At 41.8% G+C, this 72,089-nt stretch overlaps 1 pseudogene; it reads left to right on the top strand.

Annotated features, from left to right (window-relative positions):
- The first annotated feature begins 15,675 nt into the window (after positions 1-15,675).
- LOC129514507 (60S acidic ribosomal protein P0-like) lies at positions 15,676-69,822 on the top strand (annotated as a pseudogene).
- The last annotated feature ends 2,267 nt before the right edge of the window (positions 69,823-72,089 follow it).

Below are 72,089 nucleotides of genomic sequence, written 5' to 3'. Positions count from 1 at the left end.
TAGTATTTTGGCATTTTTGTACATTTTTTTTCTCCTATGCATTTGTGTTAACCTTTCTACATCACCATAGTAACAGTTTAAATATGTTATATCCCAGCAAGAACTCTAAGGACAAGCGGACAAAATGCTAAGGTGTAAATCCCTTTAAAACTCTCCAGTAGGGTGGTATGAGGATTCAAACAGGCAGATGCAATCTGTAGCACCAAAGAGCTCATGATCTGGTTAAGGAGACCAAAACAATGCATAACATTAGTTTTCAACTCAATGATGAGGCCTGTTCTCTAACTGCTTGACTTAGAAACAAATCATGAAATTATTTTCAATTTTTTCATAAACAAATGTCGAAGGGGAACTTACTGAATAACTGGATCATTAGAATTAAAGGCAGGATTCCTTTTTTATTTTTTTTTTATTTAATTATCTTAAAATAAGCTCTGTGTAGGGTTTGAACACAAGACCCTGAGATCAAGAGTCACATGCTCTACCCACCGAGTCAGCCAGGCGCCCGCTGAATAACTGGATCAAATTAACACTATAAAACAAAGCAAAAGAAAAAAGAAAAAAGACCTTTTGGGACTTTTACTCAAGCTTCCTTTCTTTAAAATGCACACACACATCAAAATTGCTTTCCTCTACCTTTCATTTCTTATATACTCCCAATAGTAAATACCCTACATGTGTCTTCGAGTCAGCCAGCCAGCTTTTTGCTGACCTACATATATCTAGTTAATTTAAGATCAAGCCACCAAGGTACTAAGCTGACCACAGTCCCTACTTCTGATGAGTTGTTATCCTGTTAAGTCAGTGTGATAAGAGTAGAATTTCATGGGAGTGATTTTCCACATCTATGCTGTAGAAGAAATTTGTGGTGTAACAGACTTTTTGCTGGACCAACTGAGTCAGCACTTCATAGTGCCAATGCTTAACCTCCTTCTCTCTTAGGTTTTAGATTTACACTTCTCCTGGCATCAAACCAGACCAGTACGATGTTCTAGAAATCATTCTTCGGGCCAGAGAGAGCCAGAAAAGGCTCACGACATTTCTCATTCTGTTGCAGCCAGATCTGACACGCAGGTGTCTTTAGAGAAGACTCCCCTCCAGGGTAGTTAAAATGCTTAACCAGCAAATCTGCAAAGCTCATCATGTACATTATAACCCAGCTCATATGTATGAATCTAAGGATTTCTCAAAACCAAAGCGTAAGATTATGAAAAAGTATTATTCACTCTTCTGAATAAACTGACTCAGCCATTTCTATTTGCATACCCAAACTGAATATGAAGTTTATTTTTCAAAGAAAACATTAATAACATCTTGAGTTTTATAATATTTATTTTATCCAACATAAACAAAATGAACAAGCCTATTAAAATAATAAATAATTTAACATGAAGCTGGGAGATGTTTCAGGTAAGTCACACAGCACTAGGTTTGCAGAGAAGTAACACTTTTTATGCTTTTTTTTTTTTTACAATTCCTAGATTTCTTTAAGATGCATGTAAAGTTGGCGCAGCTGAGGCCACACAGGCTGCTGCCTGTGTTCTCCTCTAGGATTTTGAAGGATTCCTGTCTCACATTTACGTCCTTCATCCATTTTGAGTCTATTTTTGTGTGTGGTGCAAGGAAATGGTCCAGTTTCATTCTGGATGTGGCTGTCACATTTTTCCCCAACACCATTTGCTGAAGAGACGTGTCTCCAAAAGCAAAGGAAACAAAGACAAAATGAACCACTGGGACTTCATCAAGATAAAAAGCTTTTGCACAGCAAAGGAAACAGTCGACAAAACCAAAAGACAACTGGCAGACTGGGAAAAGGAATTAGCAAATGACCTATCAGATAAAGGGCTAGTCTCCAAGAGCTATAAAGAACTCCTCAGACTCAACACCCAAAGAACAAAAAATCCAGTCAAGAAAGGTGGAGAAGACATGAACAGACATTTCTCCACAAAGAAGACAAACGACCAACAGACACATGAAAAAATGCTCCGCCTCACTTGCCATCAGGGAAATACAAATCAAAATGAGATCCCACCTCACACCAGTGAGAATGATGAAAATTAGTAAGTCAGGAGACGATAGATGTTGCCGAGGATGCAGAGAACTGGAACCCCTGTATGATGGGAATGCAAAGTAGTGCAGCCACTCTGGAAAACAGTGTGGAGATTCCTCAGAAAGTTCCTCAGGCCCCTATTACCCAGCAATTAAACTACTGGGTATTTACCCCAAAAATACAAATGCTGCAATCTGAAGAGGCACCTGCACCCCAATGCTCACAGCAGCAATGTCCACGGTAGGCAAAGTATGGAAAGATCCCAGATGTCCGTTGACAGATGAATGGATAAAGAAGATGTGGTCTCTATATACACAGTGAAATACTACTTGGCCGTCAAAAGAATGAAATCTTGCCATGTGCAACCACGTGGCTGGAACTAGAGGATATTATGCTATGTGAAATAAGTCGATCAGAGAAAGATAACTCTGTGATCTCAGTCATATGTGGAATTCAAGAAACAAGATAGAAGATCATAGAGAAAGGGAGGAAAAAATAAAACAAGATGAAATCAGAGAGGGAGACAAACCATAAGAGAGTCTCAATCATAGAAAATAAACTGGGTTGCTGGAGGGGAGGCAGGAGGCGGGGACAGGGTAACTGCGTGATGGGCATTGAGGGGGGCATGTGATGTAATGAGCACAGGGTGCTATAGAAGGCTCATGAATCACTGACTTCTACCTCTGAAACCAATAATACATTATACATTACTTAAATAAATTTAAATTTCAAAATTTTTTAAGAAATAAAATGCATGTAAAATAACCCTTTGATACAAGTACACATTTCCAGACATTAATAAATTCCCAAATTTATTTTATTTTCTCAATATTTTTTATTTAGTTATTCCTGAGAGATACAGAGAGAGAAAGGCAGAAACAAAGGCAGAGGAAGAAGCAGGCTCCATGCAGGGAGCCCCATATGGGATTCGATCCCGGGGGGACTCCAGGATCACGCCCTGAGTCAAAGGCAGGCGCTAAACTGCTGAGCCACCCAGGCATCCCTAAATTCCCAAATTTTTAATCAGAATCATTTCTGATACCTCTGTTCTCTTCCAAATCATATTTTCATCAAGAGTCACATGTTTCCTGGGCACATCTTCATGTCACTCAGGTTTCACCCTCTCACTCAATAATCACTTTCAAACACACATACACGTACAGCCATTGTGTGTGAAAATGGAGAGCAAAGCATTCAAACTAGCCTAAAATACAGGTGCTAGGCCGCTATCTAAGCTCCCCGAGAAGCAAACACCGAGCTACCACCTACTATCCCTCACCCCACCTCAATCCACACCATTTCAAAATTGCAGCAGGTACATGTCGCGGACCTTGAGATCCAAGGGCAGTCACTGCAAACTGTAGATGTCAAGTCCTTGAAGGACAACGATCAATTCCCACTGACAAGCTGGTAACGATGCAAAGCTCACAGAGTGGTATATAAATATTCTTGGGAAGCTTTTAGACATCAAAAGACTCTGATGGCTTATAACGCGAAGATTTAACATTCAGAAAACAGCAGCGTGGAATCATCAAAAGGTCTGCTTTTTAGAAATGGCCGGTACAAGTACAGGATCGAGGAAACAAGCCTTAGGGAGCCAAATCTAACCAAGCCTTCCCTGCGTGGCTTGCACCTTTGCAAGGCTGCGGGGAGGCGGTCAATTCAACGTCATTATACTTCTGACACACAAGAGCGGGTGTCCCTTTTACTCTACCCAGATTTATACCAAACTTATTCCCAGAAGTAAATATTTTTATAAATAATGACATCTTATGTGCCTTTAAGATCAGTCTATTGCTACCACACCCAAGAAAATATCTTCCAATTTCTTTTATAAGGTCATAAAGGAAATCCCGATAGAAAAGCACAGAAACATGACAACAATTGTCATTTATTCCACTGATAAATAGGCTTTGGTTTCCACCACCGAAATCAGAGTTTAAGACCGGGGAAAGCTTGAGCACCAAGGAAGATGCTTTAAAAAAAAAAAAAATGATTTTCTAAACATAATAATGACGATGATGATAATGATCATTTTCTATTCGTTTAAGATTGTCAAAGGGTCACTAAAGTAAGTCAGGTAAACCACAGAAAGAAATGGGTGTTGAATGACAGTGAGAGGACTGTAGACAGTGACGCCAGGACCGCGTGGGGTGCAGGGGACCCCTGGGCGCGCGGGAGCTGCTAACGGCAGCCTGGGCTTGGCTTGCGGCCCAAGGACTTGGTCACCTGCCCGAGCCTGATGTTTCACACCCAGAATGTATTACACCTTTAAGACTCCAAAGACGCGCAGAGTAGGACCAAAGGCCTCGGCGTGGAATGAAAAAAGTCTGCACGGGTGATAGTGCCGGGATGCTGCTCTCTGCCGCGCCGGCCACCCGGAGCACCCCGATGGGTCAGCCGCCCTGAGCTCCGGCCTCCACAGCCATCGGAGCCAGGCCGCAGGCCAAGGACAAAGGTCAAGACACTTGGGCCTCGCCTCCTGGGCCATGTGGCCGGGCCCGGGTCACAGCCTCTTCCTGCTCGGCAGGCCCCGAGGACACGGTGGGCACGAGAGGGGTGGACCCTGTACTTACCAAGGAGACTTCTCAGGTTTTCCTAGGCCCGGGCCAGCTCTGTGACGGTCGTGCAGCAGCCACAGAGGAGGGGTGGGATGGTGGCACCTGGGTCGCAGCCCGTCGCAGGCAGGCCATCATGGACAGGCCGTCGCGGGCACCCATCCTGTCGTGGGCAGGCCGTCGTGGGCAGGCCGTCGTGGCCTCCCTAGGCTTCGGGCTCGGTCGGTGGCCCTGCGCTGACAGGTGGGGTCCCAGCGGGAGGCCACCCATCCGGGTGGGCAGATGGGCTTCACAGGGCATCTGCGGGAAGCCAGAGCCCCCCGGGTCCCCAGTCCTGGGCCACACCGCCCAGGGATTGATCCCGCCACCTGCCCTGCCGCGCCGGCCTCCACGACCACAGGCCACTGGCCCCGCTCCGCCCAAGCACGGCCAATCAGGCCCCAGGGCCTACACCCCCACGCCAGGAATCGCCCCAAACCCCCAAACGCTACGGCCACAGCTGCATAGCCCAGCAGCATCCATTCTCCGTCTACACGGATGGCAGGGTCCCAGGCCCTCCAGCTCCTTCCCCCGGTCGGCCCTCTGACAGGGTGTGACTGTGCGCCAGGGACGGAGTGCTGGATGCCAGGGCAATGGGCGGGCCTCGCTTGGCTCCGGCCCCGAGGCCAGGTCCCAGCACGGAGCCCCGGGCAAGGGCCTGCTCAGTGGGGTCCCTGCTCAGCGGGGTCCCTGCCCATCGGGGGTCCCTGTTTATCAGGGTCCCTGCTCATCAAGGTACCTGTTTATCAGAGTCCTTGTTCACCGGGGTCTCTGCTCATCGAGGTACCGATTTATCAGGGTCCCTGTTCACCGGGGTCCCTGCTCATTTAGGTACTGCTCAGTGGGATCCCTGCTCAACGGGGTCCCTGCTCATCAAGGTACCTGTTTATCGGGATCCTTATTCACCGGGGTCCCTGCTCATGGGGTCCCTGCTCATCGAGGTACCGGTTTATCGGGGTTCCCGTTCACCGGGGTGCTCATTTTGGTCCTGCTCAGTGGGGGTCCCTGCCCATCAGGGTCCCTGCTCATCGGGGTCCTGCTCACCAGGTTCCCTGCTTCTCCCTCCCCCTCTGCCCACCTGCCCCCAACTCCTGCTCTCGTTCTCGCTCTGCTTTCTCTAATAAATAAAATCTTTTAAGAAAAGGACTCAGGCCCTGCACTGAACAGACAGCCATGAGCATCGTCCGCACACGCACACCGGGGGCAACGAGGGGCCGTGCCAACGTCCAGCCCAACCTATTCCCAAGGGGCGCTGCCGCAGTGTAGACGCTTAACCGGCAAGGAGCCCCCTAAGCACCTGACATGCCCAGGGCTTGTTTCAGGTCTTGGAGGATAATAAATAGATAAATAAAATATGGTGCAGCCCTCAAGGGAGTTATAGTTCTGGAATAAGAGAAATATTTGGGGATTAAATTTAATACGGCTCAAGAATTGCTGTGCAAAGCAAAAACAGGTGGAATGTGTCAGAGAAAGAGGAGCGAGGATTTCATTCGGCCTGGAATCAGAAACCCTGGGGATGGCATGTAAGGACATTTGACCCCTGGCCTAAGAGTTTACTGAGGAGGAGAAAGGGCATCTCAGGCAGAGACACAGGTGAGACCTGAAGCTCCTCAGCACGTAGCAACCCGGCGGCCCCCCAGGATTTTACTGCAGGTAACTCATTTACCCCACACGCAAGCCTGGGACGGAGCTCCTACTAGTATCCCTGTGACACCCAGGGCTGAATGGAACCCTACCCTCAGGGCTCCCACTCACCACCCCAGCACCCTGCTAGGTTCTCGCCCACCACCCCAGCACCACCCTGGGCCCTCACCCACCCCACCCCCCCAGCACCACCCTGGGCTCTCGCCCACCACCCCAGCACCACCCTGGGCCCTCACCCACCCACCCCCAGCACCACGCTGGGCCCTCACCCACCATCCCAGCACCACCCTGGGCTCTCACCCACCACCCCCCAGCACCACCCTGGGCTCTCACCCACCACCCCAGCACCACCCTGGGCTCTCACCCACCACCCCAGCACCACCCTGGGCTCTCACCCACCACCCCAGCACCACCCTGGGCTCTCACTCACCATCCCAGCACCACCCTGGGCTCTCATCCACGAGCCCAGGGCCCTGCAACAGTCCGAGTACAAGTGCAGGGAGGCCCGGCTAAGCACAGTAAACTCAGCGAAGAAGTTTAAGTATCATCGCTCTACAGAATGGCTTGAGGTAAAGAAAAAGCTGAAAGATAAAATCATCTTTTAGTGCCTTAAACTTAAATAGCAATCTTCATCCGCAAGAGTTAAGACCGACATCTTATCTTTGCCAGGAAGACTGGTGAGGGGAAGGAGTAACTCTTATTATTTTCAAAATTGGCAACAGAAACAGTGGGAACTGCTTAAAGGCAGTGAGTTTAGCTCAGAGCTGCAGGGCTTCCCAGCTGAACCCTGGGGCCTGAGGGTGCCCTGTGGTGGGGGCCGCCCTCTGGCTCCCACAGTGTTTATGCCCAAGGTGGTAGGGGCAGCACCTCCGTCCCCCCTCATCTGCTATCCCCCCACACACACATCCTGGGACCATGATCACTTCAGAGGGAAGCACAGCAGGTATTCCATGGAAGGCAAGTTCAGAGACCTTGTCCCTTGAGGCACAGAGAGTTGAACCCAACTACTTTTTTGAAAACCTCCTAAACTGAATATTCCCCATCAGAAAAGAAGGATCAGTTGGTTTACTTCTGAGACTCGTCCTTCCCTGGTCTGCGATCCTGTGATAGGATTCCAGTGTGCCCCGGGGAGGGCCTTCTGCTGGGCTAATCACGCGTTCCTTTGTGCTGCCTCTTATGTTGATTTCATTACAATATTTACAAAAGGACTTGAGGAATAAGTCACTATGCAAATGGAAGGATGAATACACGATTCAGAGGAATATTAAAATTCATTAACCCTATTTACATTTAAACTATTATCATGTATATTGGAGCTCGGAGCACCTGCCAGGATGGATGGGAAGCCCCATCAGCAGAATCAGAATCTCACTGAATCATCTATTCACTGTCTTTATTTCCTTGTCAAGTAAAGTAAAAACTTCCTCATCTTGGACACATTCAAAATCACTACCAAGGTGATTTATTCATTAACAGTTCTTATTTCTAGAGAAGTCTAATAGAAATTTCAACTTGTCCTTTGGCATTGAGAGGATCTATTCCCTGAAAGAATTTTCCTATCTTTGTTAATTCTAAAGCACTGTGTTTCCCTTATCACCCACTTGGAAATGAAGTAGACCAGATTCATCACCTTGAAGACTGACGAACACAGGCTCTATCTGTATTGCACCACCCCTCACCCCCAAAAACTCAGTTCTAGAGGAAAAAAATATGCCAGATTGGTGGCTTGGTATTAGGCAAAGCAACCAACAGATTGGAATTTTTATGTTTTGGTCATGTATTTAGGCACCATCCTGATTCTTTTCGGTGTAGAGGATCAAGTGACAAGTCACAACAGGAAGGAGAGCCACCATGATGGTATTTGATATGCTCTATGGCAGTGGGAACCGACAGTGGACCCTGGCCCACTTAGCTTCGGGTTATACAGCAGAAAATAAACAGGAAAAAACATGTGTGCCCTATAACTGCTGTCCGACAGGGTAGAATCCAATTAAAGGGCAGAGGGGTTTTGTTCTCCCTCTGAAGAATTAGAACTAGGTGTATGCTCCTTATGGGCTTGTGAATGCACGTTAGCAAGTGGAAACTGAGAGAGAGCAACACAATAAGAAGATTATAGTTTGAAGACCCAAAGGAGCTAATGGGAAGGGAAGAAGCTAAGCTCTATATGGTGCAGGGGTCAAAAGAACAGCCCCAAGGACAGCACAGCTGGAAAGAAGCAACAGAAATTTCTCATAGGCCACTGTTACTCATTTCTTGTGGGGAATGTGAATATAAAGACCTCCTTGGTAACCTCCTACTTAACTTCAGTAAACTCTGCATGTGACCTCGGGGTTCTGGGATCAAGTCCCACGTCGGGCTCCCCGCAGGGAGCCTGCTTCTCCCCCGGCCTGTGTCTCTGCCTCTCTCTGTGTGTCTCTCATGGATAAATAAATAAAATCTTTAAAAAAATATATGCCTTGAAAATAATCAGGCCATGAAAATGGTGGGTTCAAGCACTGGTTCTCTAACTTGCATCAGAATCACCCAGAGGCCTTGTTAAAACACTTCCCTGGGCTCCACCCTCAAAGCCGTCATTCAGTAGGTCTGGGGTGGGCCCAGGGAATTTGTATTTCTAACAAGTTGCCAGGTAGTGCCGGTACTGCTGGGATGGGAACCACACCTGGAGTACTATCGTGTCTATCCTGTGGAGCTCTAGAGACCTAGGGAGGCCTCAGCTGGCGCTATTTGGATGATCATCACCTGAAAGTCCTACTAACCATAGGGCGGTGACTCACAGTTCTGGATGAACATTAGAATCACATGGTAAGCTTCTTAAAAAACACTAATGCCTGGGCCCACCTTCCTGTTTAAATCAGAATACCCAGGAGTGGAAAACTAGGCCTTGATATTTTTTTTAAAAAAACCCTCTAGACAGTTGCCCAGAATGTCAGGATCAAAAGTCACCACCGCAAAGTAACAATCAAAGACTAATTCCTAGACCACAGAAGTTGTACTTAAAAAAAAAAAAAAAAGATTTTATTTATTTAGAGACACAGAGAGGCAGAGACACAGGCGGAGGGAGAAGCAGGCTCCGTGCAGGGAGCCCGACATGGGACTCGATCCCGGGTCTATAGGATCACGCCCTGGGCCAAAGGCAGTGCTAAACCACTGAGCTACCTGGGCTGCCCAAAGTTGTACTCTTTGGCATACAGAACTCTGATGTGGAGAAGGGACAACAGGACACCCTGGCTTAAGTGGACAAACGGCCCAAACTGTAGAAAGAGGCAACATTTAAGAGCCACACGACAGCTGCCAACTACAGGGATGCTTAGGGCCAAAGGCCTCCACATGAACATGGGTGGAATAAGCCTACACAGCAATACAACGCTCTGGAAACGGCATCTACAATATCAACTATAAGCAGAGTGGTTTATAAGTCTTTGCATTACAGTGATGACAAAAAGAAGCTTACCAACCTCCTTAGCTAAATCTAGGCATGGAGAGACAATCAGCATCCTGACATCGTGCGCACAAATTGGAAAGTGGAGCTGGAGAGAAACACAATAGGGAGAAGATATTTTGAAGTTTCAAAGGAGCTGATAATTTGTGTGTGTGTGTGTGTGTGTGTGTGTGTGTGTGTGTGTGTGTGTGTGTGTTCCAGAAGAATTAGAACTAGGTCTACGGCCATCTGACTTGAAGAATTTCATGACATTCTCCACCTTCCATCTAGTCACATCCTTTGATGTGCACGGAGCTCACAGACCTAGAAGGAACATGAAGTGGGCGCACACTCAGAGGTCCAAACTCACAGACTTGTGCGCCCACCTCAAAGAGAGGATCCAAGTTGCTAAATGATGTGCATCTTTACACAGAAGAGCCCTTAAAGGAAAAAAAAAATAGTGGAGGGTGTTGAGAAGAGATGCGTGGCCACCAAAGAGACTCCACCAAAGAATCCAACGTCTGGGAAAAGAAGTGGTTCCAGCTCCTTGATGATACGTGAGCCTTTACTGGAATCACTCTACTTGCAGTAGAAATCCTTTAGTAAATCCAATACTCACTGCGTCAAGATTCTCACACTTGAATTTTAGCACAGGAACAGTCATCAAACGAAGTCAAGTGGGGAACCAAGTTGTAAGCCAGAAACCGATACAACAGCTCCAAAAGGAAGAGTAGTTAGCCCCCCGCCTCTCCAAACCGGGGTTCGCTTTACTCCCTATTGCAGTCCCCGGTAGGGTAATTCTTTAGCACTGCGAATCTCAATTTTCCACTCAGAAAGTTGATCTTTCTCTACACATGTCAAAAACAGACCCGACATGTTTCCACTGAGTGCTGGCAAAGAAGAAGCTCACCTGCCTTTTGGTTTCTAAGTTGTGGGAGCTGCTGGAGGAAGAGGGATCGGCAGAGCCCAACACAGCCCAGAGAGCAGGCCGGGGTTCATGTCTAGTAGAACTGCCTTGGTCAGCAAACCAATTAATGCCTTTCAGTTCTGTGCACAAGCCTACAGAGGCTGAGTGAATCCCCACCCAGACTTTTCTTCTCTGTGTATTTATTTTCTTAAGGTCAAAAGAAGGTAAACTCAGAAGTACCTTTATGACCAAGTGCCAAAGTCAACCTGTCTGGAACTGGGTCCTATGGCATGAATACTTTTAACAGCTGGGTGGTTTGATTATTAGATTTAAAACCTTCTATCACCAACCAACAGAAGGTCTCTATAAAACATGAGACAAAGCAATAAAGACAGACGACTGAGAATAGGGATAGTGCAGGTGGCACATCTGGCCCAGCAGATGGGTAACTAGGAACTGGAGATGCCCACTTGGGAGTAACCTATTTCCCTTGACTCTGCCCTAGTATTTTCATATTCAATCTTTAGTCTACCTCTACCCACTTTCTTCACTTAATGATCTTCTCTCCTCCCTACTCGAAATATCGTTCTCTATTACCAGGACTTCCGGCATGGACTCAGAATGTTGTATCCTTATCTGGACACATCGAAGACAGAAAATATTTCCAGATCCCTGGACAAGCTGGAGCAATGTTACTTAGCCATGCTGTCTCTACTCTGTGCTATTCAGGGTTGTGCTTTCTCAGAAGTGACACTCAACACATTTAATTATGGGGAGAGTACGGGCACCCGAGGCCTTACTGGTGCCTACCAACAGAACATCAGTCCATCCTTTATGACATACGCTACTACAGTCTTTGACATACACACTTTGAATCTTCAATAAAACAGGTAATAGCCTAAAGTGAAGGTGTATTAATACTGGTAGCTATGCTCCAACTGGGACCAGATGGACTTGCACTCTTTTAAATACATTGTTATAGCAGATGCATAATAAGGATCCAGTGTATTTTTAGTTAGTCCTTACTGCTATGTTTAGCTGAGTTATATTATCTCCACATACCTTACCACATATAAAAAATGCCCATAAACATACACCAGAAAATATCCACATGATAAAATCAGAAATTCATTTTGTTCTTAAAAGTCAAACATCTTGGGGCCCCTGGGGGGCTCAGCAGCTGAGTATCTGCCTTCAGCTCAGGTCGTGACCCTGGGGTCCCAGGATCCAGTCCCCCGTCGGGTTCCCTGCATGGAGTCTGCTTCTCCCTCTGCCTGTGTCTCTGCCTCTCTCTTTATTTATTATGAATAATAAATAAAATCTCCTAAAAAAAAAAAAAGATGACCAACTCCTACTGAACATGTGTCTCATTCATGCACTTGTTCTTTTCGAACATAAGCTGTACTAGTATCGAATTCCTCTCCTGCATGTACCTGCTTTCATCTTCTGGGACGATGAATTATAATATAGCCATGAAATAAGAGAAGATTTAAGATATCTTCCAGAATAAATCAAATCAAACTTAATTTAAAGGTAGGTACATTTCATTTTAAGGACTTTTATGAGGGAAGAAGTAAATCATTAACTCTGATAGCTTTTAGTATAAGCAAATATACAAACAAAGCTTCCCATACATTATTTACCTTCTTCGTGTCTGGTGAATTCAACTTACCTTTTATAAAATGTTTAAACCAGCAAATCCTCTTAGCTAGCCAGAAAGACCTATTTGCTGTTTTTCCTCTTGTCTACTTAGAGTCAATAGCCAACTAGCTAATGCTGGATTGTTGACATTCCAGATTATTGGTGGTAAATCCCATTTTTCAGCTTTCATGCCTTTTAAATTTAAAAAAATAAACTCTAGTATGATTCAAGTGCTCTTAGTACAGATGAATAAAAAGAGGTGATTTGCTTCAGACTGATCTCCCATCAGTGAGATAGATTAATTCAGGTTTAAAACTATGCTATTAGTGGTTCACCTAGGGTTCCGGGGATAAGAGGAGCACATTTTACATGACATTGATTTAGAAAGCAGAATGCCAACTTCTTAATTTACCATCACAGGATATTCCCTCTGGAGATGGTCACTAGGAGACCGAGTCACGTATCAGAAAGATGCAAATGACCCCAGAACCAGTGGGGGAAACAGTCCTGGTTAGCCTTATGCATGGAAATTAATCTAAGGTATGGAAAGTAATTTTAATTTCTCAGTCTGTAGCTTGCATCAGAATCACCTAGAGGGGGACGCCTGGGTGGCTCAGTAGTTGAGCATCTGCCTTCGGCTCAGTGTGTGACCCCGGAGTCCCGGAATCAAGTCCTGCATCGGGCTCCCTGCATGGAGCCTGCTTCTCCCTCTGCCTGAGTCTCTGCCTCTCTCTCTCTCTCTCTCTCTCTCTCTCTCTCTTTCTCTGTGTCTTTCATGAATAAATAAACAAGATCTTAATAAAAAAAAATACCTAGAGGGCTTGTTACACCAGATTGCTGGACTCCACCCCTAGCATTTCCAAATCAGTGGGTCTGTAATAGGACCCAAGAATTTGCATTTTTACAACTTCCCAGGCCAATGCTGCTGGCCCCAAGCCCACAGTCAAGGGAACTGAGTGAATCACTGTTGTCTACTGACGGATACAGAAGTCTGATAACTAGTATTGGTGTTTAGAACCCAATCCTCTCCTCGACAATGGTGAATTCACGAATGTTTTACCCTCCAGGTTAAGAATTCTTCGTCAGTGAACTACAGGACAGCTATAGCTCGTGTAATAATTCTCAAAAACTCAACGTATGCTACTTACACGTTAGAGTGAAGCCTTCCTGATGAGGTTATTTGGAAAAAATGTGTTATTCTCTCATCTAAAAAGCATGTTTACAATATGCTCCTTCAGCAGGTCGTTGATTCCATGCGCTGGTCAATGACTTCAGTCTTCAACATTGTACTGATTTCAAGGTCTGAAGATGCCACGTGGATCAAGCAGCATTACATTCCTCTAAAAGTAATGGGGGGGGGATTACCTGATTTCTCAAACACTTGACCACAGGTTCATTTTTTTTTTTTTTCACGTAACAAGGAATTTGCACCGGGGCAGCCTTTCAAGACGCCCCCCGACTGTGGCTTCCTGCTGTGTCATCCCTCACGGGCCGCACTGGGTCTTCTTGCCCTGCTTCCTTGTAAAAGGACGGATGCTGCAGCCTCGGCCTCCTGTGGTTACTCCAGGCGGAAAGAATAACAGAGTAAGGGAAAAGAGAGAGCACCTGTCCCCGAAACCTAACGCTTGCCATGAAACCCAATTTAAATTTCACTGGCTGGCACCGTGAACAATGACCAGCTCTAATTGTTCAGGAAAGTGCTAATTTTTGGCTGGATCCCTAACTGTCCCTCCCCCCATGAAGGCGGCATTGCATTAGGAAAGATCAAGAGCTCATCTAGCAGAGCCTGCCCAGCACTTTACTGGAATACAGCTCCACCTCCCAGAAGCCAGTGCTCCTACAAGGGATGGCAGGACAGTCCCGGGGGCTCCAGCTGGGCACAGGACCACCAGACCAGGCCCCAGAGCAATCAAGCAAGTACCTCCTTCCTTTGCAGGATCCGCAAATTCCACCAAACCGTTAACATGAAATACCAGTGTCACCAGTAACGCCCAAAATGCTGGAGAATTTGTGGACACATCTCTACAGATATGACTCCTCTCGTCACATATTCCGAGAGCAGCCCCAGCTAGGCCTGGCTCCAGGAAGGGAGTTCCAGGCACTTCCATGACATACGGCAGGCCAACGGACTGCTCTGGCTACTAAAGGGTTGCCAAGCTAAGGAAGACATCATCCCTGAGCTCGAGGAGCTCAGAGACTAACCTGAGCATGACCAGAGTAGGAAGCAAAGGTCAATGACACCCTGGATCATGTTCCTTTTCCATCCGTCTCTTCAGCCACCACCTGGGCAGCCGATCTCTGTAATGGAACCAGAGGTGGTACAACCAGGTCATGACGGAACAGAAGTCTGGCCCACGGCAGCAGAGATCCACTGCCCCATACTTGGGTCTCCTCTATTCCCACGGAAAATGCTCCCCTGAGCCCGGCCTGGCCCAGGAGCTAAGGGTGTGAATGCTGGCTTCCTGCCCCGCTCTCGGGCTGACCTGCGTGACCTCTGCACATGCGCTCAACGTCTCTGCACCTCAGTCCCTTCATCTGCACATGAGAGCGAGGGCAAGAGAACAGTGTCGTGGAACCTGGCACGGTTTCCAAGTGCAGGGCCCGGCTAGACTGTGGTGGACAGAGAAGCACTGGCGGAGCATCTGCTCGGGCGTGTAAACCCCGTGGCGTGTAGGAAGCCAGGACTTCCATCCCGCACAACACTCCCTACTCCTCCTTCTCCACCTCATGCAGTACCTGCACCTTTCCCATAAAAGCCCCCAAATACTTTGATGAAGAATTGTCACTGTTGAAGGATCCATTTCCATCCTGGACAGGATGTGTCTAGAATCACTGTCGATGGCATCACGTAGAAAGGCAGGGGGTGGACTTCCTCGTGTCACTACAAGAGTTGCCCGGGCCCAGGGCAAACGGCTCCTCTCTTTCTGGGAGAGTCTCGGACTGGACTTCACCAGAACTCCTGGACCACCCGCGCTCCTCTCGCCATGTGCCCAAACAAGGCAAAAGAAGCCACGCGGCACGCAGGCCGGTGCGGCTGACACCCGGCGGGTGTCATGTGAACCTTGAACTGGCGACCACAGGCCCCGGGGCAGAGGGGCATCACCCCCGGGGCCTCGCCCGCCCACCACCCGGCGCCGGCAGCGCTTCCACGGTCCGGGGGGCCCCAGCGCAAGGGCCATCTGTCCGATGCCTCACTACAAGAGTCCTCTCCAGCTGCTCTGCTTCCCGAGGCCAGTGCCTGGCTCCCGGCCTGTGCGAACCCCGCGGCCCCCCACAGGCCCTCTGGCTGCGGGAGCCCCCGCCTTGAAAGCCCCACACAGGGCCCGGGCCCAAGGGGGCTGAGCCGTGCTCCACGGAGTCCTGAGGGCATCGGGGAACCAAGCGCCGCTGGGCACAGCTGCTTGGCTCCCTTCGAACCATGCCCCCTCGGTTTGCCCGGTTGATCCTAGCTGCCCGAGTCCCACTAAAACTGGGAAACCACTGCCCCGCAGCACAGCTCCCTGACCCCGGTAGGGATGCATCCTCGTCCCGCTCCCTCTCCAGCAGGCACACAGGGGTCCTCAGTCATCGCGTGGGACGTGCCAGTGAAGGCCTAGACACCCACCTCAGTCCTTGTCAGCTCAAGAACGACGGCCAAGCCACAGGTGTGAGCCATAGCCATCACCATCACCACCACCACCATTACCACCACCACCACCACCACCACCACCACCACCATCACCACCATCACCACCACCACCACCATCACCACCACCACCACCACCACCACCATCACCACCACCACCACCATCACCACCACCATCACCACCACCACCACCATCACCACCACTATCACCACCACTCCCTCCAGCTTCCCGAGCTCAGCGGCTTGCCTCCTCAAAGGACAACAGAAGTCCCCTTGACCCTCCTTCCTGGACACTTGCCACTCACTCAGGCCTGCATCTTTCGGGCCTCTCGCTCTAGATGGTGTCTCCAGCACGGCTCCTCTGCGCCTGCCCAGGTGGATGTGTGACCTTCACTTCCGCAGCTCAGAACCCGAGCTTTCTCTCTGTTGGGTTCATTTGTATCTGAAGAGCTTACTATGGACACTAAAAACACCAGGTACGTGTTGCCTTTGTGTTATTTATGACTAGGCTCAAGCTAGTAACCAACCAAGAAGAAACCCATCCACACTGGACTGGACTCAAGATCTAGGGCTTAATAGGAAAAGACAGTCCTCGCTCGCTCTCCCCAGCAGCCCCACTCTCTCCCACACATGTGCACGCACGCACACTGACACGTGGCAGCAGGGAGCCGTGGCTGTGAGGGCGAGTCTTTGACGGCAGTGGTGTCAGCGCTGGTGTGGTTGATAGAAGCAATACCCTGGTGCAGAAGTCACAGACGTTTGCATCCATGTCTTGGTAGCAGCTGAAGACCTGTTCTGGTGCACGACTTCAGATGTTGATTTTGGTGGATTTGCCCATCTTGTCACTGCAGCCTTCCCAAGGATCCTGTATTTTGTCCCACATCCTTTTGTGATAAACTCTTTTTTGGGGCAGCCCAGGTGGCCCAGCGGTTTAGCACCGCCTTCAGCCCAGGGCATGACTCCGGGTCCCGGGATCGAGTCCCACATCAGGCTCCCCACATGAAGCCTGCTTCTCCCTCTGCCTGTGTCTCTCATGAATAAATAAATAATAATTTTTAAAAACCTGTTTTTCGATAAACTCTTTTTCTACTTTATCACTCAAGAGTCGATGTCTACTGTTAGTAAGGGAGAACTCTGACCAAAGCAGTAAATTTCCTACAAAATGGATGCTCTTCTCTGAAAGCTCCTCTCACAATGGTAATCATTGTGCCCCATTGGGCCCCAATGGGCTGAGTCTGCCTCTTTATTCATGGGACAACTTTCAGACGTCCAGCTGAGCACACAGAGATGACCCAACTGCAGCCCATGCCGATCCAGCTATGAGTGACAGGTGAGACGTGGATATGGGTTTTCCAATTCCAAATCAGGAATCTTTATACTATTCTGTTTCTCTTGGCACAAATAAATAAATCCCTCTTGAGCTGTCAAGCAAGCATAAGTGCCGTTTTTTATATTTTCTTGAAATTCCTTTAAAATTATGTTAAAAGTATGAGCTACACATCTTCACTCAATAAAGACCTTGCATGCTGTTTCTTATCACCCAGTGTGGATAACTGCTAGTAACACAGTTTTGCAGGCCACTCAAATCTTGTGCTAAACCTACTAAACCTTTTTTCCCACTAGCAGCTAACTGACTGCTTGGCAGGATGCATTTCTGCTACCACCCATGGAGTTGTAATTTTATCAGCAATCAGTTGAGTTTGTTCTGAAACTAGTTTGTGACAATTGTACTTGTTACTGCAATTCCATAATTTAATAAAATATTGAGAGACACCAGTGAAACACTAATATAAAATGAATTTGTTTTGAAAGGATTTAATAGAAGTATTTGGTGAGGAATTGGGAGCTTTATAAGCAAAACTGCAGAAAATCATAGAAGTATAGAAAGATTCTGTTCTCAGAATGCCTTCCAATTATATTTAAGTTCTCAATGTAAAGACACAGGAAATCATGGAAGATGCATTACAGACACGGTTTATTTAAGAAAGAAAAACGGTTATTTATCTCAGTCAGAACAGTACTTAGAGAATGCTCCAACTCCCCTATCAAAATATTGAAGAATGAATATGTGTATGCATGGTTTCTTGCGACTTTTTTTATTTATTTGAGAAAGAGAGAGCGTGCAGGGGGAGGTTGCAGAGGGAGAAGCAGACCCCCTGCTGAGCAGGGAACCTGCCGTGGGGCTCAATTCCAGGACCCCGAGATCATGACCTGAGCTGAAGGCAGACACTTAACAGGCTGAGCCACCCCGGTGCCCCTTTGTACACAGGTTTTAAAGTACGTTCAAATAAACTGTGTAAGTTATCATGCCTCTTTTTTTTTTTCATGCCTCTTTTTTTATGACTCTTTAGCTTATTTTCTTGATTAACCACCTCTTATTTGATTTTTAAGGTTTTGGGAGAAGCTTGGTTTTTGCAGCCTGTCAGGTTACTATTGATCCAGAGTTTCTAGACCATTTTTGCTATATACTAGCTTCCATAAGGTGGACTCGTCTTCCTTTTCCTGAGACAAAGAACTGGGAATTCAGTGTTTGCAAAAGAATTCCCAGACACTTACCTATCTTAAAGAAATCACTAATTTATGCTTTGTCCCATACAGGAAGATGGCCTGAGACAACACTAGGTGATGTGAAGTTTACATCAGAATCAACACAAATATGCCAGGTTGTAATCTAGAATTTGAAAAGTATAGCACTGTTTGTGACCTTCTATAGATGACGATGAGGATCGGAAAGAAGTGCACCCAATTCTCCTACTACTGACCATTTCTCATACAAGCACACAATAATCAGAATCTTCCTTCAACATAACCATGCATCCATTCTTTTTTATTCAAAAGTTATTAATCAAGCACCTACTGTTAGGGATTGACTGCGTCCCCTCAAAATTCATACACTGAAGTCCTAACTTGGTATTTGGAGGTGGGGCCTTTGGAAGGTGATTGGGTTGAAATGATGTCATGAGGGTGGAGCCCCAATAAGAGTTCGCTTTCTCTCTTCAAGAGCACGCACCAAGGAAAGACCATGTGAGTACACAGAGAGAAGGCAGCTGTCTTCAAACCAGGAAGCGAGCCCTCACCAGACACTGAATCTGCTGGCATCTTGATCTTGGACTTTCCAGCCTCCAGAACTGTGAGAATCAATTTCTGTTGTGGAAGTGACCCAGTTTGTGCTTTTTTTTTTTTTTTTTATAGCAGCCTGAGCAGACTGATACCAACTATGTGCCAAAAGCTATTCTAGACACTAGGGATGCACAGATGAGTAGAACAAAATTCTGCTCTCATAGAGGACAGATTCTAGTGGAAACACTTATCCTCCCACCTGTCTGTGAGCTACTGAAGGGTACAAATTGTACCTAAACCACTATCACTTAGCACAATGTCTGGTGCAAAGTTTAAAGCAATGTTTCATTAGTTGAATTAAATAAAATTGAATCAAACTGAATTTAATTTTCGGAGTGTCAGATCTCACCAAACTCAGGAGTTATTTTTCTATCACATTAGAGGTTTGGACTGGTCTCTATTTCTCTAAATTTAATTTGATTGATATAACAACCTTGTCTGAATTATGCCTCAACTGTACATAGACAATCCTATTCTTTCTTTTTTGCCAAAAGCAGACTTCAGTTCAGAAAATTGAATTCTGAAAGATAATATCAAGGCTTCTAAAATAATTTTTAAATGGCATGTTTACATATAGGAAACTTAGATCCTGAGAGCCAGTTCCAAAGTAAACAATGGAAATAGTCAAAGGTCAAAATATAGAACAAGGGAATTTTATCCAATCATAAAAGGATTAAATGTGAAATCTCCACAAACTATACAAAAACATTCCAAATGTAAGTGCATGCATTGACATTAATTATGTTGTCTTATTCCTACAACAATCATTATTGGGACTTAGTATCTTAAATGCTATTTTTCTTTTTCCAGTTCACAGATATTTTTAACACAGAAATTTTAGTTCAGCAAATATTTGAATGCCAACTTTTTGCCACGCATTGTGCTAGGGATACCAAATGGCTTTAGGGTAGAGCATCATCCAATTTTCACACTGATTTCTTCCCTGAAGAAGCAAACAGTTTTTCTCTTTCAAATCTGCTCCCATAGACTAGACTTCTCAGAGCTGGTGAGAAGAAAGCTGCCATATAGTCCTCAGCACCCATTGCCCTCTCACTGCTAAAAGGAAGTTATTTTCTTGAAACAGAAGAAAAGTACCTTGCCTCTATGAAATCTGATAGTCTGCTCTAGGGGTGTTGTTTTCTCCAGCTGGCCGCACTGTGTGATTCGCTTGTAGCACAGAGGCAGCAGAGTCCTGCAGGGCTTAGGAGGAGAAGGCCCGATCTACAGCCTCCCTGAGCTCGTGGGGAACTCCCCTGCAGGAATAAAGACGAACTCCTCCACATTCCTGAAGGCTTACATGGAAGCACTCATCGATGCTTTAGGAAGAAAAGCAGACTACAGTTTTAACAATATCATTAGTGCTATTATTCTTATTATTGGTCAAAAAAAAAAAAAAAAAGCAGAAGACCTGGGGCAAAGACAAAGATGGAAGATGCTGAAGCTTTCAAGAGGTGACACAACACCAACCAGCCAACTGAAAAACTATGATCTATAATAAGTCGTCCAAATCTTCCAAATATGTACATAAATACGCAGGTCTTCAGCAACGTCTTCTTCAGCCATGTAGCTGTAGAAGCATTAAGCCTAACGCTCTGAGGACACCCCACTCAGGTTTCCCTGAGCCATGAGGTGGCTCGGGCAGTTTGCGCTCTTTCAGGAACAACACCGCAGAGAGCGAGCATCACTAATGTCCTGGGACAGCTGCCGGCCACCTCTGAAGTCCCCCTCTACAGGAAGCGAAGCATAAGGACAAAGAGAAAGCAAACGGTATAAATGGGATTTCGTTAAGTGATCTTTTTCTTTTTTCTTTTTTTTCAAGGTGGCTTTTCCCATTGTGTGGTTGCTTTTTTGTTTTGGGTTGTTTTTTTGTTTTGTTTTGTTTTCTCCTCTCTATATTCACAGCTCCTCCTGGATGGAGCTAAGTTATATAACTGTACTAGCAGAGAGAAGATAATTTGCTGGCCCCCAATGATTTCCCCCGGGATACTGAGAGAATGCGTAACAAGACGGACCCTGAAAGAGGAGCATCTGGTTGCCCTAAAATATAATGCTTGCCGCAGAGAAATCACTGTAAATAGCTTTAACAGAGACCAAATGTGTCTGCTTTAATCTATTGTTTTATCACCCACCAAGGGAATTTATTGGGGTGAGGGGGGGGAGTGGGGTCACATTATCAGGGCATGATTCATAACTCTTTATTAGAACCAACAGGTCAAGGTCTTTAGCTATAAAATGGAAAGTTAGAGTCTTGTTATCCAACCACATGTAAAATATGAAAACAGAGAAAATTGACGGAGAAGAAAATTAGTCTTTCCATAGGTTGGGGGGAGAGAAGAGACTATATTCAAAACATGATTTAGAGAAAGGAAGTCTGCATGTTTTGTTTTGTTTTGCTTAATTGAAACATACTTTAGTTGGGGAAAAAAATCATAACTGAAATTTCTCAAGTTGTACAATATTCTGATCCTGATAAATTGTTTTTTTTTTTTTTTTCAGTTGTCTCCAGGGAAATGAGGGCTGTAGTCTTAGGAGAATTAGCATGTACTAAAAATGAAATAACAGGCCTATTCATAAGAGGAATATGACCATCAAACACACAATTTAAAAAAAAAAAAACAACAAACAGTTGGTAATTCAAGCATGTGTTTGAAAAGTACATACATACTTAAGAAGTATTTATATCTTATTTAAAAAGTAATAAGCTGCCATGTGTTAAGGATAAAGGGTATTTCAGAACACATAAAAGGAACAGCTCACTCCATTTCTGAGGACGATCAGAGGAACACCAAAAAAAACCAACGGACTGACTTCTAGTGAAATCCAATCTCAAAGGGAAATTCAGGCATCGGTAGAGAGCCCATAGCATCAACACACCGCCAGCACTTTTCTTGTCAGGATGGCAAAAACACCAATGCGCCACTACTGCTGGGGACTCTGCACGATGCTCTGGCTTCCCTAGAATCCTCTAACTTTGGACAATTATTCTGAACTTGGACGCAAAATTCGATCATAGCATCCACTGCACTCTCCTCCCCACTTTAACTGCTCTGAATCCACTCTCCAGGGAAGTCTTACTTGTTTGATGTCTTTGGACCAAGTTGCATGTCACTTCAATTTGAATAATGTTGCATAAATAGAAAAACAAATAAGGGCTGGCATTTGGGTAAAACTGAGACGTCTATCTTACTCCGTCTTCCAAGCTATTTTTTGTGACCCAATGGTATGCAGGCAGTTTAAATCCGAAATAGCTTTGGTGTTTCCCCCGCTGCAATCCCACCATTCTTACAGTGAAAGAACTCGCTGCCGTCTTCACCAGCACACTGCAGCATGCAAACAACCTGAACCTTACTACAGATGATTGATTGAGTCGCTAAAGGCATCAAAATCCTATAATTGAGCTGTCTGAACGGTATCAAACACCCACAGACATGTGGCGGGTGAAGAACTCAGACCTATCTCATCAAAGATAAGCCCTGTTTAATTGGGATCACCAGCCTCCTTGCCTTGGTCTCACCCCTCCCACCCACAATGTTAAACACTATGAAGTCCTTCCTTCACCGTGCCCAGGCATAATTTTTTTTGATTTAATAAAGAGCTAATCCTTTGGCCAGTGCACTCTATACATACCTTTAACATCTCTAGCCTCCCTGGCAGCTGCCTTTGGTCTCTGCACAAAACCTGCATTTGTTGAATAACAATTACCAATCTTGCACTTATTGAATAACAATTCAGCAAGGCTCTCTGACCTCTACTACATATGACACTTTTCCTTTTGGATCATCTTGTCCTTCACTGCATCTTGTCCGTCCTTCTGCTAAAGCAGAGAAAAGCAGGTCCCTCAAAAGCCGAGGCCTGAGCATCCTGAGCTAACTGCAGTAGATATGCTGCGCCCTAACATCCACTCACTTCCACCCTTTCCTCCCCTCCTCCTCTGAGCTGCCAGTCAAGAGAAGCAACTCCTTTAGTGCCTGCATGTTTCTACTTACAATAAAGTAATTATATTGAGTGTTGGTTTTGTTAAAGTCAGTCTTAGCCGCACAGTTACAACTGAGTTTTGATGATGTGTCTTCATTTAAGAATGACAGTCTGTGATGGGCTGTTCTTATCACCTTGAAAGGGGCATAAGGAAAAATCAGGCATAACAGAAATATTCCATAACTTTGTTAGGGTGGTGGTTAAACCTGAATATATACATATGTCAATGAACTCTATCTGCCATTGATGCACTTCATTGTATAAAAAGTTATCACCTTCAAAAAAGTGATGGTAAAAAGACAGGTATAGACAGACACATAGATGATACATGGATGGATGGATAGAGAGATCTAGATAGATAGATAGATAGATAGATAGATAGATAGATAGATGATAGATAAATAGATGGATGATAGATGATAGAGATAGATGATAGATAGGTGATAGATGATTGATAGATGATAGATGATAGAAATAGATAGATGATAGATGATTGATAGATGATAGATAGATAGATAGATAGATAGATAGATGATAGATGATAGATAAAATGAAGCATCAGCTGACTGCAAAACTAAACTTATCCAACTAACAAACCATTCCCAATTTTCTAATTTTATGCCCAGGGTCAAGTTCCCGGGACTGAATATAATTTGTAGCCTTTATTTCATTCAGAAATTGCCGATACAAAATTCTAAAAGATTGGCCTGACAGCCAAGCCCTGCCAGCTGTTTGATCAGACAACATGAATTATTACCTTGACACAACTGTATGAAAGGCAAGCAACCTAATGTCCCCCAAATATACCGCTGCTGGAGGCAAGACATCTGGCTTCAGCAGAGAATTTCCAAGAATCCACATTCTCCACAGCTCTCTCTCCATGGCGTGGGAGGGACCCCAAAGCAAGGGGTAGGAAGTTCAAGAACATGCGAAGCAAATTCTCTATAGGCTGTTCATAGAGCAGAAAACATTTGTCTTCTTCCCTGTGCAAGGATATCCTGAAGGTGAGAGCCAAGCTAGACTGCCACTTATAAATCAAAATACCCCTTTTGTTTTTACCTAACAAAGAAGAGAAAGGAGAGAGAGAGAGGTTATAAGGTGTCATTCTTACCTAGTGGGACTATGAAAAAGAATGCCGCTGCTGACAAGTGCACAAGGTACATAAAGCGCACGGCTTAGAAGCAACAGGGCACACAATTAAGTACAATACGGGGAGAGCATGATTCTCCTCTGACAAGGTTGAATTGTTCAAACGAAGTCCTGGGGAGCACTGATATGAACACAGGAAAAATAAAGGAGAGCTAGAAGGGGATTCGGTTTCTAAATATCAGGTGTTACAGAGCAGAGGAAAAATACCCTAAAATAACTGTGTCTGATCAGCCCTTGATCATCCAAAGTAGTGGGAGAGAGGAATGCGCATTAATTCCGAAATAGCAGGTAATTAAGAAACAATTTATCTTTAATTTTAGAAGGCAGTTACACACAGGGACTCCCACACCCACCCACCCACCCCTTCACGCTCCCCCGGCCTTAACATTCCTCACACTTCATCGTATGGTTCACAGTGTGGGTTCTCACTGAAGGCAGGGGTGGGAAGAGCCGGCAACAAAAGATGTGCATGCATGTTCTGTGAGAATGTTTGCTGTTTTCTGAGCATAGATGGTGACAAATGACTTTAAAGTAGCTTAAAGAGAGAAGCGTCATTCATTAAAAATTATGTTCCTTTGCTCCTGAGCTAATACATGAAAACATTTATTTTGCTTTCACAAGGCAGCAGCTTCCTGGCTGCGCATGAGAAGGCATTTCTGTATCAGCTGCACCAAGTCTTCATCAAGGCACTTCTTGACCATCTAAGGGACCGTCGTTGCCTAACCCATCGAGTCAAGAGCGTCAATCTCATCAGGGATGCTACATCCTTTCAAAGGTCTAAAAAAAAGGAGGGGGAGGGTGCCTGGGTGGCTCAGTCAGTTAGGCATCCGACTCTTGATTTTGGTTCAGGTCTTCATTTCAGGGTGGTGAGATCGAGCCCCGCATCGAGCCCCACATGAAGCCGGTTTAAGATCCCCTCTGCCTCCTCCCAATTGCATGCACACGCTCCCTCTGTATTAAACACACGCACACTTCTGAATGTTAGCATGTAAATACTTAAATACTCCAGACATTTGGAAACATACATGTGTCTTCCCAGGGACATGAAGTACCTGATATTACAGTGTGTACACACCCATGTGTGCCTGGCACAGCACAAAGCACTCTACGTACGCCAACTCACGACCACTTCTTGAGGTAGGTACTATTACGCCATCACATTAATAGGCCAAATAACTCTCGTTCATAGAGGATACATAGGGGCACAAAGTCCAGAGATGGAACCAGAATTCAAACTCCAGTCTGTCTGAAACCTAAATCAAGTCCATGCAACTGCAGAGAGCAAATCCAGATCTTCATGCCCAACAGGACACCCGTCTAACTGAGACGTAAGAACACTGAAACCCAGGGATGCCTGGGTGGCTCAGGGGTTCAGCATCTGCCCTCAGCTCAGGGCATGACCCTGGGGTCCTGGGATCGAGTCCCTCATCAGGCTTCCCGCAGGGAGCCTGCTTCTCCCCCTGACTGTGTTTCTACCTCTCTTTCTGTGTCTCTCATGAATAAATAAATAAATAAAATTTTTAAACAAAAAAAAAGGAAAACTTTGGCCAAAAGAGGTTAATTAACTAAGACCTGTCATGTAAGACTGTGGCTGGTGCCATATTTTTCTTCCCCAAATATAACTGGCTCAAAAGTGAGGAGTTCCAAAGTCTTTACCAGGCTGATGAATAAATGACACATGCATCACCACTGCACCAGCCAGCTAACGCAGAGGCCAACATAGCCAGGCCTGCAGTCTGATTCCAGAGACTCACATTCGACCCTCTCACTACAGACGACTGGGTTCAAGGCCTGACTCCACCTAAGCTTATAATCTTGTATGCATCACCTAAAACACAGTCCTTCCTGAGGTATTTCCCATTGCACTGCCCATCCTGGGTCTTTCTGCCTAAACATAGAGACGGGACCCTTCTGCAGATATCAGCAGCTCTAGGTCTCCGCAGTCACCATGGCAGGAAGACCTCCAGGAACACAAATCACCACATGGGGGATGTTAGATACCCCCACCGACTGCTCATCGACACAGGGCAGAAGCAGTAGCTGTCAACCCGGACTGCACATTAGATTCATCAAGGGAGCTGCTAAAAATCAGCAATTCCCAGGCCCACTTCCCGACCAATTAAATGAGAATCTCCAGAGATGGGGTCTTGGCATTGGGATTTTTTTTTTAAGTTCCCCAGATTATTTTATTGAATCCAGTGTTGAGAGGACCTGAGCTAAAACACTGGTCAAATCCATAGTTGAGCACTGGGATTTCACAGAAGCCAAATAATGAAGTAAACACTTTGAAATAATACTTCCCCGTGTACTATATTTCTGATTTTGAAAGTCCTAACTCCCAAATTAAATGCTAGCATGCTATTTATAGATTTACAAAGCATACACATATATACACACCTATGTAGGCTGTAATATTACTATGTGAGAGCATTATTTTCACATTGCTACAGTCCCATGCTCTATACATCAGATTTTCTCATAAAATCAACATCAACGTGTCGGCTGTACTTCCATCCAACCACCACACTGACGCACGCACATGCTCTTACTTCACGCTGCTGCGCTATGAGGCCAGAATCTCACCTTTGTATCTTTCTAAGATTGAAGAACATGAGAAGTTTTTTGAGCTGCTGACAAACGAAAATGTCTAGACTCTAGTTACAGTCACATATTTGAACCAAGAAAATAAATGCCTTAAACCCTGCTGGTTTCCTATTGTCATTTAAATTGGAACATTTTAATTTTTATAGCAACTTCTGCTGGATTTTTATATAAGCTTGTGTTTAATAATTTTTCGTGTGTCACATGAAAAATTTAACGTGCACAACTGAAAGAAAAAAGGCAATGGTATTAAGATATTTAAAATAAGTTGAACATTCCTTCCACGTTTTTCTGGATGACTTGCTACCATAAATTACACCTTTTTGCACTATGCCATTTGTTTCCCCCAACTGTTTCTATATGGTGCAATAATTACATGCTCTATTGAATTCAAAAGGGTTGTTGAAAGGTTAGGTGAACAGAGAAAATGAAAGGAAATGTAAAGGAAAGCTGCAGTTTGCTCTCTATTGGTACATAAATAAAGATAAGTGAACAGGGATTTCTTGGAAAGGAAGGAAGATACCATGATTCTGTTCAGATTATATTGTATGCAGACTCTATGTTAGAAGACATGCATCTAAGCCACCTGAAAAGCAGTGTAATTTTGTCATGTCCGTTTTTCCTTGCATAAGCAATAGAGTATCACAAAATGATATCAGAAAATGTGCTCGAATACCATCCTAGTCGCATGTAAGAACAAATGAGCAGTATTATATACTATAAAAACCAAAGATAAAAATAAAGACGATTGGATGGTCTGTCTTGGTAGAACTCTTAGCAATTTTAATACAAGCACATCCCTTATAATACTTAGTATCTTAGTGGTTTAAAGCTGAGAAGGCTGATAAAGCTTATCTAGTGCAAAAGCCAGTAGATGCCAACAAAACCTCAGGAACCGACACACACAGATTCAGCTTCTTTTTTATTTTTTTTTAATTTTTTAATTTTTTTTTAATTTTTTTACAGATTCAGCTTCTAAATCACTCTCTGACCTCCACTGGTAGGGCAAAGAATGGATGTGCTTCCTTGCACTCTGCACATACTGTGCTTTGGGAACCACCTTCCAAGGTTGCCCTTGGTGCTTTTTTCCCCTGTATCTAAACCTGGCATATGGAAGGAGGTGCCGATGAGAACGGAGGAACACACCCACACATTATGATTTGCTCTGGACCTCAGCTCCCCTATGAAGAAGCTAGTATACTCCAAATGCATTTATGCTGAATTTCTAAATAGATTCCTGATAGAAAAAGAACTAAAATTATCTCACTGCCAAACAAAAGGTTTCTGCATTGAAATGTGACAGCTCATTGCTCAAGCAGCTTGTTGCCAGAAGGATACACACCGTTTCCAGCAGAAAATTGGTTTCGGGAACTTGCCCAACAGCCCAGACACAAAATCGACTTCCCTGGCTCTTTCCAACAGACCAGCACCACTGGGACTCACTCCTGGTCCGTTCAACAGAGCCTTGAATCTCCCTCAAATTTAAGAGCCCAAACTAACTCAACCAGATTATTCCTCCAATGCCAAAGACTGGCATTGCTTTCTGGAGCGTTTCTATTTCTCCAGTGATTTTACTCCACAGAATCGCTCATGACTACAGACAGCACTCCTTAATTAAGCCCCAACAGAGCTGAATTTAAGCTATCACCTGAGAAAATATATTCCACCATTACTCAGGAATGCAGTTTGCCACTACTGGGCGTGAATCACTTAGCTCTATTAAACATATAAGTTTCCCTACAGTTCTATGCCATTATTCGCCTTCATAAATGCACATGTGTCCTTCATAGTTAGCATTTGAATATAAATAGAGAAATTTACGATTTGGTAATGTTTTCAAAGATGGACACTCACATTTATTTTTGTTTTTAAAACTGCACCACTAGATGCAAATTTAGCAACCATTAAGCAGACTCTTCTCGTTTTATTGATTTAAAAAAGGAGACTCAGAGAGGCCATCTGCTTTGTTCCAATCATGCAGCCATCTAGAGCAGAACCAGCGCCCAAATCCAGCTCTGCTACTTCCTTATACCTCCGTTCAAGGAACAGAGGAAGCACATGACCAAACAGAAATGCAGATTCCCCCACGGAAAACACGATGTCTTTGCAGGTGACTCCTGGGCACCTGTCAGAACCTGCCAAAGAAACAAGTCATCTTTCCATCTGAAGGGAAGGAGACAACCTAAAAAATGAATGACTCATGAGAGATCCCTGCTCCAGCCCCAGCCCCCCATAAAACTGTTACCGGTTTTTTTTTTTTTTTTAGTTTTATAGACATATATTACTTTAAAGAAAATGTGAAACGTAAACTCCATGTGTACAAGTTAAATAAATCAGGAGGCATGGTTTATTTGGAAAAAAATGTATTTTTTTTTAAATCTTTGCTTTACTAAACTTTTCACTACAGTTTTCTCCGATATAATGACCTCCCTTATGATTAATAAATATTCTATTCAGGTCCAACTTTCTGGGCCATTTCTACTGCATTAGGCAAGGTACGCCTTTATACTATTGACTCCCCTGAATTTTTACTCCCTTTCTAATTGGAATTGGAAACACCACACAAAGTGTGAGGTACCCATAAACAGTGGTGAGCTGGTGCCAGCTCACGCCTCCCACAAGCAGCTATCGTGGGCATCTCTGCCAACCCTGCACTCACTGGTTAGGGAATCTGGTGGTTGATCCTAATGGACAGGTGCAGGATGACACAGGGGAAGTGTGAAGACAAACTTGTTTAGTTGCTTAGAACAAAAAATAAAGGATCACACAGAAAGGGCCCAGGGCTTTTATGGGAGTCCACATAGCCCGGACCCTGGACCTGAGCAGCTTATCTCCCTACACAGAAAAAGAAAAGGAAAGGACACCCCACTCTGGAAGGGAAGTTTAGGGAAACCATTCTAATGCCTCAGGTTCTATGCCAGTCTCAGCGCCCATGCCCCTCAATGCACCCGAACCAATAGAGCGGTGATGGAGCCCAGGGGGAGCCCAGGCCGCAGTGGGCTGTGCATGCTGGCGCTTAGTGTCCACACACACACATCCAGAAAAGAGGAGTGACTTCGGCAGTCTCGCAACTACCATCTAGAAGCAAGAAAACCTGTGCAAATATATGCAAGAGGATAAATGGTCGTACCAACAAGGAAAAAAATGGTACTTTACACCTCTGGGCTGGCCTCATGAGGAGTTGTATCTGTTAAGTGGAACTAAGAGATGGAAAACATGAATAAAACCAGCTGCTTTGGCCTAATCATCCCAGACCTGTCCTCCTAACAAGTAAATCCCATTCAGCCTGAATAAGTTCATCCAAAGCCGTCATGACAAAGCGAATAACCGAGTCAGAAAACATGCAGGTCCGCCACCCACCTGGGGGTCGCGCTGAGGGTATCTGTGGATGGGAGCAATCACTGCGCTCGCAGCATGTTAATGACGGTATTAAACGAGGTTCTTTATTTTACTCTAGCAAAGAGTGGAAAGGATTTGTAATTAGCAGAGTCCTGATAAATTCCATATTACAACCTCAATCGGTGCTTATGTGGGGAAGAGCACATTTAGGGTCCATTTAGCATCGTCATATTCCTTAGGGGCTCCTTTGTGACCTTTATCCACCCAACCCGTGGGTAAGGGTGGCATGACTCTACCAAACATGACAATGGCCCATTTGCTATCCCCTGCTAAACACAACTGGCTTGCATTAATTAAAGACACAGCATGTGAGTCATCTAACATCCAAGGAATCTATGGCCAAGCCATCCAATTACTGTCCTAATGCTACTGTGCCTTTCCAAAATTCAGAGGACACACACGAACAAGAACAGGTTAAAATCATGACAGTTATTCAAACTGACTTTGCAACTGAACCAGAGAACTGTACTTAGTCACGTACGTGTGTGTGATACACTTGAATAGTCTATTTCATTCATGTAACCAAATATTTATTTTCTTATAACCCAATTCCTGAGGTATGAATAAAAGCTCTGAGAAAGATTTGTTTATCTTCTCATTATTAATATCTTTGACTCTAGTTTTTATCATTGGGGGTTAATGAAAGTATTTGGGACAGAAAACATTTTTAAATTTTACAAGATTTTTTTTAAAAATTTTTACAAGGTTTATTGGTCCAGTGTTTTTTAGAAATTATTATCTAATACATTTTATGTTGGGTTAATAGTGAAATATTTTGGCATTAAGAACAAAAGGAATTTTGCCTAAGGCTTTTCTCATTTGCAAAATGAACTAAAAAACAAAGCCCAACATTCTTCTTATTCCATTATCCCATTATGGGCTCAATCGGCCAATAAAAAGTATCCAGCTGAGTACAGGGACTGGGGTCCAATCTTAATTTATTCAGTTTGAATCCTTCCAATTAATCACCTCAGTTCAATAATTTCCAAATCTTATTTCATCTTGTCCCAGACAGACCCAACCTAAATGACGGTTTTGGAAGAAAGTGGCTGTTCTATCAGTCCGTTGAGAAATTTCCACTAGAAGATAAAAGGCCCGCAGATTGGATATGGAAATTTACAATTCCAAGAGAATTTATTGTGTCCTCCAATAATTTAGTTTTGCATCTGTGCCCCTTCTAGGCAGGATCCATCACAAGTCACCGAACAAAATACCAAATTCTCAAGCTCTCTGCAAGTATCCTGCAATTCATTTGCGTCGATTGTTTTTCTTTTTTTGTTTTGTTTTGTTTTTCATTTTTATATTAATATTTTTTAAAATAACATTCACTGAAGACCATTTAGAAAGCATACAGAAGCAAAAATAGAATGAAATTACTGATACTTTCCTTTTACTTCTATGAGATTTTGTGGGCATTCTGTTCTTCACTATATCAGTCCTCCCTGCGTCTGCGTGTGCATGTAAAATATTCCAGAGAGCCAAGTGTTGGAATAGCTTGACCACATTACTCACTTTAGTCACATTAACCTATTTCTATCCATCACACCAAGACCATATCTGGTCTCTGTTTTAGAATATTTTGAGCTTGGAATCCTACCTTAAGCTCATGTTATTGGTTGCTTCCTACACCCCATAAGTGTCAATGAACTTCTTGCCTGGATCCTGACCTCTTTACTTCTAACATCTCCAGAGGCTTCTAGCTAACACTTTGTTTCCATCTGTGAGACCTGTCAGGCGTGCCTTCCTCACTGGACACCTGGCCCCTTTTTGGTATTATCTTCTACTCTGTTCCACGCTCCCCTCTGGTCTTCAACTTCCAACCCCACCAGGGCTTCCTGCCTACATTTGCTTTCATTCCACTTGGATATCTTTGTCTCTTGCTAGGTTTCCTAACATTGCCATTTTCTTTACTGGATGTTCCCAAATGTGTCTTCCTAACATTCTGGTGTCAGCTCTGTTGGCCTGTCCTATGCTCCACTACGAGAAGCCCACTTCTGACTCCCGATACGTCTCCATAGTCTATGAAGAACTCTGTGCCTTCAGCCTCTGAAGCCTAAGGAGATTTCCTACCCCTTTCTTTCTGAGCTCAGAGTGGGATCCCTTTTATAGAACAGTATCTTCAAGCAGGTACCTGCATATTCAACTAGGTCAGGCTTTATGCAGTTATAAAACAAGCATAACTTTCATTCTTTTTTTGTAAGGATTTTATTTATTCATGAGAGACACACAGAGAGAGGCAGAGACTTAGCAGAGGGAGAAGCAGGCTCCCTGCAGGGAGCCTGATGTGGGACTCGATCCCAGGACCCCAGGGTCACACTCTGAGCCAAAGGCAGACGCTCAACCGAGTCACCCAGGCATCCCTCATAACTTTCATTCTTGGAAACCAAAGCACAGATGCACATGCTCATCCCAGACAGGAAAGACTGCTGTATGATTTACATGTTCAGGGAGTATGACATCCTTCAACGTTATGTTCTGAGGTTGACCCTCTAGTCCTCTATTCTTACCCTGAGGCCATGCCCCAACTGCTTTCCCAACTCCAACACTAACAATTACCATTATGGAAGAAGTTTGCGTGTTTGTTATCCGTAAGCTGTTATTGCTTCCTCCTGGTTGAATATCGCTACTTTAAACTCACAATCAAAGCTGTTGTGAAAAAATCGAAGTCCAAAACTTGGACCTCTCAAAAGTTCCTATTTCTTCTCTGATCCTTCATGAAGCACTCGGCTACATTATTCAGAACACCCAAAGCAACAATCAGGAAAGAGTAAACAAGGCAGTAAACTTTCAACTGAAAGGCAAGAGGCAAAAGGTCCAGGCAGGCAGACCAACAGAGCACCGGCTACCATCCCCCTTCCTGGTTAAAGAATCACTCCAGCAACGCTCTCCCCTCTCCTACATCTCTTCTCTCTAATGAGTCATTCCTAGCAACTTGAAACAAAGAGTGATGATTTCTGCTTCCCTCCTCCCCTTAACAACTCTCTGCTTTCAAAACAACACCCCCCCCATACACACACAGACTCAGAATACACACTATTCAGTGCACATCTAGCTACTTGTAAGAATAAAAACAAGACTGGACATGAAGATTTATTCTATGTTCCTTTCCTTCTCTTCTAGAGGACAAAATACACAGCAAGTTGGAAAATCATACTAAAGAAAAAAAACTAAAAACCATATTGGGGACACCCACTCCCCACTCCCTACTGTAACCCCAAGGGGAGAGTGGATGCCTAAGAGAATCTCCCCAGAAGTGTGAGGGTGATTCTAGATGGAGAGGATTGCCGACCACTTCTGTAGTGAGTAGCAGACCTAGAAGTAAGCCGATGCTGGACAAGCCCGGGAAAAGGGTCAGCAGAGAGGAGAAGGAACAAGTAAACATCACCTCTGGTTTCCTAAGCAGCAAGTCTGAGGGACGGGGGATTTCTAGGTTTTTTGTGAACTTAGAATAGGCACATGAAAGTATCTAGTAAGATGATTCAGCTTGCTTTCTCCAAAGGAGGCCAGCCCAAAGAATGAAGAGGTCTCTACAGGCATCCTCATGAGAGTGACATTGTCTTTAAACCCTATGTGGCCATCCCTGACATACCACCATGACGCTCGGGGGTCAGGACAAGCTGGGAGTCCCACTACTTCCTTAAGATCATCCAACTTTTGGATGATCATTCAAAATGTTTCACTGTAGAGGCACACACTGTAGGTTTCAAGCAGATGCAGCATATTCATGTCCGTCCACGGGAAGGCTGTCATGCTGATGAGCAAGACCACCATGATGCACAGGGCCATTCAAGGGCATCTGGAGAGACTGCAGCCTCACATTGGTGGAATGGGGGCTTTGTGCTCACCAAGGAAGACCTCGCTGAGTTCAGGGACATGCTGCTGGCCAATAACGTGCCAGCTGGTGCCATAGCCCTGTGTGAAGTCACTGTGCCAGCCCCGAACACTGGTCCGGGGCCCAAGAAGGCCTCCTTCTCCAGGCTTTACTCCGCCACTAAAATTTCTAGGGGCACCACTGAAATCCTTAGTGAATTGCAGCTGATAAAGACTAGAGACAAAATGAGAGCCAGCAAAGCCACACTGCTGAACAGGCTGAACACTTCCCCCCTCCTCCTTTGAGTCAATCATCCAGCATGTGGGTGACAGTGGCAGCACCTACAACCCTGAAGTGCTTGACATCACAGAGGAAACTGCATTCTCACTTCCTGGAGGGCGTCCACAACGTTGTCAGCGTATGTCTACAGGTAGGTTACCCAACCGTTGCGTCAGTGCCCCTTTCCATCATTAATAGATACGAGCAGGTCTGGCTTTGTCTGCAGAGGCTGGTGACACCTTCCCACTCACTAAAAAGGTCAAGGCCTTCCTGGCTGACCCATCTGCCTTTTTGGCTGCTGTCACCATGGCCACTACCCCCACTGCCGCACCTGCAGCTGCCGCAGTCGCAGCCAAGTCTGAAACAAAGGAAGAGTCGTAGGAGTTGGAGGATGATGCAGGATTGGTCTCTTTGGCTAATCACAGAAAAGCAATCAACTCAGCCAACTTTATTTGTGAAACAAGAAAACAAAGGCTTACTTCTCTTAAAAAAAAAAAAAAAGAATGAAGAGGACCACATTAGCAAAAACTTGAAAAGAGGAGAGGGAAAGCAATGCTGCCTCTACAGGACCCCCTGCATTATGCTACAAAGGTACCAGTTGGACACAGAATGTGTCATCCACCATGACACACAAAAGAGCCAATGTTGCATGTCCACGGGTCTAGAGAGTCAGCTATGGACAACAATAGGTGGGCGGCACTGGCATCTGGGCAAAACCGATACTGAATGAGTGGACCAGCCTTTCTGAGGCCACCCGTATGCTATATAAATACTGCAACTCCCTCCCTTCCCTCCACTGCCAGGAATGGAATCACGAGCCCAGTGAAACAAAAGCAAGACCATGAGTAGGGAAAAGAGAAGACTGGGAGATAGAGCTGGAACAGCTGAGATAATAATATGCAAATCTGACTATTTAGACACCAGAAACATTTAAAATGTAGTTGACTAGAATACATAAAGGTTGAGAAGCTGTTTGCTACTGCCACGTGAGAATACTGGTTTAAGAAGGTGGTTCTATTAAAGCCCACATCAGGGCAGCCCAGGTGGCTCAGCGGTTTAGCGCCGCCTTCAGCCCAGGGTGTGACCCTGGATCGAATCCCACATTGAGCTCCCTGAGTGGAGCCTGCTTCTCCCTCTGCCTATGTCTCTGCCTCTCTCTCTGTGTCTCTCATAAATAAATTAAATAAATAAATACATAAATAAATAAAAATAAAGCCCACATCAGGGTCCGCACTCAGCGTGGAGTCTACTCAGGACTCTCTCTCCCTCTCCCTGCTTACACAGGTGCTCTCCCCTTCCCCATCTAAAATAAATGAATGAATAAAATATTTCAAATAAACAAAAATGCAGGACTAAAAGTCTGTCATACAATCTGGCTTCAAAAATCAAAGAGAATTTTTTTAAATGGCTTGTACCAGCCAACTTTACATTTAAGGTATGAGTTTCTCTTACAATGTAGAGGATGGTCTGTAAGTTACAAAACGAAACAAAGCAAAACCAAAAAAGCAAAAACAAAAACACCTCAGTTCTCAACAGAGTTTGCTTAAAAGGGCATCAGGCCCACGGAGGCTCATCTGCTTAGACCAAGACTCCTCGCACTGTCCGCCCAATTACTAACACTTCCCTACTGTTTATTACAAAACCCTACCATAGTATCAAGGTTCTGTTGACAACATCAGGCTTTTTGTGCCCACAGATGTTTACATGCAGAAATGAAACATCTTAAAATTTCTTCTAATTTATTTATAAAGATATTTCTGCCACTAACAAAATCCAGTGTATATATCAAAATGCAAATGATAACATTTAGCCAAGTGTGTAATCTGAACAAAGAAAAAGAAGCTCTAGAGACACTGACAAGCCAAACTAACACCGGCATAAGGAATCTTGATATTTGTGCTTTTTGTATGACTCCCCAGTACAATTACAAAAGGGTTGAAAGATAACAAATTACTGAATCCCATTTTAAAATGAATTAGAATCTTAATCTCCATTGTAACTTGCCAAGATTTCCAAGAAGATATTTAACTACACTCCCACTTGGCCTCATTAAATTTCATATAAATGTGTTTACCATCACAATTGTACAACTTCGAGAATATTGCCTTATAAATATTTTATCAACAAGAAGTACTAGAACTCCCCCACCCACTGACTATGAGAAAACAAAACTGTCTTTCTCAAGTTGGAGAGAAGAAAAATTTCCTTATATATCCACAAGTTTTGACAAATGTGAGGAATTTATCTTGAGTCATTATGAAGGAAAGCTTCTAGATTCCAAATGGAGAAACCTGTGAAAGACATTAGTTCCTCTTGAGCTTTGAGGATTGAAACCCGGCCTGTTATTTTCTGACCCCAATCTTCATAACCTCTAGATGATTCAGCTATTGTAAATTGAGATGCTACAGTGATTATGGATGTACAGAGATGTTAGAAACTGGACATATTTTATTCCTGTAGTTAAGAGCTTTAAAAAATAATGGTACCATCCTACTTTCCAACACACATGTAAAACCGTCAGTAACTGTCTTTATCTCAGTTTGCATTTCAGGATTTGAAAGTACTTGAGGGTCCCCTGGGTGGCCCAGGTGGTGAAGCACCTGCCTTCAGCTCAGGTCATGATCTCAGGGTCCTGGGATCCAGCCCCCCATGGGCTCCCCCTGCTCAGCGGGGAGTCCACTTCTCCCTCTGCCCCTGCTGCTCCCCATTCTCACACTCATTCTCTCACTCTCAAATAAGTAAAATCTTAAAAAAAAAAAAAAAAAAGCTATTGAGCTCATCATGGTGTTAACTTAGAGGAAAATGAGAAAGGGGCATTATTAATTATTTTAAAAGATAATACTTGTCAGGACGCTTGAGCGGCTCAGTTGGTTAAGTGGCCAACTCTTGGTTTCAGCTCAGGTCATGATCTCAGGATTGTGAGATTGAGCCCAGCATCAGGCTCCAAGCCCCTCTCCCTCTGCCCCTCCTGCTCTCTCTCTCTCCTCTCTCTTCCTAAAATAAATCTCTTTTAAAAATAAAATAAAGGGATCCCTGGGTGGCGCAGCGGTTTGGCGCCTGCCTTTGGCCCAGGGCGCGATCCTGGAGACCCGGGATCGAATCCCACGTCGGGCTCCCGGTGCATGGAGCCTGCTTCTCTCTCTGCCTGTGTCTCTGCCTCTCTCTCTCTCTCTCTGTGACTATCATAAATAAATTAAAAAAAAAATTTTAAAAATAAAATAAAAATACTACCCATCTCTGCCCTACACTGAATTCTTTGAACCCTATTTCAAAGACTAAGTAAATGGTCCATAAGCAAATGGATAACCTGATGGCTACAAATCACTTTCTACCTCTAGAATCTTAAAAAAAAAAAAAAAAGATAATGTTAATGGTTCAGAAAAAAAAATAAAATAAAAATTGATGCCTGTTGAAGTGTGTTTTAAATCATTTTCAGAAATAACCGGCAGAATAATGGATCTAAATGTTTAAGCCAAATTAAATTGCCTACAAATGATCAGAAATCATGGTTGCCATGGTTTCAGGTGCCCAGAATATGGTGTATGGACTAAACAGTGCCTAGCAGCAAAAAATGCCTGTGTATTAAGTGCAAACCACACAAAATAATAATAATAATAATAATTATAGTGTTCTCAGGCATCTGAAATCTTTCAAAAATAACAATAATAATGATTAATAATAATTTTTTGAACTGTCAGCTGATCTTACCCACTAGTGTGACAACAATCACTTATCTCCATCCTGGGTTCTCAGGCTTATCGCTGCACCATAACCCCAACTCTCTGGCTGTTTAGCAGAGAAGGAAATGGCCTTGTGATCATGATGAAGAAAGTCACATGTAGCCTCTGGTGTGACAGGTATTTTTTTTTTAAGATTTTATTTTGAAGCGATCTCTGCCCCCGACATGGAGCTCGAACCCACAATCCTGAGGTCAAGACTCATATGCTCCACCAACCAGCCAGACACTGCCTTACAGGTATGCTTAATGCTCAAAAATAAGCTCTTGACTTGTTACAAGTTGCTTAAAGTTACTTTCCCCAAAAATCTAAAACTCCATGGTGCCTTTAATTTTTGTTTTAGTTTCTGTTTTTCACTAAAGCAGATCTGTGTTTTCCTTTATGTCCTCCATCCAACTCCAATATGGAGTTTTTATGGATTTCAAATCAGTCGGTGAATCAGTCAATGGTCAAGCAACACTATGTCAGACACTATTCAGACACTGAGGTTACAAAATAAATTAGACAGTCTCTTGCTTTATAAGAGGTTGGTTTGTCAGCCCCATGATTAAACTGAGTTATTTCTAATATTTCTAATATTATTTCTAATAAGTGTAGTAAAGCTATGGTAAAAATATGGACACCATATTCTGCACAGAATCAAAGAAAGCCAGGAATATTCCTTGAGTTATGTGTCAGTCAGTAGTGGGAATCAGCCAAGTGCCAGGGGAGCAGGAAAGAATTCTACTTATAAGGACAGCAGAAATGTTGGGTTTATGTGTCCAAGGAATTGTAACACTAAAAGCCACTAGAGAGCACAATACGTCAGGTGAGGAATGGCAAGGAAGCAATTTGCAGCAATATGGGCAGAGCAAGATCCTAGGTCTCTGTGTGTTAGCTGAGGTTAGCAGTATGGACTTTATTCTGGAGGTAATATGGAATCACTGAACAATTTTAAGTAGAAGAACCATGTGGTCTGATTTGTCTTTCGGATAGATGCCTTTGGAGGACAAATCTGAAAGGAACAAAAGCGAAAACAGACCATTTGGGAGGCTATTTGTGATGGTTGATTTTATGGGTCAACTTGACTGGGCCATAAGGTGCCCAGATAGTTGGTCAAACAGTATTCTAGGTTTTTCTATGATGGTGTTTTGGGGTAAAATCAACATTTAAATGGGTGGACTTGGGTAAAGCAGATGACTTCCATATTGTGTGTGGCCTACATCCAGTCAGTTGAAGGCCTGAATGGAATAAAAAGGCCAATCCTATAAGGGAAGGGAGAAGAAATGTGTGGGAAATATCAGAAAGGGAGACAGAACATAAAGACTCCTAACTCTGGGAAACGAACTAGGGGTGGTGGAAGGGGAGGAGGGCGGGGCGGGGTGAATGGGTGACGGGCACTGAGGGGGGCACTTGACGGGATGAGCACTGGGTGTTATTCTGTATGTTGGTAAATTGAACACCAATAAAAAATAAATTTATTAAAATAAATAAATAAATAAATAAATAAATAAATAAATAAATAATAAAATTAAAAGGCCAATCCTTCCTCAAGCAGGAGAGAATTCCCCAATCAACTGCCTGTGGTCTTCCATCTGCAACATTGCTTCGTCCTACTTGATGGCCTCAGAACTAAAATACTAGCTATTCCTAGGTCTCCTGCACCACCAAATGTTGGGCTTACCAGCCTCTGTAATGACATAATCCAACCCTTTCTAATAAGTCTAGCTAGCTAGCTAGGTATCCAAATATCTATCTTCTATTGGAGATCTATAGATACAGATGTACTTTCTGCACATACAATTCTATTTCTCTGGAAAACACTGACTAATACACTATTGTGGCCGAGAACCACAAAGGAGGGGCTCAACTGGGAGTAGTGATAATAAAGCTGGAAATGAAAATGATTTAAGAAGGAAAATCAGTGGCTCTAATGACTAAAATGTGGGGGTTTCAAAGGAGGATAGGAGTCAAGGGCCATCACTTAGCTTATGTGCCCAGGTACATGACTGTACCACCAACTGAGGTAAAGATCCTAAAGGAGGTGAGGGCCCAGGCAGGTACAAGTAGTTAGTACAAGACATGTTAAGTTTGAGGTGCCCTGAGCATCAGAGTTGGGTATTTGAGTCCAGAGCTCCAATGAGAGTTTGAGGCTAGAAATGCAGATGTGCAAGGCATCTTCTATCATTTAGAACCACATACAAGACTAAATAAGATCACCGAAGAAAAGGATGAGCAAGGAGAAAAGTAGTAAGCCAGCAGCAGAACTTTGAGAAACACCCATATTTAATGGATGGGCAAAGAAATTAGGCCACAGGGAGTCTTATACAAGAAATGTCAAGAACCATAAAGAGTCAAGAGTTTACCCAACTTGCAAAGTAACAATTTAGCCGGCCATAGTTTCAGGGGTGCTGGCAGGAGACATAAACTGGGTAGGTCAAGATGAAGGACTTTATCACTGACAATGGTAGAAGTAGGTCATGTTCTTGCACCGGTCTCCCCAGTACCAATTCCCGCAGGGTGGTGCTATGCTACATCTCTTCTTTCTCCCCTAAGAAAAGGGTTGAAGAAAAGAAAGAGCCATTAAGAGTTGTGAGAAAAAGTCATTATAGGCAGTAAAGCTAGAAAAGCTGACCAAAGGGAATAGGCCCACTCCAAGATGACCAGAGTCACTTCCCGCCACAGACCAGAGCCATGACATGCACCAAGCAAAGCGGTCACCTGTTGATTCTCTATACAAACTACTAGTGGGTCTAGATCATTGAGAACCAACCAAAATCTAACCATCACAGGAAGACAGCCTACATTTAGGTACAGCGGTATCGAGGGATGGTGATGAATCTTAACTAGGAAAATTAAAACTCTCACTTCCTTCCTTTACTAACTCACCGCATCCCCGAGCCACAGTTCAACAACATACTCCCATGGAGGGCAAACAAGCAAAAGATCAAATCTCTGTGTTGAGGAAAGCTCGTCATCAGATATTCTAAGTTCAGTGGTGCAGGTTATTGCAGTGCGGAGGACGGACGTAAGCTTTCTTGGGCAAGGGGTTCTCTGGAAAAGTACTTACAAACTTGTTTGGGAGTTTCAAGCATGCTTTAACCCCACAAGTACCTTTAATTACTTAAGCATATGTGTTTTACGGTTCGCTAAGGAAGTTATGATCTCTGGGTACAGCTTTATAAATTTGGGGTGCCTCAAAAACCGTACTGTGTTGCAAAATATGGCACCTCTATGGAGATCCAAACAGTTCAAAAAAAAAAAAGGAAAAAATTTAAAAATTTAAAAAAAATTTAAAAAAAAGGATGCCTCAAAAAGGAGAATCTAATTGTGGGTATATACCCCCCAAAATATATATTTTATATATCTGTACATACATATTTTTAATTACTTGAATTACATTTGTCTTTTTAAAACAATGTTAGTTATTAAGACAGCAAAGTCACTCACATACCCCTCAGACCAGTTTTCATACAAACATGTGGTATATAAAGAGATCACTCGTAGTTTCAAGGCTCCTGTGAAAGAACATAACCAGCCACACAAATCAATTTTAACAGTAGTTCCAACACCCGACACTTCAATTATGGGATTTTTACACTCACACAAGTCTTTCATGATCCCTTTATGCCTATGCTTCATAATGGATTTGCCCATCTCTCGAAACCCAGATCAGGATCTGCCTGCCCTGACATCACATCTCATTCACCACTCCCACCCTCACAGAGCTCGGCCCTCTCTACGGAAACGTTCCTAAGTCTGTCTATCATTGTTCTTACAGTGCTGTGTGGTCATTCATTTGCTCAAGCACTTGTCTCCCCAACATTCTTTTTAGCAGGCTGAGACTATTATACAGCTCTAAAGAGGATGGGAGAGCAAGTACAGGATCATTTTCAAACTTAATAAGCCAAATCAAGACATTCCAGTGAAAAGGAGCCCTGCCATGAAAAAAAAAAAAAGGTTTTAATTAGGGTTTTTTTCCCTCCAATAGTCAGCATTGTTCCCTCTTATCCTGCCCCATTTTAAATCTGTTTTTTTGGGGATGCCTGGGTGGCTCAGTGGTTGAGCATCTGCCTTCGGCCCAGGGTGTGACCCGGGGGTCCCAGGATCGAGTTCCCCATTGGGCTCCCTGCATGGAGACTACTTCCCCCTCTCCCTGGGTCTCTCTGCCTCTCTCTCTCTGTGTCTCTCATGAATAGATAAAATCTTTAAAATAAATAAATAAATCTGTTTGTTGTTGTTGTTGTTGTTAATTTGTTTGGGATGGAATGCAAAGCAAACAAGCATTAAACACTATAACTTTATCCCAAGAGAAACGGAATAGAAGCTCAGGAATAGGACCATCCACTTTGATAATATGGTGAGACCACTGATCAATTCAGTGGTACAGGCTGCTGGATATTCTGGACTCCAGAATTAGTTGCCAATCCAGACCTCCCAGAATCAGGTAAAGAGGCCTGCTGCGTCTCAATGCAATTTCAGAGGCTTTGAGCAAAAACCGACAAACCCAACAACCACAGAATCACAAGTAAGAGGCTGATAGTCTGGAGGCAGAGGCAGAAAAATCTTAGAAGTTATTAAGGTCTTTGTTAATCAATCAAGAAAGAAAAAAAAACACATTGAATTCTTACTAATAATTCAATTCCTATCAATACATATCAATTTTTACTAGTCATTCGGGTTGGACGCTTATTGGTCTACTTAAAATGTAAAATTAAAATTAGTTAAAATGTAGAACAAGACTGCACTTGTGGAGCAGGTAACAGTGTGAAGCAGCACATAATCGATGCTGAAACCAGAGAGACAATATACGTGGGATGGTCCCGTGCGCTGGCTCATCCAGGACTGTTCTGGCTTATGCCTTTTGTCCATTTGTATGATAAATGATATGGTCCAGTGTCGTTCATAAGCCAGGATCTCCCCCCTTTAGGGTAATAATACGCACCGTTAATTCTTTACTGGGATAGGAAGAGAAGTAAGCCACCATTTTTTGCCTTTGGAAATGACACCTCGTAATTCGACATTACAGGAATTTTCCTGGTTTTTATTTTGTTTTGTTTTGTTTTGTTTTGTTTTGCGTTTGTTCTCCCATTAGAATCTAGATGCCGAAGACTGATTACTTTGGTTTTGTAGATATAGTCCAACCTTTTGAAGTAATCGGTGACACTCTTAGACAATACTTATGTCTCACACTTAAAAAACGACAAACCAGTATCTTGGAGCAAAAGCAGAGATGAAAACAAGTGAATTTTACTTTTCAGTTTAGTCTTTTCTGCAATGTTTTAATTTTTTTTCCATGTGAATGAACCGTCTTTGTGTTAAAAGTAATAGTATTTGGGTGTTTTGTTTTTTTTTTTAATTGTGTGACTGTGTTATCCTTGTAATAGAAATATTTAAGCAGCAAAGACAGAATGAGGGCTGCCATCCCCACAATCGCCGGCTTGTTGGGAACACCCCTCTTGCAGAGAGCTGGAGTGCAGGCAGGCCTGGCCTAAACTGGCCAACGTGTCCGCGACCGGGACAAGTTCTTAGGGACACTGACGAGCCTGCCGGCTGAGCACACACAAGGCAACATGTGCGGCGGGGGTGGAAACGCTTTTATAGACTCTGTTTGTTGTTGTTTTATATTCACTTTAAAACCCTCAGGAAAGCAGGGGGAGGGATTAAAGGTTCATAATAAATTTTACAAGCCTGGGCAGTGAAGAAAAACTCCAGAGTGTTATGAAGTGTTAAATAAATCGAGTTGGCTCAACTTTCTGCCCCATTGTCGTGATGGCCTTTACACTTCTCACAATGTGGAGACAATTAGGTGTTAGCCTGGCTTGGAAAGATAAATGTCCAGCTTCCAGACAAGAGTGCTGATTTAGCATGTGTTCTGTGGGCCACAAAATTATTGTTCTAATCAATCCTGGCTTTCATGTTTGCACAAATGTGTATCAGTAAGAATAAAGATAGAAAGTGATGGAAAACTTAATTCCAAATGCGAATATTTCTATTTTCTCCCTCAACATTGAAGTTTTTCAGCAGGGATGGTCATAAAAGGACCCCAGAGGCAGTAAAGGACTGATACAGCTATTTTCAAGTGTCACTAAGAAGCTAGTGTTCTGTGTGTTTCAGACTCAATAATGGATACAAAATCGTAGTGTAAAATCATTTACCTATTTTGCTATATAAGTTGGTTTACCCACATGGACTTCTCCACTACCCATTATAACTCTCCTCATTACCTTAGAATTTTATGCATTATGGAGAAGTTGACAGTAGTAACTAAAGCAGCAGTCATCTTCTGCGGGTGGGATCTTTGCAGTTCCAACAAAGCCAGTTTGTTAAAGACAAAACACCACTGGCAGCCTCATGGGACATATCCTTAGACCTTTGAAAGTCTGCAAATCTGTGAATACCACTATCCAATACAGTTGCTCTCCTACGAAAAAAGAAAATAGAGCAATTTAAGCAACCCAAGACTTTTATTTTTGTCAAGGAGAGGGGCAGCAGGGCTGACCTGGATGTTTTCTCCATCACCAATACAATTCCAGTCAAAATCTTTCCCACAAAGGACTAAGTTATTTAAATGGTTATTTGTTGTGTTATCTTATTTATTTTTTTAAAAAAGTAGAAATCAATAAATCAAGTAAATTCAAAACTGGCTATTGGAGAAGACTAATAAAATAGACAAACTTTGGTAAGTTTAAATAAAATAAGAAAAACACACAAATAACAACATTTAGACAGGATCAAGAAAGATAAGATATACATAAGGAATATTATTTTTATTTCAGGATAATATAGTACAACTTTGTACCAATAAATTTGAAAATCTGGATATAAGAAGTGATCACCTAGGAAAATATTAACAAAATTAACTCAAGAAGACTTATTAAACTACATAGATCAATAAATGTGGAAGAAATCTTTTTAAGTAGTAAAAGATCTGCCCAATGGTTAGGATGCTGGCCCAAGATGCTTTTATAAGAAAGCATTACCAACTCCTCAAGGAACAAATAATTTATATTTTATATGAACCATGTAACATTTTTCCCCAGGAATATAAGAATGGCCAACATAGAAAATTCAGGCAGAAAATCTACTGATGCAAATCACTACATTAACAGATTAAAGGAGAAAAGAAAAATGACCCTTTCTTTAGAAGTGCTTAATTCAACATGAATTCTCAAATTTTAAGATACCTTATTGAGCAAGGAATAGAAGGAAATTTCTTAAATTTGATAAGTGACTTATAGCAGCAATTGATAGAAATCCTCACATTGAATGATGAAACTGAAGAAACATTCACATTAAAGTTGTTCTTCTTCTGCAACTCTACAGTGTTCTGTGTAACCTCTCCAAGGTTAATGACTTGTCATGAGTCTTTGTTTTGGACAATTATCGTACTTTATATGATTGAAGGTGTACAGCCTAAGTCCATGAGGACCACAGATAGAGAAATTCCTTGGGAGAATGAAAACAACAAATATATTTCCAAAAGAAATATTCAGAGTATCTAAATCTTGTGAAGATTGTTTTTTTATAAACCTGCTGAAGAAGCTCTAAATGTAATTCTCTGCTATAAAGTCATTGCAAAATTAAAGAAAACACATTTCCCTACATATATTGCTTGACAGGGGTATGAGTCAAATGATAATCAGTACAGTAAGAGGCATTTTAATGGCTCAAGTTCTATAGCAGCTCAGGTTAACTACAACATAAATTTATCTCAACGGACCTAATTCAGGGGAAATGGCATTACAGTAAGTGAATGGATCGTAAGCTCCACAGGCACTGTGCTTTCCATGGAATGGTTTTCATTGCTAACAGAGAACGCTGACTGCATTTGTTTTAATAAAAGTCTGTGACTTGTATACAAGTAGAAGGGCATTTTTTCAGTACATCAATTTTATCTGCTTTGGGATCTAGACTAAAGGCTATAGACTCAAAGAAAGACAACTTTCTGGGTCTTTGTGACACTGCATCTCTGAAATAAGTGCCACAAAAAGAAATACACAACAAAATAAATATAAATATTGGATTATAATCCAGAGTATAAAATAAATACCCGGGGGTCAATACTGACATAAACAAATTATTGAATAAATAAATGAGAAGGGAAAAGACAAATCTACCATGCAGAAGAATTTCAAATGACTTTTATAGATACTCTACACTCAGATGTGGAGCCTAACTCCCACCCGCTACATGTGGGCAACAGAAGTGACTTCCTTGGAATGAGTACAGTAAGAAAAAGAGAGACTGGGTTAGCCAAGTGATCAAGGTCAACATTACCAGTGATTAGGGTTGCTGATACTACATACCCTTCCTACAGGGTGATGAGAATGACACCTTACTCTGAGGTCTTCCTTCCAAGAACTTATAACCCCAGTCTGATCATAAGAAAAACATCAGATAAATCCCAATTCAGAGATATCTAAAAAATACCTGACCACTACCCCTCAAAACTATCAAGGTCATCAAAAATACAGGAAGTCTATGAAACCATCATAGTCAAGAGAAGCCTAAGGACATGTGATGTCTAAATGTAATGTAGTTCCTGGACAGGATCTTTTTTGACAGAAAAAGAACACAAGGTAAAAATGAAGAAAATCTGACAAAGAACATATCAACAATGGTTCCAAAATTATGACAAACGTACCATACTAATGTAGGACGTTAGTAGGGCAAACTAGGTATGGGGTTATGTGGTTATGGGAACACTGTACTATCTTTACAGTTTTTCTATAAATCTAAAATACACTAAAATCAAAGTTTATTTTAAAGCAACACAAAAAGAAAATACAGAGAATTGACCTATCTTCTTTTATATTCATTTCTGTAACAGCACCCAGTATATGAAATGATAAAGTAGAGCCATGGCACTCACAAGTTTAATACTAATTAGATACATGGTTAATAAATTAGCTGGGTACAGAATTTTAAATTGGATATCATTTTCTATCAGTTTTGAAGATGTTTCTCCATTGTCTTCTAGCTTCCGGCACTGCTGCTGTGATATTGACATCATTCTAATCTCTCTTTTTCTAAACACTCTATAAATTTGTAGAGTGCTCTTACTGTCCTGCTGTCCTGAGATTTCATGATGGTGAGCCATTTTGCAAGGAACTATATGAATCCTTCATGAAAAATTCATGCCCTTCCATTCTGGGTAATTTTTGTATATTAGTTTGTTGATTATCTCCCCTCCATTTCCTCTATTGTCTCAACTAGAATTCCTATTATTTTAGACTTTAGGTTTTCTGACCTGTTGATCTAATTTTATCTTATTTCTCTTATTTTCCATGTTTCTTTTCCTTTTCCTCCACTTTTGAAAAATTTCCTCAGCTTGATATTTCCACCACTGAGGTTTGGAGGGAATTTTGGGGGTTTGGGGGAATTTTTGGTTTAGGGGATTTTTCTCGTGTTTAGTGTTCTTTTTTTTTTTTCTAATGGTTATTCCATTATTGCTTCCTATGTGATATCTTCTATTCTCTGACATTTTAATTGATAGCTTTTAAAACATGATCTTATTTCTGAATGATCTGGTGTTTTACGTTTATTTGTGTCTCTCAATTTTTCATGTAAGAGGCTTTCTTCTGATGCCTGGTAACTCTACCTTGTCCCACACAGCTATGAGTGGCATGTTAAAAGCTGATTAGAAACTGGAATATTATTCAGACTTTTAAAAGGAGTAAATTGGGACACCTGGGGGGCTCAGTGGTTGAGCGTCTGCCTTCGGCTCAGGGCATGATCCCGGGGTCCTGGGATCAAGTCCGACATCGGGCTCCCTACAGGGAGCCTGCTTCTCCCTCTGCCTGTGTCTCTGCCTCTCTCTCTCTCTCTCTCTCTCTCTCTCTCTCTCTCTGTCTCTCAAGAATAAATAAATAAAATCTTTAAAAAAAGAAAAATTGTAAATCTTGGGGCACCTGGGTGGCTCAGTTGGTTGAGTGTCCTACTCTTGATTTTGGCTCATGACATCAAGGTTGTGAGATCAAGCCCCACGCTGGGCTCCATGCTGGGTGTGGAGCCTGCTTGGGATTCTGTCTGTCTCTAATTTAAAAAAAGGAAGAAATCTTGTCACATGCTACAAAATGAATGAATTCTGAGGACGTCATGTTAAGTGGAATAAGCCAGTCACAATAAGATAATATTATTTCACTCCATTTTTAAGAAGTGTCTAAAGTAGTCAGACCCACAGAGACAGAACATGATGGTTGCCAGGGGTGGGGGCAGGGGACGTGGGGAGTTGTTGTTCAAAGGATATACTTAGTTTTGCCAGGTGAAAAAGTTCTGGAGATCTACTGAACAATCTCTATGTGAATATACTTAACGCTGCTGAGCTACACATTTAAAAATCATGAAGATGTGAAATTGTATGTTTTTTACCACCATTAAAAAACGTAAAAAAAAAATTTAAATGTTGATTAGAAGCTCTGAGCACAAAATTGGAGCTAGTTTGCATGGGCTTCAGTTCTGATGAAGCAAACTATTTCAGTAAAGAATCCCCGATGGTATCACTAGGACTCTCCTCTTGGGAGAGCCATGGCTGCTTGGATCCCCAGAGAACAATCACCTGAATGCCTCACCTACAGGATATGGGCCAGCTGCCAGCTTGTGAGGTGTGCAGGTAAAGACAATCAGTGGCTTCACAATTGAGTATCAAACTTTAACTCTTTCCCTTGCTTTCAGGATGGCCTCTGTCCTCAAATGTACATGAAATCCTCCAGTGACTTTCTACGTCACCTTCTCCAGAGAGCGTATCCTCAGTCTTCAGGATGTGAAAGGAGCAAGCCATCAGACAGCTCTGCGGAGGTGCATGTAGACCTGGGGAGCCTACTGCTTCAAAATCAGACCATTCTCCTTTCACTTACTCAGGTATCAGATCTTGTTGATTCAACAGTGTAAATCAATTTATTATTACTCCACTTCTTCCATTGCCAGCTTGGGATTCGGTTATCTTAAGTCTGCTCAGTCAATCACCACATTTCCGTCTGCTTATCAGTTTCCCAAATTCTGTTGTTCCTCTCTTGCTCTCTTGTCCTCGCATGCTTACGACTTTAAAAAAAATTACTGTTGCAGAAAGGTTTGGGTTTTGACAAAGGAGTGGTAGCTGTTGTACATCTTCAATCCACCATCTTTACCCACAGAAAGTGGTTTGTTTTCTATAGTTTCAGATTCAATTTCTTGTGTCAGAGATGATGTAGTAGGAAGAGCAGGAGATTTAGGTTGACCTGAGATTTAGATTTACACTTTGGGCCCGGCACTTTCTTGTTGTGTGACTATAAGTTAACTAACTTTTCTTATTCAGAGTTTTTTCTGTTTATAAAATGAAAGTGCTAAGACATGGACTTATTTGAGGATAATGTGAAAAAAAATATGAAAGGCATATGTAAAATAATATATGCAAAGCTTATGTGAAACAAGACTTGTCTAATAAATATTAAGTCTTTTTTCTTGTGCAAGATAAGTTGTTCAATTTACCCTCTGCTAGCAATTGTAACATTCAGATAATAACCTCATTCTGAGCTTACTCTCTATAACGATGCCTCAAATCACCTACTAGCTATCCTCTCCTGGCTGACCTTGTCAATCCAAGGCCCTCGCCCTGATTATGACTTTCAGTCTCAGCTAGGTGCTATGTCATTTCGTTGGAGTAAGTGCAATTTTTTTTTGTATTTTTTGTAAAAATGAATGTTTTATCGGGGCACCTGGGTGGTTCAGTGGTTGAGCATCTGCCTTTAGCTCACGTGGTGATCCCAGGGTCCTAGGATCGAGTCCTGCATTGGGCTCCCCCCATGGAGCCTGCTTCTTCCTCTACCTGTGTCTCTGCCTCTGTGTGTGTGTGTGTGTGTGTGTTTTTCATGAATAAATAAATAAAATATTTTTTAAAAATGAATGATTTATTTTTGAGTCCTTTAGTCAAGTATACCTTTACCTTATTATGACACTAGTATTTCCAAAATTTCCTTTAAGTAAAACGGGTTTATGTTAGATATCAAGATATCAACTAAATCCATTTGAGCCCTCAGTTTTGTTTTTTATTTTTTCATTTCCTTGGAGGTGGAGAGCCACTGTTATTCTCCTCCACTGTAATTACATTTTCTCCCAACCTACACAGGGATAACATGCCAAAACCACCTGCAGCAAAAACATGCCGACATTTTACAGTGAACTGAGACAAAGCATTGCTCCATACAGAGGCAATCAAGAGACTTAAAACACAGTGGCTTAGAAGCTTTATTAAACTCACTAATATTTCTGGAGTACCTATTATGTTCCAAGAATCTCCCTAGGTACTTAGGATACACAATGCAAAGAAACAGATTTACCTAAAGAATGCTTGCCCTCATAAAGCATATATTCTAAAGGAGGAGATAGACAATAAACATAACTAATAAGCAAATTTTAAAGTATATTTTTCAATAGAGCAGGGAAATAAGGATAGAAGAACTGTTGGAAGAAGAAATACAATTTTTTTTTATAAATTAATTTTTATTGGTGTTCGATTTACCAACATACAGAATAACACCCAGTGCTCATCCCGTCAAGTGTACCCCTCAGTGCCCGTCACCCATTCACCCCCACCCCCCACCCTCCTCCCCCTCCACCACCCCTAGTTCATTTCCCAGAGTTAGAAGTCTTTATGTTCTGTCTCCCTTTCTGATATTTCTCACACATTTCTTCTCCCTTCCCTTATATTCCCTTTCACTATTATTCATATTCCCCAAATGAATGAGAACATACACTGTTTGTCCTTCTCCGGTTACTGTGGCCAAGTTCAAAAAGGGTGTTGCCTGAGTTCTTCTCTGGGATTTTGATGGAATCTTGTCTCACATTTAGATCTTTCATCTATTTTGAGTTTATCTTTGTGTATGGTGCAAGAGAGTGGTCCAGTTTCATTCTTCTGCATGTGGATGTCCAATTTTCCCAGCACCATTTATTGAAGAGACTGTCTTTCTTCCAGTGGATCGTCTTTCCTCCTTTATCGTATATTAGTTAACCATAAAGTTCAGGGTCCACTTCTGGGTTCTCTGTTCTGTTCCACTGATCTATGTGTCTGTTTTTGTGCCAGTACCACACTGTCTTGATGAACACAGCTTTGTAGTACAACCTGAAATCTGGCATTGTGATGCCCCCAGATATGGTTTTCTTTTTTAAAATTCCCCTGGCTGTTTGGGGTCTTTTCTGATTCCACACAAATCTTAAAATAATTTGTTCTAAGTCTCTGAAGAAAGTCCATGGTATTTTGATAGGGATTGCATTATACGTGTAAATTGCCCTGGGTAACATTGACATTTTCACAATATTAATTCTGCCAATCCATGAGCATGGAATATTTTTCCATCTCTTTGTGTCTTCCTCAATTTCTTTCAGAAGTGTTCTATAGTTTTTAGGGTATATTTTGAGAACCATTTGAATGGTAAATGGTTCTCCAACCTTTTATTTTCAGGTTGTAGGTGTCCTTCTGTCTAAAATGAGTCTCTTGTAGACAGCAAATAGATGGGTCCTGCTTTTTTATCCAGTCTGAAACCCTGCGCCTTTTGATGGGGTCATTAAGCCCATTCATGTTCAGAGTTACTATTGACAGATATGAGTTTAGTGTCATCATGATATCTATTTAGTCCTTGTTTTTGTGGATTGTTCCACTGAACTTCTTCTTAAAGGGGAGTTTTAAGAGTCCCCCTTAAAATTTCTTGCAGAGCTGGTTTGGAGGTCACATATTCTCCTGCAGCAGGCAGGGGCAGAACAGCTCCCCCAAGTGCTAACACCTGAAAATCAACGCAGCAGGCCCCTCCCCCAGAAGACCAGCTGGACGGACCAGTGATACTCCCCCGTGTTCCAATACAACTTGTTTTTGGCCACTCTGCACTGAGCAAAATGACTAGAAGGAAAACCGCACCTCAAAAGAAAGAATCAGAAACAGCCCTCTCTCCCACAGAGTTACAAAATCTGGATTACACTTCAATGTCAGAAAGCCAATTCAGAAGCACTATTCTACAGCTACTGGTGGCTCTAGAAAAAAGCATTAAGGCCTCACGAGACTTCATGACTGCAGAATTTAGATCCAATCAGGCAGAAATTAAAAATCAATTGAATGAGATGCAATCCAAACTAGAAGTCCTAACGACGAGGGTTAACGAGGTGGAAGAACGAGTGAGTGACATAGAAGACAAGTTAATGGCAAAGAGGGAAACTGAGGAAAAAAGAGACAATCAATTAAGGGACCATGAAGACAGATTAAGGCAAATAAATGACAGTCTGAGGAAGAAAAACCTACGTTTAATTGGGGTTCCCGAGGGCGCCGAAAGGGACAGAGGGCCAGAATATGTATTTGAACAAATCCTAGCTGAAAACTTTCCCAATCTGGGAAGGGAAACAGGCATTCAGATCCAGGAAATAGAGAGATCCCCCCCTAAAATCAATAAAAACCGTTCAACACCTCGACATCTAATAGTGAAGCTTGCAAATTCCAAAGATAAAGAGAAGATCCTTAAAGCAGCAAGAGACAAGAAGTCCCTGACTTTCATGGGGAGGAATATTAGGGTAACAGTAGACCTCTCCACAGAGACCTGGCAGGCCAGAAAGGGCTGGCAGGATATATTCAGGGTCCTAAATGAGAAGAACATGCAACCAAGAATACTTTATCCAGCAAGGCTCTCATTCAAAATGGAAGGAGAGATAAAGAGCTTCCAAGACAGGCAGGAACTGAAAGAATATGTGACCTCCAAACCAGCTCTGCAAGAAATTTTAAGGAAGAAATATAATTTGAATAGATTGAACATTTCTAATGTACTCGAGGGATCACCAATGAATCAGATACAGTTGTTTGCTATAAGAGAAACCAGCTCTAAACAGAAGATAAATATATTAAGTGGTTATTAAAGAACTCACAAAATTGACAGTAACAATGGACAAACTAGCTGCAAAAAATATCAAGAATCAGGGCAGCTCCAAGGCACGGGGAATTAATCAGCATTCTCATCACAATACCATCACTGGAATGAATAATCCCCTACCATCTTGAACCTTTCTGTATCACTCCCATCAGTAACGGAAATTCCGTAAGAGTCTGATTAATTTAGCTGGAGTCACATGCCTACCCTTAGTTGGAGATAATCCCCTAAAGGTAGAAAATTTCTAGAGGGAGAGATAATTCTTCAAAAGGAAATTAACTACATACTGTAAGATTCCAACTTTATGACATTCTGGAAAAGGCAAAACTATGGAAACAATAAAAAGACTTGTGGTTGCCAGGGGTTGAGGGAAGAATAAATAGATGGGAGCACAAATCTTTAGGGCAGTGAAAATCCTCTGTCTATAGGATACCGTATGATGGATGCATGTCCAAACCCACAGGATGTACAACATCAAGAGTAAACCATAATGTAAACTATGTACTTTGGGTGACCAGAGTGTGTCAGTGTAGGCTCCCCAACTGTAACAGCTATACCACACTGGTGGGGATGCTGATGAGGGCGGCTCTGCATGTGTGCAGGCTGTGTGTGTGGTATATGAGAAATTGCTATACCTTCCCTTCAATTCTACTGTGAATCTAAAACTGCTCTAAAATTTTTACTTTATTTTTAAATGAATTAAACAATAAGAAAAAAAGAAATGAGTGTGCTTACGCTAAAGTAGGGGAAATGAGTGACAGGCAACCAAAACATAATACATGTATGTCTACTACTGCAAGCGCCGCTCCAGGATTTCTGCATAGAAATAGCAATCTGGTTGAGAGGAAGCAACAGGTCATTTTTTCAATGCTGCACTTAGATGGCAGTCACCCTGCTTTGACTTACAGTGTATCATTATTTGGATAGTTCTGAAGGGTAGCTCAAAAGTATTGACTACATTAAAACTTTCCAGGCCACATGTTGGTCCCTCTACTCATTACAATTCCAAAGACCCTCCCCAATTGCTATTATAGTTTGTTTGACCTTCTTCTGGGATCCTCAGTAGGATTAGTCTGGAAAGGCCCACCACACGGACTCATGGTACTATCACGGCCTTTAGAAATAAATCATAAAGTACATCCTAGACTGAACAATAATCAGCCAAATGGATTACTCTTTACATATGTTTAATTATCCAAGCAAATTTCAGAATTTTCAAAAGGCAATTCTGAGCTAGCATGTACTGCTATATAAGCAGCAACACGGATCTGAATCCCCCCAAACCTCCATATGAAGGCAGACAATACAACTACATAACAAAACCCAGAAAGCAAAGACAATATTTACAAGAAAACAGTGTTTTCTGTAATCCTGCCGGCCATGGTTGTATTAGAATTATCATTTTAAGATGATTCTGCATGTAGATAAATCTAGGTGATTCTGTATGGAGGATAAAGCAAACGTGATGATAGGATATTGTGATTTCCCCATCCCTTGTGTCCTTGACAACCATGATTCCCAATCTCAAAGGAGATATAGTTTTAATATATAAAAACATAAGCAAAAATCTTGCATTCCTGAATTTCAGTTGAAAGTATCATTATAGGCACTTGGGTGACGCAGTTAATTAAGCCTCTAACTCCTGGTTTTTGGGTCAGGTTGTGATCTCAGGGTCGTGAGATCAAGCCCCAGGTCAGGCTCTATGTTCAGTGTGGAGTCTGCTTAGGACTCTCTCTTCCTCTGTCTACCCCTCCCCTCAGCTCATACATACTCTCTCTCTCAAATAAATAAATCTTTTTTTTACAATTTTTTTAAAAATAAAGTATCATTATAGGAGTGCCTGGATGGTACAGTCAAGTGACCAACTCTTGGTTTTGGCTCAGATGTGATCTTATGGTCATGATACTGAGCCCCAAGTGGGACTCTGTACTCAGCACGGAGTCTGCTCAGGATTCTGTCTCCCTCTCCCTCTGCCCCTACCCCCGCCCCCACACACTCATGCACTCTCTCTCTGTCTTAAATTAAATAAATAATTTTTTTAAGTATCTGTGAATTCACACTTTAAATACATATAATATTCTATAATATATAATATAGTAATATATTGAATACATGCATACATATGTCTCATATGTGTTTGTATACATATATGTGTATATGAAATACACATTTAATTTTTTAGCTGTGTTAACTGAAAAGGCCTAGGAACATGTACCAACCCAACAGCAATGAGCACCCCTCACATTTGGATATGGTCTTGCAATTCTACTTCCCATAAGAGAAATCAGGACTTCTTGGAGAAATGGCTGATTCCAGGTTAGGAGCAGGAAACGTACCGGGTGAGTCTGGAAAATGTTGTCAGTAGTAAGGACATTATCAATGACCAGCAGGATCATGTCAAAGGAACCTGGAAGACAACCTGAAGAAGCCCCCACTAGCACAAAGGAGAGTGCTTAATAAGTATTAAGTAACTAAATGCACCAACTTTATATTCATGTATTTCTGGGCTTTTGTTTTGTTCCAAAGCTCTATCTCCATCAAGAACTTATTTGGGGGGATCCCTGGGTGGCTCGGTGGTTTAGCACCTGCCTTTGGCCCAGGGCGTGATCCTTGGGTCCCAGATCAAGTCCCACATCGGGCTCCCTGCATGGAGCCTGCTTCTCCCTCTGCCTGTGTCTCTGCCTCTCATGAATAAATAATTTTTTTTAAAAAAATCAAATAAATAAATAAATAAAAATACTATTGATGTCATTCAAATTCCATTGTTTATAAATTAACTTAGAGGCAGCTGTCATATGGTACTCGGTAACCTCATCCATCAATAGAGACTGCTTCTCAGTTATTTAGATTTTCTTTCATATTTTAATAAAGTTTTATAATTTTAGATTTTATAAAATGTATCATTTTAGAAATAATATCTTAAGTACCTTTTGTTAAAGGTACTCCAAGATTACTTATCATTTTTCTTGCCATTGTCTGTGGGATCTCTATTCTAATTACATTTTCTAATTGCTTTTTGTCTCTGAATAAAATGCCATTAGCTGTTTTAAAATTGCATTGTATCTAGTAAAAGTTATTGAATTTCCTTATTGGTTCTAATTCTCTTGGATTGACAATCATACGATCTAGGAATGCCAACCACCTGTTCCCCCTTTTCAATCCTTACGCCTGCTATAGCTCTTTCTTGTGGCATGCAATAGCAAAAGATTCAGTATAACATTATACAACAATCATTATCTTATTACATAAGTTAAAGCAATACCTCTGTTATGGATTTTCCCAATGTATTATATGGATAAATTCTTGTATGAAATGTGTATATAATCAGATTAGAAGATGAATTTAAGTTGGAATCCTCTAAAATATAAGCAGTCTGTCTTTGTCTAAATGTCAAAACCAAATTCCCAGCACTGAAATCTGAAAGTGCTTGAACGAACTGTTTGACACCTAAAAATAAATTATCTGTAGATCACAGCTCTTCTGACATGAACCGCAGTTTATCACTTAGAAGTTTTCAAATATATAGTTGATATACAAAAGAGGATATTCTTCAATCATCTAAATAGACCCCAGACAAGCAACACGTTTGCCAAGCAGAGTGTAGTCTGTTTTCTTCTCAGATGTATCACCACTAAGCATGATACTTGCTGCGGGTTTGATAGATTTTTTTTTTTTTTTTAGCTTAGGGAGAGTTTCTGGTTTAAAATTACTTTTTTTTTAAGATTGTATTTATTTATTCATGAGAGACAGAGACAGAGAGAGAGGCAGAGACACAGGCAGAGGGAAAAGCAGGCTCCATGCACGGAGCCCGACATGGGACTCGATCCTGGGATTCCAGGATCACACCCTGAGCTGAAGGCAGATGCTCAATCACTGAGCCACCCCGACATCCCAAAATTACATTTTATCTAATGTTAATGTCTTTTATTCTTGGAGTAAAATCAACTTAGATGGGATACATTTCATCATGATAAGCACTTGCAAATTTTGTTTAATGGTATTTTTAGTAATTTTATATCTATGTTCATAATTTTCTTTCCTTGTATTGTCCTAATATATCTTGTTTTATAACCAAAGTTATACAAATATCATAAAATAAGCATGAGAAGAAAAGTCCTTTTTATTTATTGCAATAATTTGTATACAGGTAATCTGTTTCTGGAGAGTTGTTAGAATTCATACTTAAACCATCTGGGCCTTTATTTTGACTTTTTTATATGGAATGATTTCATTTTACTCAGTGTTATTAATGAATCTTGGCCTGTTCCAGCATCCAATTTGAAAACTTTTTTTTTTTAGAAAATTGTTCCTAAAAAAAAAAAAAAAAGAAAGAAAATTGTTCCTTTAAAGTAAGTTTTCGGGCAGCCCTGGGTGGCTCAGCAGTTTAGCGCCGCCTTCAGCCCAGGGTGTGATCCTGGAGACTGGGGATCAAGTCCCACATCGGGCTCCCTGCATGGAGCCTGCTTCTCCCTCTGCCTGTGTCTCTGCCTCTCTCTCTCTCTCTCTGTTTGTGTGTCTGTCATGAATAAATAATTAAAATCTTTAAAAATAGGATCCCTGGGTGGCGCAGCGGTTTGGCGCCTGCCTTTGGCCCAGGGCGCGATCCTGGAGACCCGGGATCGAATCCCACATCAGGCTCCCAGTGCATGGAGCCTGCTTCTCCCTCTGCCTGTGTCTCTGCCTCTCTCTCTCTCTGTGACTATCATAAATAAATAAAAAAAATAAAAAATCTTTATAAATAAATAAATAAATAAATAAATAAATAAAGTTTTCAAATGTACGGGAAGACTATTATTGCTCATGGTAATCTCCAAACACTTGTTTAAATCTATCATGTAGTTACATCTTCTCCCCATCCCCCTAATACTGTTTTATTCTCTCGTCCTAGTGACATATACATAATAAGTATTTCTTAATAATGTTACTGGAGAATCAAATTGAGTCTGCCACTGAAAATGTCTTTACTTCACACTTTCTTGAAAGAAATTTTAGTCTGATAATTCTAGGGGACACCTGGGTGGCTCAGTGGTTGAGCATCTGCCTTCAGCTCAGAACGTGACCCTGGGATCCCAGGATTGAGTCCTACGTCGGGCTCCCCACAGGGAGCCTGCTTCTCCCTCTGCCTGTGTCTCTGCCTCTCTCTGTGTCTCTCATGAATGAATAAATAAATAAACAATCTTAAAGAAAAAAAAGAATTCTAGGTTGATAGCTTCTCTTAGCTATCCTTTCAGATAGCTGTCCTTCAGTTTCTTTTTCTGGTAACATGAAATCTGTTGTCAATCTACCTACTGTTCCTTTATGAATAATCGTTCTCTTTCAGGTTGCTTTGCAGATTCTTTGGTATCTTTGATGATGTGAAGTTTTGCAATAATATCTCTGATTGAGAGAAAGAAATTTAAAAACTAGAAAAATGAAGGAGCTATATTCAACTAAAACAAAGGCAGGAAATTTTCCAGAAGTGATGAAAGACGTGTTTCCTTAGATTAAAAAATATATAACAATGTCATGAAGAGAGGCACCTGGGTGGCTTGATCAGTTAAAGCTTCTGCCTTCAGCTCAGGTCATGATCCCAGGGTCCTAGGATGGAGCCCTGCATCAGGCTCCCTGCTCAACGGAGAGCCTGCTTCCTTCTCCTTCTCCCTCTGCTGCTCCCCCTGCTTGTGTTTATGCTCTTGCTCTCTCTCTCTCTCTCTCTCTCTCTCTCTCTGTCAAAATAAATTTTTTTAAATGATTTAAAAAAGATAGTGTCATGAACAGAATAATTATAAATGAATCTACACAGAATATCTAAAAATACATGAATATCTAAAAATACATGGATCTAAAGGTAAGTATGAATGACAAAAGAATTTAGTAAGGTCACAAGATACAAGATCAATATTTTAAAATCAACTGTATTTCTATATGAGAAATAAACTGTAGAAAAATGTAATTTATACTAGCATCAAAAAATATCAAACACCTAAACATAAATCTAACAAAAGATGAGCAAGACCTCCATGCAGAAGTACCATGTGCATGATTTAGAAGACGTGGTCTTATTAAAAGCATCAATTCTCTCCGAATTTAAGGTAGCACCAATCAAAATGCTAGCAATTAAGGATAAGGTAGGGAGAAATTAACAACCTGATTACAAAATAGCCAATATCTTCAAGAAAAGAAACAAAGTAGAAGGTTTCTCCACTACCAGTTATCAATACATGAGACAAAGCTACAGAAATCAATTAAATTACAGGTACAAGAACAGACAAATGGACCAATGGAAAAATTAAGTCTAGAAATATTCCTAGACACTTAGAGTAAGCCAATTTACAATAAAGGTGTCAACCATAATACTGTAGAGAGAGTGATCTTACCAATAAATGGTGCTAGATCAACTGGGGGGGGGGGAATGTTATCTCTTCCTCATACCACATACATATAAACTTCTCCGTTCCAAGTGAATCACAGACCTAAACGTGAAAGGCACTGCACTAAGCCTCCCATAAGATTACAAGGGAAGGGGCGCTTGGGTGGTTCAGTTACTTAAGTCCCCGACTCTTCCTTTCAGCTCAGGTCATGATCTCGGAGTCCTGGTCCTGAGACCAAGCCCCAGGTCAGGAGCTATGCTCAGCGAGGAGTCTACTTGGTATTCTCGCACTCCCTCTCCCTGTGCCCCTACCAACCCTACTCCCTAAAATCAGTCAATCTAAAAAAAAAAAAAAAAAAAAAGACTACACAGGAAAATGTGTTCTTGATCTAGCTCAAAGATTTTTTTCAAAGGAACACAAAATTCACTAAGTATAAAGGTAAAGATGAATAAACTAGACTTCGTTAACTTTGCAGTTTCTATTCATTAAAAGGCACCATTAATAAGAAAGTGAAAAGACCAGCAAACTTGGGGATTATTGCCATTACTATTATTATTACTGATGCTTTGTCTTTTTATACCAGTCTCTGTTTCTCATTTTCCACTTTATATAAATAATTAAATTTCCTCCGGTTGTCTGCTACCATGTCAAGTAAAAAAATACCTAATCAGACTATTAACCAAGTTTGGACTTATGTTTGGAATCACCTGGACATTAAAAAAAATAAGCTATATGATACTGTTCATTAAATGTGTTTGGGGAAAAAAAAATGTGTTTGGGAAGAACCTGGAGAGCCCAGCAAAAATACAGACCTTAATTCTTAAAAACAGTTGAAACTGAGGCATAAGATACTAAGTTGCCTAATGGTCTGAAAAAACATCTCATACATATTAAAATTCTTTGAAAAGAGAAAATAACCTGCAGTTTCAAACATGAACTATAAATTAAAAGTCATAAAGGCAAACAGTATAAATTATATAAGCATTGGTTTGTGATGGGGTTGCTTGTCATGGGGGCAAACCCAATGAATTGTGCTCCAGGATGAGTAGCAGCAGGGATTTATTATTCACTTGATGATGATTAAAGGTATTCCCTGACTGAAATTGAGTTTACCAGCTAGAAAGAAAAATTTAAAAGACACTTTGCATTGTTGTTATTTTTCTAAAATGTAGTTTTCTTACTATTCTAATTTTCCATAATCTATAGTGATACCATTCCCTGTATCACATTTTGCTCACAGTGCATAAATCAGACATCAGTAGTCACCCCTAAGAGTCAGATTCTTTATTTTGCCATCGTAGGTGTTTCATAAATTTTACTGAAAAGGATACCCCAATGTAAGTGACTTTGGTTAAAATTAATTATCACTTAATATCCACAATAATGTAAAAGCAACGCATTATAGTTATATAACTATATAACTATATAGAGTTATATTCCATTATAGTCAATTCCGTTATAGTCAATATTGATATTCTTTGAAGGTTTAGTATTTCTGGCTAAAAAATATATGGAACAGTCCTATAAGTTAAGACTTCAAGATAGAGAAAAATGAATTATGTGAAATGAACCAAAACACCTTTATGGAACATAAATATACACACACACACCATATACAGTCCTCTATATATACGATTTGTATATTTAGAATCAATTACTATGTATATAACTGCACTGTCTACACAGGCCAACAGTCCTTTACACCATCTTGGGAGACGTGGGCAATAAATTCCTTCCAGGTAAAGTGCTACTAGTAAGTTTACCTTGAAGCCAATCAGTAAGTTCCTTCCTACTTCTCTTCCACAGCAATGGAGGCAAGAAACTAAATAGACCTATTTAACATGCAAAAGATGTACCCTGCTTTTGAATGTTACTAATGGAGAAAAGAAGCCATACTTTCAAGTCTTTAAACATTTTCTTCAGACACCTGGATGGCTCAGTCAGTTAAGCATCCGACTTGATTTTGGTCCTGAGATCAAGCCCCATGTGGGGTTCTGTGCTCACCAGACAGTCTGCTTAAGATCCTCTTCCTCTCCCTCTGCCCCTCCCCTGCTCACACTTGCTCTCAAATAAATAAATTTTTAGAATGTTTTTCCTTTCACTACTCTACACAGAAGTCTCTAGTCTTCATATGTCATGTCTGCCAATTGCCCCAAGTGAATATAAACATACACCAATTGTTTTGCATAAAGAGAAATGCAAATACCTTCAACTCATACTGCCTAGATATAAATCCTAACCTATCAGTGTTCAGTCACCTGATTTTACATCCCTTAGTATACTCATCTATAAAATTAAGGCAATAATAATAATATCTGGGACCCCTGGATGACTCAGTGGTTTAGTGCCTGCCTTCGGCCCAGGGCATGGTCCTGGAGTCCTAAGATCAAGTCCCACATTGGACTCCCTGCATGGAGCCTGCTTCTCTCTCTGCCTGTGTCTCTGTTTCTGTCTCTGACTCTCTCTCTGTGTCTCTCATGAATAAATAAATAAAATCTTTAAAATAATAATAATAGGGATCCCTGGGTGGCGCAGTGGTTTGGCGCCTGCCTTTGGCCCAGGGCGCGATCCTGGAGATCCGGGATCGAATCCCACGTCGGGCTCCCGGTGCATGGAGCCTGCTTCTCCCTCTGCCTGTGTCTCTGCCTCTCTCTCTCTCTCTCTCTCTCTCTCTCTCTGTGACTATCATAAATTAAAAAAAATAATAATAAAATAAAATAATAATAATAATAATATCTTTTTCCTAAGTTCATTATTGCAAACCGACCTAAGCCAAATTGGCCATTCAACAATCATCAGTTTCTTTTGGTAAATAACAAAAGCGTCTTTGATAAACTCCACAATTAAAAGTAAGGGGGACTATTTTCCCTTTATCCATAATTTCCTTCTGGGTGGAGTGTTATAATGAAATTACACCTTAAGTAAAATTCAATCAAATGTATCAACAATTACCAGCAAGTAAACACAAAAAGGCCACATGGTCTATTGTTTTAAGTTTGAGAAAGGTCCACTATCTGTGTTCAAGCCCTCCAAATGAGGAAAAATGGTTTTACAGTGGGTTATGGAATGGATCCATACAGAAGCCTCTATTGTTTACTCGGTAGATACCAAGTTGAGATCTATTTTATTACCTTCTAAGTGGAAGTTTTTAAAAGTCATGAACCAACAAAAGAAAACTCCAAATGGGACACCCTGGTGGCTCAGCAGTTGAGTGTCAGCCTTTGGCTCAGGGTGTGATCCCAGGATTCAGGATCGAGTCCTGCTTCTCCCTCTGCCTGTGTCTCTGCCTCTGTCTCTCATGAATAAATAAATAAAATCTTTTTTAAAAATAATAAATAAATAAATATGGATTTGATGTGAGAAGAAATAGGAAGCCATTGAAGAGGTCTAGCTGGAGCCATTTTGGTTGGAAAGCTCAACATGAATGAGTATATGCTAAGTTGAATAACTGCGCACCAAAAAGTCCATGTCCAAATCCCTGGAACCTGTGCATATGATACCATACACTGCAAAGGGAACTTTGAGTATGTGATTATGTTAAGGAAATTACCCTGAATTATCCAGCAGGACCTAATGTAATCAGAAGGGTCCTTTTTAAGAGGGAGGCAAGAGGGTCTGAGCCAGATAACTGTTTATCTGCATTAACAGAAGAATAATAGATTGAAATGACTCTGTTGGTCAAGGGATGCAGGCAGTCCCTAGAACCCAGAAATGGCAAAGAATTGGGTTTTTGCCCAGTGAGACACATTTTGAGCTTCTTCTGACCTCCAGAGCTATAGTACATCTGTATCATTTTAAGCCACTAAATTGCTGGAAATTTGTCATACCAACAATACAAAACTAATATAGGGCAAACAGTGAAAGCCTCAACTTAGGAAAGCTAGTTGTAAGGCTTTTCCTGTGTATTGTAGAGGAGACCCACTAACAGAATTGTCAAGGTCTTGTCCCATCAAACATACATGTAATCATTTGTGCCCCCCTTCTCTCTCAAGGACTGCATTCATGACATAGCCAGAGAATTCTATTTCTGTAAGAAAGCTATTATCTCAAGTTTACTTGTTGCCAGAAAGCTCAAAATCCTGATAGAAACCAACTAGGCATCGCCATCAGAAAGGATGAAATTATTGAACACTGCATCTGAAACGAATGATGTACTATATGTTGGCTAATTTTAAATTAAAATAAATAAATAAAAATCTATATACATTTAGAACTCAAGATCTTGTTCACATGAATATGCTTGGGAAGTTACAGATTATTTTAGAGAATTCAAAAGTGTCTAGCACTGAAGAGAAATTATACATGCAGACTATAATCATGTAAGAGACTTCAAACATGTGACTTTAAATTTTAAGTACAAAATTACAAATGAGAGGATTTAAGCTGTCTTTGATAGCTCTCTCTCTCATAGTTTAAAAAGAGTCTAAATTTTAGTTACACGAGTCTACAAGAGTGGAACAGATTTTCATAGCTGAGCCCAGAACTTCAAAAAGACACCATATCACACAGAAAATGTAAGCATGTTTGCAAATATCTTTATATATGACATGACTTGTTTTTCTGATCATCATAAATACTGAGCATAGGAAAAAACACACCAAAACATTCAGTGTCAGAGAAAATTAGCAGGGTTGCTTTGGCTATAGCTTCTAGACTAATGGTCTTACCTGTCACTTTCACTGGGTAATCAGAATTTAATAATACAAATAGCATGACAAATCTCTCCTCCCATTTGGCCTCAAATCCCACCAAAAATGAAGCCTGAATCTAAATTTTAAAAGAATGAAAAACCATTCAGCACCTTCTAGAAAACAGTGGAACTTATTAGGACAGAGTCAATGTTGGAATGGCAAAGTAGTCAGTGTTCTAGAACTCGAACAACTGATCTCAGTGACCCCTCATTCCATGTTTTAAACATACTGTAGTTATGTGTCAAGACTTGGGCAAAAGAAGATGGTGACCAGAGGTCTATTGTTGCTGAGCTGTGATATAACAATCCCAAGAAGGATCACTGGGCCTAGAATTGAAATTTTTCATGCCCTTTTACTTAACCCGCATCTGGTTCCTGACCTGTTCCCAGCCATAATGAAATGATTAAGTGAGATGCTACATGTAAAATACTTATCACAGTGCTTGGTACAGAGTAAGGGTTCAATAAATAATAGCAATATGAAATTAGGTGATGGCAATAATTATTGGCATGGAGACAGAAGACTGTATCTGGGTGTTGAATAAACTAGACTTTCCCCAACAACCTCCAGAAAGAATGCTCTAAGTATACAGGGAAACTTCCATTATGGCCATTGGTTCCTGGAGCCCAAATGAGTTCTTTCCTAAGCTAAATGGCTACCCTAAATACTATAATAGTTGAACCACTACTGTCCCAGGACTTGAGAGCTGGTCCAGGAGAAGCTTCCAACTCAAAGGTTGCAGGAACTACACACCTACCTTCTAATCTCTTTCACATTCACGATGACCCAATACACATGATAAACACGAAGATGCATGATCCAGGGTACCCTTCTAGGAAGAACTTCCCCCTAGTGACCAGCAGACAGTCTCCAAGGGTTGGCTCTTTCAGAGTCTGCCTCAGCTGCAGAAAGCTCCTTCACTGTAGGTGATGTTTATTCGGTGAACGAACAAGGTGGGGGTAACATTCTGACTCAATACAGGACAACTTTGATAGCAACTGGCCTTGAGTTGGGCAAGGTTTTATCAGACCTACATCAAAATCCAACTTTTTCTTTGCCCATTCTTGCTCCCTTCCTCAGGTGTTAATCCCTAAAATCTTTGCATCTCAACCGGACTCTCAGACCTTGATTCCAGAGAATGCAACCTGAAACAGTTAAGATGCTATGATGAGCAAAATAATAGTCCCCCAGAGAAGTCCACATTCTAGTCCTCAGCACTTGTGAATATGTTACCTTACTTGGCAAAAGGGACTCTGCAGATGTGATTAATTTAAGCATTTAAGGTAGAGAGACTGTCCTAAATTATATAGGTGGGATCAGTGTAATCATAAGGATCCTTATAAGTGAAAGAAGAGAGTCAAAGAGTCAGAGTCACAGAAGAAGATGTGACAGTGGAAGCCGAGGTTAGAGCAGTGTGGCTGCTGGAAGAGAGGCAAAAACTAAGGAATATGGGAAGCCTATAGAAGCTGGAAAAATTAAGGAATAAATTATCTTCAAGAGTACAAAAGAAATGCAGCCCTGCTGCTTCTTCACATTTTAGCCATGAGATAGATTTCATATTTGCCTCCAGACTATAAGGTAACAAATTTGTGTTGCTTTAAGTCCCTAGGTTTTTGACGATTTGTTACACCAGGAAATGGATAAAAATTCTGGTACCTAGAAATAAAGCGCAGCTGGAAAAAACGAAAAACAAAACTCTGAAAATGTGGGAGTGTCTTTGGAACTGGGCAATGGACAGAGGCTTGACGACTTTTGAGGAGCATGGTAAAAGGCCTAGATTGCCTACAGACTGTCTGTAGAAATACGGATGTTGATTCTGTTACTGAAGTCTCAGAAGGAGGAGGGCAACCATGCACAGAAATATATATATATAGTCTCAGAGAATACCTAAGATGTCATAAAGAGACTGTAGAAATATGGACATCAAAAGTACCACTAAGGTAGGAACATATCACTGAGAACTAGAGGAAAGCAGATCGTTGTATAGATATAGTGACAAAAAGCATAAGCGAACTGTATCCTGCAGTTATCTACAAAGCAAACTGATAAATGACGAGCTTGGATATAAGGCTGAGATTTCCAAGCAAAGTGCTGAAGGTGAGGCCAGGTTTCTTCTGGGTACTTATAGTAAAGTGCTAGAGGAAAGAGGTTAAAGGAAGAATCATTCAGCCAGAGAAACCAGGACTAGATGATTTGAAAAACTCTGAACCTATCCAGATATCAAAAGACAGTAAAATCAGGAGATTCACTTATTAGGAAATCATGCTCTGGAGAGAAAGTGGAGGGTGTGGCTGAACAACCTTCAGAGTGCTCAGAAAGTCTAAGCATTCAGTCCCAGGGAGTTCTCTGAATAGATTAGGTGCATAATTCATGGGTCCTCTCAATAATCTCAGCAGAAGTCAGGAATGAGGACCAGAGGTTGAGTTATCCAAGAAATATCTGCAAAGAAGCTTCCTATCTAATGGAGTAAATCCCCATGACATACATGGGAGATCCACAAGGTTTTTGAGAGTATTAAGCAGTAGAAACACTGGCAGCTTGAATTAAAGGGGATGCAGAGAAGATGAAATGAAAGACAGCTGCCGGATTCCCAAAATTCTCCAAGCAGGAAACAGACTGATAAAACTTCACATCTGCAAACACCTGCTCTCCTTCATAAAGACAGAAGGATGACCAAGGCCATAGCCTCCATCCCAGGGGGTGAAGCTATGAACCACAGAAGTTTGTTCACAGGCCTTGAAATTTAATGTTTGCCCTGCTGGGTCTTGAAGGACGGGTGACTTCTTCACTCTTTCTATTTTCTCACCTTTTGAATTAGAACATCTATGTCTGTTATCTCGTGTTTATCCTATCGTTGTACTTAGGGAGCTGGCAACTTGTTTCTTGAGTTCCACAGATTCACAGATGGAGATAAATTGAGCCTCGGAATCACCCAGAGCCTCACCTATACCTGATGAGTTGTGGGACTTTAGAGCTGATGAGATCTGGAACTTTCATTTAATACAAAACTGGGCTGATACTTTTTGAGGTGTTGGAATGGGAATGAACATATTTTACATCTGGACAAAAGTAAATCTTCATGAAACAGAGGGTAGGATATGTTAGAGTAACGGACCCCAAAGACATCCATATCCTAATCCCCAAAACTCGTGAATATGCTGGTTTATATGGCAAAAGTGATTTTGCAGATCTTATGGTGTTCAAGGTCTTCAGATGGAGGGCTTATATGGATTATTTGGATGGACCCATCATAAGGCTTACAGCCACAACAGAAAAGAATACAAGGATACTTTTTTAAAAACACTCTGAATCGGAGAGCTTTGTGTTAAATAGTGCTGTGAGAATAACTGATTGTGGAATACAAGTCACATTTTTTTTCACAGAACTGACTTCACACAGTAAAGCACTAAAACCTAATAGATGCATACGATTAATTAATAGATCATATCTGGACAGAGAGCCTGTGTGTATGGGAGACTGCAGTTTCTTACCCCAAGTCAATTCTTGCCACCTCACCACCAGCAAGCACCATATTACCTCAGGAAGGAAGCTAATCCCAAAGCTGAACATCTCTCTGGAAGGGATTGAACTCCAACGTCTAAGAGTAAAGAGGAATCAGAGGCCAGCTCAACATGGAATCACTGTCAAAACTCCCAGGAAAATCGAGCAGCAATTTATCTTCCTCTCCTACCCAGAATACCAAAGCCATAGTGGAGAGTAGAAAAGGAAAATATTTTTTTTAAAAGCTGAGTAAAGTAACTTTGCTTTTTCTTACAGTGCAGGACAGAGACATGGCATTTGTTTGCATTTTCTTTTTACTCTGAGCAGGTCTTGGCAATAAACATCTAGAAGTTTGTCCACTATAAATTGTTTGGTTTCTTTCCCCCTGTTTCATGAGGCCATGGTGATATTATACCCTTGGAATTCCTCCTTTCATCTGCTTCCTTTCCACTGACAGTTCATAAAGGATGGGCCACACTGGGAATGAAAGCTAAGCAGTCGTTTCTTAAAAATACCACAAGACTTGAGGCTCTACGTAACTAAGAGTGAGTACCAGAGAGAGAACCTGTTCTCGGCTGCAGTGACTTCAGCTTCCTGGAGCTGCACTCAAATGCCCATGAAGTCCTATGAGACCTGACCTAATACTTGGGACGTCCTAGGGGAAAGGTCTAATAACCAGTTGGAAAAATTGCAAATGGGCCTTTTTCCCGCTTTTGTTATTCTTCCTGAAAATGGCTGCCATTTATTGCTTCTATACTGCAGGCCCAACTCTCTTTGTGCACTTTCACATACACAGATACACAGACACTATAGATGTTACTGCCTCCGCTTTATACATAAGAAAATTGAGGTTTAGGGCAGCCCGGGTGGCTCAGTGGTGGAGCACCTGCCTTCAGCCCAGGGCGTGATCCTGGAGACCCGGGATCAAGTCCCACATTGGACTCCCTGCATGGAGCCTGCTTCTCCCTCTGCCTGGGTCTCTGCCTCTGTCTCTCTCTCTCTCTCTCATGAATAAATAAAATATTAAAAAAAAAGAAAATTGAGATTTAAAAACCTTAACAAATAGATACCCGATCCCCACTTAAAGAACCCAGAGGCTGGGGATCCCTGGGTGGCTCAGTGGTTTAGCGCCTGCCTTTGACCCAGGGCGCCATCCTGGAGTCCCGGGATCGAGTCCCATGTCGGGCTCCTGCCAAGGAGCCTGCTTCTTTCTCTGCCTCTCTCTCTCTCTCTATGTCTATCATGAATAAATAAATACAATCTTAAAAAAAAAAAGAAGAAAAAGAAAGAAAGAAAGAAAGAAAGAAAGAAAGAAAGAAAGAAAGAGAAAGAGAAAGAAAGAAAGAAAGAAAGAAAGAAAGAAAGAAAGAAAGAAAGAAAAAAGAAAGAAAGAAAGAAAGAAAGAAAGAAAGAAAGAAAGAAAGAAAGAAAGAAAGAAAGAAACTCAGAGACAAAAATACAACACACTGGTCTATCTACTCTCAGAACCCACACTCTTGATAACCACTTACCTACTGTTTCCCTAGTTCATTTCAGTATGAAAACCAAGTGGGTGGCTCAGTCCATTGTGCCTCTAACTCTTGATTTCTGCTCAGGTCATAATCTCAGGGTCCTAGGATCGAGCTCTGAGCCCAGGGGGGAATCTGCTTGAAATATTCTCTCTCTCTCTCTCCCTCTACCCCCTCCCCACTCGCCTCAAGTGTACCCTCTCTCTCTCTCTCTCTAATAAATAAATCTTTAAAAAACAAAAATAAATTATTCAACAGGATAACATTTTATTATATTAATTATTGAAAATGTTCCTTCCAACTTCCCGTTGACCCTGACCCTTCTCTGCATCCAGAGTTCTGCAGGACTTTGGGCACGCTCATGCTATAAGCAATCAGAGAAGAGTCCCTACTGTGCCTACCTGCCCACCCACCAGTTCAGACGTAGACACAACAGGCTTCAGGAAGGGATGCTGGATATCGTGGTATTTCCTTAAGAAGGTGGCCTGTGTCATGTCCCTCTCTTCTGAGTATATCCCAAAGTGCCCAGATTTGTAAAGGAACTTGAAAGCAGAAGGCACCTGTGCCTTTGTCACCAAACACAGCCGAGGGAAGTGGCAAGTGTTCTAGAGAAACCCTCCAGGGCCTTCCATGACAAATGTGGCACAGGAGTAGAGCAGCAATGGCTGCATAGGCAGGGCTGAGAAAGCCAGAGTAGGATAGGAAAACCTCTGGATGTTTTCCCCACTGCAGGAGAGAGGTAGAAACACAGAAGAGAAGGCTTGCCGCCGAGCATCGGGCAACGTGGCTGTCCTTTGCGGGACAAACTGACCGGAAAGATCAACGTCGTCCTCCTAGGCATCTGACCACAGACACGACAACCACAGACCAGTTCCCACCTCACCACCACTACTTCTCACTCACCGGCTTTCACTACTTGCACTGCTGTGCCAACGCCGGTGCTAAAACCCAGAACTAAGAGTATCTTGAATTAAGTTTCCGACTTACAGCAATGTGAGATTGCTCTAAATTAAATGATATTTAGTTTCAGATATCTAGTGGAATAGAAACTCAAATAGAGATTATATTACAGGGCGGGGGCATAGGTGAGGGAAATTAATTTTCCATCTACCCTTCTGAGTTCTTAGCTGAGACCCTTGTAATAAAAGACAGATTAACAAGGGAAAAACAAACAGAAGTTTATTAACGTGGAATCCATGCCCAACACCAGGAAAAAAAAATAATTCCTCAAGATGGCTCAGAAACAAGGATTAAATACCATATTAATCGGGAACGGGGAGGAGGCATGTAGCCCTTTTAGAGGAAAGTAAATCATTTTTAGGAAAGATAAATGAGTCCTTAGCAGAACACATAGGAGGTATGATGATAGCTTGTGACAAAGTCCATCTGAATATGATAACTTCTAATTCCTCTCCTGTGACAAGAGTCCCTGGCTGACGAAACTCAGCGAGATTTATGACAACTGGGTTCCTTTTGGAAAACGTGTCTTTAGGCAGATAGGAGAGTCCAGAGAAAGCCTCTGCCTGCATTTGGTGTTTTTCAAGTGCCTTCAGCTCAAAATAATCAATACACCGTAACAGCACATTTGGGGTGGAATGTCCTGGACTCCAACTGTAACATTTTGGACTAGCATAATCTGCTACCCTTTGAGGGAAAAGATGACATTTTCTTGGATACCTGACTTTGTAACCTAAGAAATACACATAAACAGTAGATGATCACAAATTAAACCATAAGTATAAATTGTAAGAAAATACTGTGTGTGTGTTTTTTTTTTTACTTTTGATGGGAAATTTCCAATACTCACAAAAGTAGAACAAATAGTATAATGAACCCCAGACCCAGCAATTATCAAGATGTCATCACTCTTGTTACATCTACACATACATATACACACATTTTCTTTCTCATATTTTATAGTGAATTATAGACATCATATCATGTCATGCAAAATTCTTCCATATGTATCTTTAATGGCATTTAAAAAGGGCTTTTTAACATCACCAAGATACCATTATCACACCTAATAAAATTAACAACAATTCCATGATATAATACTTAGTCCCTGTTCAAATTTCCCTAGCTGTCCCACAAAGATCTTTTTAAAGCTGGTTTGTTTCTTGAATCAAGATCCAAACAAGGTCCATAGGTTGTATTTAGATAATAGGTCCCTTAAGTCCCTTTGAATGTGTAACAGTCGACTCTCTAAATTCTGTAGTTTTTAAATTTCAGGTACACATGTAACCACGTCTGTGGACTAAAATGAGCACTAAATTCAAAAGTTTGTGGGCGAGGATCCTGCTCCATCCAGCAAGGACCAAGAATTCATCCACAGGGGTCTGGCTCCCTCTAGTGCCTGTTCACAGAGCAGCTGTCTCCCAACTCAAACCGACTAAAACAGGAAAAAAATCCGGATATAAATAGTTCCATGCTATGACCTGTGGCTGTGTGTTTCCTACACCGCATTACTCAAGGGCAGAAGGGGAATTAGTTTTGTCCTCTTCATAATGGAAGGTGACAGGTAATGCCAAGTCGAGAGTCAGTTCCTCACGATATTTCCTATCATGGAAGGTGTCATCATCCATCATTCAAAGTAGCATCACCATCATTTCCTCCAGAACATCTGGCTGCCCTATCCATGATACTCCTGTTTTAATAGCTCTTTTATTTCAAACTACTGTTACATATCATTTATTACTGTATTTCAGGGCGTGCGCGGGGATTTCTCTAAAAGCAAGTCGATGTCTTAGAGTTGCTTTTGTCATTGCACAGGATGATGAACGACCGAAAGGAAGAGAGAGATAAAGTGAAAGAAAAACACATACACAGGTTACAAAAACTCAAGACTAGGACACAGCACCAGGTAGTAAGAAAAGGGGGGGCATAGACACTATTACATATAATTCACATACATTAAATTAATCTGTTTAAAAATAATGATTGATTATGCAAAATGTTATGATTGGCATCTTAAAAAAGAAAGCAAGGGCAAGTAAAGACATACCTAATTAAGCAAGCCTTGTTTGCCCTGAATGATTTTCCCATGTATGAGTATATGGATATGCCTGCATTTCCTGCCAAAATGCTTTAAAGATATCTTTGTTATTTATGTTCAAAAATTCTTATGTCTCTGTCACAGATCATTTTTTAAAATGCACCCCTGAAAGAAGTAAAGGTGAATAAAAGCGAAAGGGAGGCAGAGTATCAACTGAACCCCATCTCCTA

This window comes from Nyctereutes procyonoides, unplaced genomic scaffold (genome assembly GCF_905146905.1).
Source record: "Nyctereutes procyonoides isolate TBG_1078 unplaced genomic scaffold, NYPRO_anot_genome, whole genome shotgun sequence".
NCBI lineage: Eukaryota > Metazoa > Chordata > Mammalia > Carnivora > Canidae > Nyctereutes > Nyctereutes procyonoides.
Note: the sequence above shows the minus strand (reverse complement) of the source record. Positions and strands in the feature narration are given on the sequence as shown.